A 72,089-nucleotide genomic window follows, 5' to 3' on the forward strand; every position below is an offset into this window, starting at 1 on the left:
ATCTAAGTTAATATGAGTTTAATTCAAAGTACATACTGTTAATAAACTACTAAATTTTACAGCTTGTTGATAAGTTTTAAAGATTATTTACAAACAACAATTTAATTTATGTTTTTTACCTTTAATGACAGTTAAAAAATAAAAAAACTAATAACAAGTTTTAATTTAATTTGTATAATAACTTGTTTAGCTTTATAGTGTAAATAAAATACTTTAGAAAAGCTAAAAAGCATTATGGAATTGTTATTTCATTAACAACAATGGATCATCAAAGTTTACTGTAGGTCACATATAAAAATCAATACTTTTTATTCTGTTAAACTGTATAATTAATTTACTCTATAATACAAAAAGGTTAATATTAATTAAGTTTATATAGATTTTTATACAACATAAATTATACTTTAAATTATTTACTGGTTTTAAATAATAGGTAAAAATATCAATAGTGGTAAAGTTAAGGTCAAGAATTAGTAGCTAAATAAACTTATCATTACATACTACAATATTACAAAATTAATATTTATTTTTTACATACTTTCACAATACTTATCCCTAAACTATTTACTCATTATACTACTTCTAAATATAGGTTTTTTATACTATATGCTTTTTTTTTTAATCACGATAAAAAATAATATATTAATGTTATATGTTTTAGTTTTTGAAAACATGATAAAAAACTATATAATTATTTAAAAGTAATTTATTTTAAAGAATAAATAAACCTATTTTGTTAAACTTAGCTAACATAAAAATACTTGGTTTTTTGTTGTTCGAAATGTTTGATTTTTTACTAATATGTATTAAGGTGTTATGAAAAGTTGTCTTGAAGTGTTTTTTACAAAACTTAATAAAATAAAAGTGATTGTTAACAACTTTTTTATCAATTAGCTAATTGTGTAAAAAAATCTCCAGGTTTATAGTTACACAAAACTTATTAGAATTATAGTAATTAAAGATTTTAAGTTCAAGGTAAAATAAAACTGTATAGAAGTCAATTTTTACTTGAAACAAATAAAAATATAATTAAAAAATACCGCTTTATTGCTGAGTATGTGCATGTGTTGATGTTTTCGATTAATCTCTTTAAAAATATAATCTATAATGTAGTTTTTTATAAGTTGTGCTTTTGAAATTGATTATGTATTTTGAATTTTAATTTCAAAGTTGTTAAGCGACATCAACTGACCTCTAGATTTTAGTAAATCTAATTCACAGATTGTGTAAAATATTTACATTTTGCTAAAAAGGTGGTAATTTATCATATAGCTAGCAGTCTATAGCTAGCATTTGAACTCATTCGAACTTTCCAAGCAATGTCATTTTAAATATGTATTTTTACTCAATATATGTTTTAGTTTTAATACAACAATGCAAGAACTTTTAATAAAAAATTTAAGCCTTCAATTGTACGCCAACTAGATTTTTCTTATCACACGTATAATTTTAAAATACAAAAACAATAACATTGCTAATTTAAAAAACTTACACGTTGAAAGTCTAATGAAAAGTAGAAAACCAAACGTATGTATGTTTGCTAGAAATGCTTTAATTTAAACTAATTATTATTCAAAACGAAAAATTAAAGCAAAAGTTTGTTTCACGTACACCAAACTGTTTTATAGATAAATTTACGTTTGTTCATTAATAACTCAGTAAATCTTCAACACTGTCCTATTTTTAATTCAATAAGTTTAATTAATTTATAAGCTTGTATTTATTTTGCACAAAAGTACTTTCTTAAAACTTTGCATATTTAGATTGCTCTATTTTAGAAATGGTAGTTTCAGCACTAAAAGACTTTTACAGCACCAGCTAACGGTTATTTAAAAGATAAACCACCTACCAGTTAAAAAAAAACGACTTAGTCCTTTCAAATAGCCTATAAAGCATAATCAGTTTAAATTTAGCATTTTGGAACATTATTATACGTATAAATGGTTTCAAAATGTTTTTTTTTTTAATTTACTTCTTTTGGATACAAACTTTATAATCAATTTATAAAAATACTTTCTTGTATTATTATTAAAATACTATGAAAATTTTTCAGCATAAAATTATCAATTACTACTGTGTGCAACAGAACTTAAAGTATGTTAGTCTTAATACTCTAAAACCTTTGTAAGTTTTACGTCATTATCATTTTAATTTAGTTTTTTGAATAAATTCAGTATGGCTAAGAGGTAGAAAAAATTATGTAAACAAAATTTTTAAGCACGACAAAGTAAATAAAAACTTATGGGAAATTACAATGAAAAGTATAAATGTTTATATTTACATAAATGTCTAACTAAATTGAATTAAACTATAAAAACGTGCAAAGTTGTAATTGTATTGGAGTTTATTTAATAAAATATTTTAGAAAATAAAACTTAAGTATTAAAGACTTAGAACTTTAATGTAGTTACAACAAGATATTTTCTTATAAATATTTTTTTTGGGTACAGACTTTATATACAAATAAAAGATATGACTATACGCAAACAAAATTTTTTTTTAAACTATTATAAAATACAAAAAAACTATAAAAGCTTGTACAAACGTTTGTTTGCAAAACTTCGGCTTAAAAGTTTTTACATTTAGAAATTTTAGTACACTCAGGTGATGGATAATATTTAACAGTGATTTAAAATAGAAGGTCAACATATTTCGTTTTAGGAGCTAGTGCACGAAGAACATTTCAATTATCGCGTCGCACATCACGAATACCTTTGAACGTCTTTACCAGGAACAATACGTTCTTTAGATTGAATATAAAACTTAATAATTATTTCATTTTAAAGAGTTTGAAGAATTCTTGAAAGTTTAATCTCCATTTGCTAGGTTTACTACTACCATTACCAATCCAGTTTCAGATTTCTGATGCCTTCTCAAATAGAAAACTGGGAGATTTTTTTGATGTATACATTGTCACAGAGACACTTAAATTTATTATCAAAATTATTCTTTTAAAAATTGAATGCAATATCTTTTAATGTTCTTTTGAAAAGCCTTCAAGTGACTGATTTCAAGTGACTGATTTCAAGTTTGACTGCTTCAAATGTGCCAATAATTGTATCTTTAATTTTTTTTATCTGAACACGTGCTTTTATAAAGCTTACATTGTTATACTTTAAGTTCATTTGTATACATTATTAGTGGATAAGAGTATACTATAAAATTTCTTGTAACATTTTATAAACAAACAATAAATGATTTTTTGTTTTTTAAAACTTAGTCATAGTATTTGCAACAATGAATATTTGTATCAAAAGGGTTAAACTTTTTATCTAGTTTAAAAATTCAAAAAATTTATTAGCCATACACGAAGTTAATATAAAACGCTATGTTGTTTAACGTACACATTATTAGAAAAACTAGAAGAAGAAGAATTTAATGAACAACTAGCTATGTAAACTTAAAAAGCATAAATTATTATACTTTTATTGAAATAAAATTTTGTTTAAACGCAATTTAGGACTCAAGTTTTTTGAAGTTTCTTAAATCTAGGCTAACAAATATAAAGGAATAAATAGAAACTCTGTTATTAAAACTTACTTATTTTTACTGTAAATATTTGTCATAGATATTTTTGATTTTAAAGCTTTTCGAATAAGTTATTACAGTAGTGTAAATAGAAGCAAATATTAAATGAAAAAACGACGACAAGCATTAAATAAGAATTCGTGTAATTTTTAAAAGTAAACCATGTAAAGTAAATGTAATAAACAGCTTTATACTATTTAACAATAAAAACTTTAACTTGGTAAAAATTGCTTATTTTATAAGATTAAATATAAGTAGATAACAACATACTAATCTTAACATTAAAAAAAATTAAAATTTATGTATTAATAAAGGAAAAGCAAATTATGTACTATTATAATCTTATAAAGTAAAAATATTTTTTTTAACTCCCTCTTTTGTTTAGTTTGCTCCAGTATAATTTCAAAATAAAATTTCATAGCTGCAGTTTATTTGCACTGAACAGCATTTACGTAATATTTTAACCAGTTTTTACTACATACGTAGAAAGATATGAATTATTCAGTTGTATGTATTGTTTATTGAAAAATAAAAAAGCGCTTAAAAATTTTTTACACCACATGTTTTTATAAGTTGTTACAAGCTTAAAAAATTAAATTTTCAAATCTAAACTTTTAAACCTTAAAAAATTAAACAATCAATATAATGAAGAAAAAGAAAGAAATGTTCAACAAAAGTTAATTAAGTTATGTGGTTACTTAAAATGTTTTACTCATAATAAACTCAAAAACTTGCCTAATAAAATAAAATGAAAATAGTATAAAAAAACATTTAAGTTTAAAATAAAATACTAATTACTATTACTACAGTTGAAGTATGGCTCGTTTCAAAGTAATTGCAAGTTTTTTAGTACTGTCGAACTAGGTGAAGTTGAATTAAGGTAAGAAAATTTATAGTATTATTTATACTTTTATTTCAAGCAATTAATAATAAGTAACAACTTTAATTTTAATTTTTAATGTGTGTAAAAATACGCAGTTTAAGTGAGTGTACATCCGTAGCCCACATACAAACTATATTCGATTTTATGTTTTTTAAAAAATTAATGTACAAAAGGATAGTAATTAAGTAAGTATGCTAGAAGTAAACTTTAATTTGATAAGATTAGAAAAACTAGTGAGCCTTATAATTTTTTTTTGCAAACTTCAGTATTTTTTCAATAGTCCATTTTTGTATATATGAAACTTTACATGGTTTATATTGTTTTTTAAATGTTTAAAAATTGTCAACTTTAACTAACAAAAAAATGTTAAAACCTATACTAAGTAAAAGATTCTACTCGAAGCTTAGTTGTAAGTAGTTTTGTATCGAATACATTATCCATTATCAGACCTAAGTGACTTGGAGTTGTTCGTTAATGTGTTTAGTTATTGAGTTAAATTACATTAAACAAAATATTATCGTTAAAAACACTTTCACCTTTTTAAACCTTTTGGAAAATACTGTATGAAAACAAGTTTTCATAAAACAAACTATTTTTTTAATTCATGGTCATCTTAAAACTAGGTGCAATATTATCAGTTCTAGTATCATATTTAAAGTTTTCGATTTTTTTGTTGAAAGCATGTAAATAATATCAAAAAAATATACACAATTAAAATTTAACTTTAAAATTAAGCTTAAAGGTCTTAATATTTATTGTTGAGGATTGTTTTTGGGTGCAAAACTTGATAATTTCATCTAAGTCAGGCAAGCTGCATCTATTGTGAAGTAAGATAAAAGTTCTATGAATAATTCACTCAACTGTCATCGCACAAGGTAGTAAGATGATGATTATCAGACAAAAGATAAATGAAACAAAAAAGTAAGTTTCACTGTCAATAACACACAGTAAACACATTTTACTTTTTTTAAGTTCTATATTCTACGTAGAACAGCTCACTTCTTATTTTTACCCTGTTATTGTTACAAATTGTTCGTTTCTTAGTTTATTCAAACTTTAACTTATACTGTGAAAATCTTTATAGCTATTTTTAATAGTATAGTTGAGCATTTCAAAAAAACTACAGTGAAAAAGATTCTTTAAAATTTTTTAATAAAAATAAATATTTTAAAGAAGCTTATTATACAATCTAGCATATTTGTTTTCGTTTTCAGAGTAACATTTTTGAATAAACGTTTTAAAGGCTTCGTTTATCAATGTTTCATGTATAAATAAAAAAATAATGTGTTACTTTAGAAATATTGTAATAAATTAGCAAAGTTGTTGAGGTTTTCAAAAAATAAAAATTAAAGTTAATTTTGTAAACGTTTTGTAACTAAATAAATGCAGACTAGTAGTCAATTAGTTACTTTCTCCATTGAAATTATACAACATTATTTCAAAAATCAAAAAGTTACGTAAAAACCCACAGATTTGGCCGAATTTGTTCGGATTTAATAATAAATATAAAAAAGTTTGTAATTCTGTTTTATGTTTTATGTATAAATAAATATAGTATTGCTGCAGAAATTTTCTAAAACAGCGATCCGAATAAATTAGAAGTTAAGTAAAAACCCACAAAAGTCATGGCGCAAACATGGCCAGACTCTTATGGATTTTCAATTTACGGAAACGGCCCCTGTTACGTCATAAACGTCGCGGAATTCGGTGCAGCCAAGTCGTCAGGATTGAAGAACGGCGACGAAATACTTCAGGTGAAAAATAATTTGATAAAATGTATTTGTTTAATTGCATCTGTATACACTAATATAACTGTTATAACATTAATTTTTCTATATTTTATTGAATTTCATTATGTCAACTAAAAGAATTAAAAATAAACTTTTTATCAATATTGTTTAATTGCAATCTGTATACTTAACAAACGCACTTCTGTTTCGGACTTTAAAAAAACGACTTCATTATTTAATGATTTTAAATTTTTAACATAAGTCTGCTACCTTAGCTCAGTTTAGTTTATTTCATTTATAACTTATTTATATTCTTTGTTCTTAAATGTTCCTCTAAGAAACAAGTTTAAACCTTCATAAGTTACAAAAAACTGTGAGCAAACTTAAGCTTTTTCTTACTTTTTATAATATTTTCTGATTTTTTATACCATATCAAGATTGGCTGTTTCTTTAAGAGATAATTAGCTAGTGTTGTTTGTTTAGAACCCAATAAAAAGCGTTAAAAAGTACACAGTGTAATAGTATATATAGAAATTAATGTATAAATTCTATCAAAGCTGTACACTTGAAGTATGTTTAAATACATTGAAGTTACACATATTAGCTCGTTTTGTTTTGTTTTAATTTTCAACTAAATTAATGTCTATTTTTTATATAGATTAACGGTACAGAAGTAGGAAGATGGGACAGTGACAAAATAATTGAGTTTGTATCTACCTTATCAAAATTACCTCCCAGTATTGGTGTGGTATCTAGACTGAAAAAAGTTTCACTAATGTTAGTCACATTAGTTGTAAAATAGTTGCAACAAAACTAAATATGTTAATTGTTTTAAAATATTAAAACATTTTTCGATTATTATATCAATAGTTCACAGTGTTATATTTATTGTAAAGTTTTGTTTATTACTCCACAGTGACTCAATTATATTTCTCAGTGTAAATGAATAAAATATGGTAACATACTAAAACATAATTTACTTAAAAGATTATTTAAAGTATTTTTTTCTATAATATAAATAAATGAACTCAGTTTAGTTTTTAAACTTAAAACTTACAGTACTTTCAGTAAACATTGTAAAACGATAACTTCAATAAAACAAAACAGTAAATTTTAATTATTAATACCAAATGATCGCAAGGTCAAAAGTTTTAAGAAACATAAAAATGAATAATTCAAAAGCGCTTCAAGAAAAGCAAAAGTATTTGTTACTTTAACTTTTTAAATGTAGTAAGGTCCATAAGCGTGCTTAAACTGCGCCAAAAAATAAAACTAATAAATACTTATCAAATTAAAGTAAACCCCAAGTTTACAGTTAGACTTTGCAACTTTTATATTTTATCATTTATCTGTTTTGTTTAAATAAAAAAAAAACTTATAGAAAATTGGTAATTATGTAAGCTTTTTATTTCAATTGTAGTTTTCTCACGTGAAAAAGTAAAGAAACTTTAAGTTTAGTATAAACTTTCAATTTTCGGTGTTCGTAGTTTTACGTAATAACAAGTTGAAGAAAAAGTTGAAAAAATGAGCTGAAAAAATATGATAAACAGCAATAAGTTAGAGTAGGGGTCGGCAGCCTTTTTTAAGTATTCGTATAAAAATTTGCTTTCGGGCCGCAGTGTATAGCAAAAAAAAAACTATAATATGCACTGTTCTTAACTAAGATTATTATGAAATGAGCAACTATTAGCACTAGTAGTTTCTATTTATCAAATTTAAGATAGATTATAAGTTAAATCAACATATAATTCACATTGTAAACAAACACATAAATTTTTTTAGTTTGTAGGTAGCTAATTGCTTTAAAAGGATCGTATTAAAAAAAAATATTTCAAAAAACTAAATGAATTTTTCTACTTCTAATTTATAATAATCTTATCACTTTATTAGTAAAGGTTTCACTCGCAAACAGTATAACAACATTTGTTTGTATATTTGAGATAAGAAAAGCAATTTGTTTTCTTTTTTTGAACTGACCCTTTGAACTAAATATTTCTTAAGCCAAAGTTTTCTAGTTTGTATTTTATAGTTTACATTAAGCGCTAATAATAATTTATATTTATTGATAAATGGTTAAAGACAAACTATGATAAATATTGAAAATGATATCCTACCGATTCCTTTTTTAAACCTTGATAACGGTTTATATAATTAAAAAAATATACAAAAAATGTTATACATATTGTTTCTACAACACTTAAGAGAATGTATACTAACAACAAGGTTTAGTTTGTTAAAAATTTGATCTTACTTTATATTAGTCTATGCATTGTTGTATTAAAACTATTACATTATATTAAAAATAAAAACAAAAATCGCATAAATAGTCATAACTTTTATACATATCTATGTAATATTGTAAAAAAGAAAAATAAAAAACCGCATATAATACCTTTAAAAGGTTTAACAAATGAGTCAAAAAATGTTCTTCTAATTATATAGTTGAAATTTTACATACTTGGAAGTGCTATAAGTTAGTACTTTTAACTTTAAAAAAATAAAACAACTATCATAAAAACAGATGCAAGTCGTCTCACTGCACGTTCTCGCATTTCGGTATTCACCTGAAAAGCACCTATAACCCTGTTGTTATTAGCAACGTGAAACCCGGAAGCACCGCGTGGTTCTCAAACCTCAAAAAAAATGACGTAATTGTGGAGGTATGATTGTATTATTTTATCATTCACATGTTACGTCACTGTTTTAGTTTTGTTAAATATTTTTTACTTGGTTTTTTATTGCAATCAAGACTTGTATTTGCAAAACCATAGGTTTTTTGAATTTATTTTTAAAACGATTGATACTTTAAACTTGTGCACTGACTCAAATATACTATTAAAAATGTTAAACATTTTTTTAAACTTATACACAAAAGCAAAACTGTCTTTCTTCTTTTTTAGCATGTAGTATTTATACGTTACAAAAGTTTTAACTTAATTGCAAAAAAAAGTAGTAATTGATTTTTAAACTTGCTAATTTGCCTTGGATTATATAATGATTTTTTTATTTTCATTAGTTATTAAGTAATATAATACTAATAATAATAATTACATAATAATTTAAGTTATACAGTAGGGCGTAGAGGAATGGTTGTTCCGTTGAGAAATGAATAAGACAATTTTGATGTATTTGTTAACTTTATTTTAAACAAAATGTAGTACAAATACAGTTCACTCTTAATTTAATTCTTGATTTTCTGTAAGGTCAAATTTTTCAAATATTCCATGCTTAAATGGTTTAGTAAACTAAACATACTAATTAAATTTAAAATGACTTATAAGTAAAGTACAAGATGGTTTACTTAAAGTCGATTTACGTTATGCTTATAGTGCAAATTGTTACTTTATTTTTTTTTTTATGACAAGCTGAACTATTAAAAAATAATCACGGTTGACCTTTTATGCAACTGAAATAATTTGTTTTATATATACTTTTAATACTTCAGATTGAAAACAAACAAATCTCAACGCTAAAACAAGCTTGTGATCTTTTAAAAATAACAAGAAAAAATGAGTGTGTGGAATTTAGTGTGATACCTTATCAAAAGAAGAGTAGGAAGAATAATGAGAATAAAAATATTACATTCATGGAAAACTTACACAAAGTAAATTTTACTTGATATAACCTATTTTTTTAGTTAGCATATTAATATATTAAAAAAATATACTATTAAAGACATAATAAATTTAACGGTTTCAAAACAATTTAAATAACAACTTTTTCTTTAAAATGTGTCTTTATTTTATATTTTAGTCTTAAAACATAACATACTAAACTATTTTAAAATTGTATAAGTTATTTCACTTTAAATTTCGAAAAACAATTCCAGAAATTAATACTGATTAAACCTACACAATAGGTTGTTTTTTTTTCAAATGATGTAATCCAATTAGCATCAAACTTTCAAAACTAATATTAAGCATGATTATATATTACACATTGTTTTACCTAACACTATATTCACAGAATATTGTACGTATAACCTTTAATTCAAATATTTGTTTAAATACTAGTTGCTTCGTCATAAAAACTGTATGTTAAAGTTTTACATTTTTTGATAATTTCTATAGAGAAGCAAGAAAAAATCGAAGGAGAAGAGCAACTATGACGTATTTCCGGAATATTTACGACCGCACGATAGCGCAGCGCACGTGGCAACCCAGCATAGCAACAACCAGTCTCTGTACTGGGAAAGAACCAGGTTTAAAATTAAAAGTATAATCTTTAATTGGTTATTCACAATGGCTTAGAATATATCACATACACACTTTAAGTTCAAGTTCTGTTGTAAAAAGTTCTTAACATTTTTTTAAGAAAATTTTTTATTCAAATATTTTGAATTTTTTTCTGTATATTTAAAGTACTTAAGCCATTTGTCGACTTATGTTATTTTTTTTAAACCAAGCTTGTATATCTTGCTTTATCCTTTACCTTAACTTTATAAGCAATTGAGTTGCACATTTAAATTTATACACTTTTAAGTTTTACTGAAAGAAATTAATTAGTTTTATATTAATTAGACGCTTGTTACTCTTGTTAGAAAATATCTAGAAAAACATTAACTAATTTGTTTAATAATTTTGTTGTTATGATTTAGTATAAAATAACATCTAACTTATTTTAGAACTGTTTATATCAAGAAACCAGTGAAAAATTTCGGATTTACTCTGCGAGGACAGCAACCGGTGAAAATATCCAATATCGAAAAAGGTTTAAACCAGTTGTTTACTTTTGTATTTATGTTAAACAACAGTATACATTTTTATAAATATATTTTTTTTTGAATTTTCAAATATGCAAATTACTGAAGTGATATTTCTATATTTCATAGATTCGGCTTGTGAATTGGCGGGAATTAAGAAAGGAGATGTGCTTCTTTCCGTTAACAATCATGATCTCAGGTTTTTTCAAAAAGTAACTTTGTATAAACTGTAACGTCTAAAAAGATACTAATATAGTTTTTTTTTCACTACAAAGTGTAGCAAAATTTCTACGATTAACATAATATTTTGCTACTGCAAAAGTCTAGAAAGTTTGATTAAATTGTCTACTAATTTGAATATTATTATCAAAAGCACGGGTTAAATCAAAAAAATTAGTTTGCTCTGATTTCATAGAAACATTAAAATCTTTAATCTTCCTATTAACTAACAGAAACTTGTTGCATGCCCAAGTAGCCGGCATTATCGGAAAGACGAAAATAAACAGTATTGTTGAGTTTGTAGTAATGAGCTCTTCACATTCAAATATCGAGAAAGAAAAAAGTTTGTTGTGTTTAAAACATTGTGACATGTTAGAAGCGTTTAAAGTTTAAGTAATGTATAAAAAAAAAAAACAATAATTTTTAAGAAGCGCGTCTTGTAAAGTATTTTGCAAATAAATGGTTTCAATAACTTAAAGTATTTCTATCTATTTTTGATCAGAAAGCAGCTCAATCTTAACAGTTTTCACAATGTATAGTAGTTTAAAAAATATAAAGTGTATTAGTACGACGTGTAATAGTTGTGCTGCTTATAAGCTTGCTCAATTTTTTACTAGCATCATTTTCATCATTTTTACTCGATTCGTTGTTTCTAAAAAAAAAAAACTCAAACATTATGATTAAAACGTTCCTTGAAATTTAAAACATGTAAGTATTTTTTGGTGTTTAAACATAAAAACTTATTTTGAGTTTGTGTTAGGACAAAATAGTATGTTTTTCTCTCTGAAGATAATTTGATAGTTTAACAAAACGTAAAATAAGTCTATGTAAATACTTTTTTATATTTTAATTAATGATTAATTTTATTTTTGGTCAGAATCAAGTTTGAGCTCTTGTTATGACAAACCTCTGACGGAAAGTCTTTTATATAAATGTGTATAAACATGTATTTAGCATTAACATTTCAATTTTTAAAGAAACCAGTTTGAGCTTGTGTTATGACGAAACAATGACGTCATCTGAGAGTTTGGCGCCAGTGGCAGGGGGAGTTCCCCTGTTCAAGGTGCAACAAGGGAGTCAACCAGGGAGGAAGGCGGACAAGGTTCAGGGCGAAGTAGGTAAAATACCCGACAGTTTCAGAATAAACGGGCTCAACTTCGAAGAACAGGTTTTAGTATTGCGTTATCAGCACTTGTAACTTGCTTTTTTTAACTTGTTTCATTAACTTGATTTTCTTTAATTATTAATAATGGCTAAATAGTTTGTAGTAATTTTGAAATGGTTTTATTTAAAAAAACGAATGTAGTAACATGTTTTTGTGTAAAAACACAGGAATTTGTATAAAAAAAAGTTATTAAATTGTTTTTAAATTGTTTAACATCACCTTTTAATATATACTAAACAATTTTTTAGAAAATTTTTCTTATTTGTGAAAATAATTATAACTTTTTAATAAATGTAAACACATACTTGCAGTAGTACTTAATCTTTATGAAAAGACAAACATTTTTGACTGTTTCAACAACTTATTCAGTAAAAACTTTTTCAATTTTTTAGTGTCAATTTTTATTAAGACTTAAACCATTTATTCATTGGACTTTTTATAGCTTGCTATATTTAAATTAAAATAAGTATCTATGATTTTTAAACTTTGCCAAATTCCTAAAAAAAGATAAAAAACAATGGAAAAAAGATTACTGCAAATTTTAAATTCATATAAAACTTGTTTGCTTGTATTCTTTTATTAGTCTATAAAAAGACTGCTACATACATATATCACAGTGTTCGAAGCTACTGACAATCGAGGAGGCGAGCCTAGTGCGCAACTGCATGAAAAAGTATTCGGTAGATGGCGACGCAGACTTTTTATTGTTTCAACTCTACTGCGTACTTGTCAGGGAGAAGAGGGTGTTGTGGCAGTTCCTGATGTACAGCATGGACTTGTGCGAGAGGAGGGGTGTGCAGAAGAACTACAAGATACTCACAGGATGTCACATACCCATGCTTGAAAGTTTGTTTGAAATTTTAATAAGTTTTACATCTGCTTCAAATTTTGTTTGAAATTAAATTAAAAAAAAAACTGACCGAGTAGTTTTTACTTTTCTTTGAAATTTGTTTCAGAATGTTAATTAGCATAACAATGCATTATGAAAAGCACGTTTTAATGATAGCGTAGTTAAACTTTAAGGTTTTTTGTTATAAAATTTTTAAATTCAGATTATTAATAAGCCATTATGATTCTAATTCTTCAAAAATTTTACATTTAACGCTTTAAAAAAAATCTTCTTAATGTTTTTTTAGATTTATTTAAAAATTCATAGTAATGCTTGAAACAAAACTAAATGTCGACAAATTAAATGATTTATAAAACAAAACTAATATTTACTTTCCAAGTTTAAAAAAAATGATATAAAAATTTAAATAAATGCTGGGCTGTTTAAAATATTATCTGTTTTTAATTTTGGCCAACAACGTGAAGCTGAAAATATTAAAAAACTGTGAAAGTTTAAACTTGTTCTTTTTGAGGATGATAAATTGTAAATCTATTACGGCTGTCAAATAGTACAATAATTACCGCTTGAAGGTCTGTGCTATTAAAGTGTAACAAGTTTTGATTAAAAAAAATATGCTTTTGTTATTCTTCAAAGTTTTAACAAATCGTTTGAATTGATACATGTTATAATTATACTTTAAATCTAACTTTTAAGCGGTAGTATTTTACAGCCAGAAAAGATTTACAGTTTATCATCTTTACAAAAAACAAATTTAAACTTTCACAGCTATGTAAAAGTTTCAGCTTTATATTGTTGGCCAAAATTAAAAGCATAAAAAATTTCAAACAGCTCATCATTGATTTTTTTTCCATTGAATAGTTCAATAATAAAACTTGAAAAGTATGTTGTAAAACTTTTATGGTTGTCAGATACTACCGCTTGAAGGTTAGATTTAAAGTAGAAGTATAACAAGTTTTAATTCAAATATTAATAAAAACATTTTTTTTTAATTTTTTGAAATTTTGCATAAATACCTATATGCTTTTATTGGTCCTGGTATAAATATACAGCTAAAATAAACAATAATCACAATAACTATATCTCAGTTGAATAAAAGTCTTTAAAATATGTCAACAAAAAATCTTATTTATTGTTAATACTAAAAGTTTACAACTTTTACAGCTAAATTTTACCAAACAATAGACTATTAAACTATGGTTAAAAAAAGCACAATACTTTGCGGATTAAAAATAAATTCCATTTTAGGAAAGTTAATGACTTTATAAAAATAGGATTAAAGTAAGTTTAAAACAAACTCTCTAATTAGTGTAAACAACCAAAATCATTATATGAAGCGAACTTGTTATTTAATAATTTCATCGAATAAAAACTTCGGTTTTGTTAAAAAACGCTCACAGCCTTTCTTACTCAAAACTTTAATCTTCACCTTTTATTCTGCTTCCAGTCTAAAATGTCATAAACTTTATTGTAAATTTAAAAATCAGTTTTGAAGATTAGATTATTTAAAAATTCAATACAATATATCTGACTTTACATGATATCTTCTCCCTTGTTTAGAATTAAATCCGTTTATAACTCAAACAAAAACCAACAAACTTTTGTTAACTGCTTACTGTTTATTTAGCATTTCGTAATCTTTTCCAAAATAAACAACTCATACAAGTTTGCTTGCTAATCTTGAGATTATAACAAACAACATTAGTAAACAATTGGTCGATAAGAAAGTCTTGTAGACCAGCAGTGAATTTCAAATTTTTTGGCATAGACTGTTTGGAGGTATTTGATTTTTCGTTTAAACCTTAAAAGCATTTAGTTGTAAATTAAACAAATTTGTTAATTCTAAAATGCAATATTAAAAAACTATAATTCAAGATTTGATGTTAATACAAAAATTTTAAAAGTTATATTTTTTCAGGTTACGAAAAGAATACAAACGTCATAATACCGATTGAAATCGAAGAAAAACAAAAGAAACCGCCAAGTTTTGAAATCAGTCAGACGAAAACCAAGCCAAAAGGAATTCTTAAGAAAAGTACATTGAAAAATTTTACTTCAAGTCCGTTTAAAGGTTTTGTTTAATTTAGTCGAAGTTTAAATACCGCATATTTTAAAAACTAGTAAATTAATTTGACAGACTTATAATAATTGAAAACTTTGTGGAATGAAAAAAAAAAAATCATTTAGGTATTAAAGTTTAATATAAAAATTAAAAGAAATTTAAAAACAGTTTACTTTATAACAAAAGTTAAAAAAACCATGAATTTTTCAACACGGCAAAATAAAAATCTAAATTTTACTACAAGCTCAAAAAATTTTTGTAGAAATATACGGACTTTTTTGATAAATAGTTGGTTTACTAAAGCTATCTTAGTGTAAATAGATAACTCCTTAAAATGTTTTCTATGAATAAAGTGATATTCTAGAATCTTGTTGTTAGACATTAAATTTGAAGTTGACCTAAAATTAAAACCGTAAAATTTTAACAACTTGAAATTTTTCGACACAACTCATTTAAGAAACATTTTTTACAATCGATAACAAAGTTAATTGATAAAACTTCAAGTTGATCTAAAATTTAAGCAATAAAAATTTTAACGCCTTCAAAATATTTTCATTACAACTTATTAAGGAAACAGTTTTCAAATCGATAACAATAATATTTGATATAATTTGAAGTTGATCTAAAATAATAGCTATAAAAATTTTAACAACTTTCAAAATATTTTCAACATGACTTATTCGAGAAATACTTTTCAATCCGATAACAATAATAAGTTAAATAATTTAAAATTGATTAAAAATTAAAGCTATAAAAGTCTTAACAATTTTCAAAATATTTTCAAAACAACTTATTTAGGAAACACTTTTCAAACCGAAAACAACTAAAACCAGGTAAATTGATCAAGCTGATAGTAAAAATTCGCACAACGACCCATTGTCCGAACGTGCGAAACGAAAACAATAAATTCAAATCAGTGTTGAGGGACACTCGGGACGCGCAAATTTTATTTGTAAACACGAAAATAAAAGATAATCTAAAAAAATCGAGCAACACCCCAAGTGATTTAAATTTTGTTTTGTTTTGTAAATGTCAACCGGACCACGTGTAACCCGTCACGCATGATTGATTTCGTCCCCGGCTTTTTTTTTCGCAAGTTCTCGTTTGTCACGGTCGAACGAGCAAATTGTTTTTGGTTTCCAATCGCCTTTTTCTCAGATGTTTACGTTAGTTTTGACCGCAGAAAAAATGCTGAGGTGTTTGGTGCTTTTTTGAAAAGACACCGCGTTCATACTGAAGTTTCAAGTTGTTAGGGTAAACAGAAGAACAGTTTTGTTTTAACCGAAAATTTGTATATGTGTTTGTTTGAGGTAAATATTTTATAGGTACAGAGTTAATAAATTTTGTACGTGTAAATTTTTTCGTTGTTTCTCGCATAATTTTAGATAGCTTTAACAATTAAGAACTGTATAGAATATAAGTTTAGGTACATTTATTTTCATAGATATAATTTAGAATATAATTATAATGTAGGTATCATTTTCATAGATATAATATATTTGTTTATTTTTTATTGAGACAAGCTTTTTAACTTCTCTAATTTCATAAGTAAAAACGTAAATGTTTAGATAAGTAATAACTATATGTGTATTATTTGATTACATTTATAACGTGCAGTGAAGTATTATAAAGTAATTAATTACAACCTCAAAAGTTTATATGTTAAAGTGTGTGAAAATTCTTTACTCGTGTACCTAAAACACTTAAAAACTGATATATCACATATTTAAAACGTATAAAACATCTACAAACATTTTCTTTAAGAAAAAAAAGTTTTACGATCTAAGTTGTTCGTCAAAGTACAAGTTGTTAATTTTACCACCTTGCTTAGCTTACCGATTAATCAACATTATATTTTAAAACTTAGTAAAATAAAAGCTTAAAACTTGAATATTTTCTCTAATTTGGAAGGATAATTAACTTAAAGCTAGCTTATAAATTTTTAAATATTAAATAAAGGAACGAGCATTGCAATTTATTTAAAAAAAAATTAGTGTTGTTGAATAAAGATATTAAAATTCATATCTTTCAAAAACGTGAACAATCATTAATACTTTATGTCATTCAAAAATTAATTTAAAGACAGATAAATAAGTATAGCAAGTTTTTGAAAAATCAAATCAAATTCTACTTTTTATAAACTTTTATTTCTTGAAAAAGTTTAAGTGCAAATTAACCAGAGAAGATTTAAATGAGTAATAAGTTTATAAGTGTCAAGAATGCGTGCTTTTGCGCGCTGTTAATAACTCAGCTTGTTTATAAGCAAAACAACCAAAAAAATCACAAAAAATCAGAGAAAGAGAGATAACAGAGATGGTTTCCTACGGAGATCAGATCTGACAATTTGACTCATGCTCTTGCAATGCTGCAAAGCTGGCTTAAAAGGGGGCTTTGTAGTGAAAATTGAGGTTTTGTAGTGAAATTTGACCTGTAGACCTTTGATCTCGCGGCATTTGTGTTTTGTTAACTGAGGTAAACTTGTAGGAAATTTGTTTATACAACGTTTATTGTTGTAGTGAGAATTTTTTGTAAATTTTTTGAGAATTTAAATTACTTTAGGGGAAAGTTTATTTAATGAGGTTGAATATTTTACGGTTTTGTAAAATGAACCATGAATTTTAATTAATTTTTTTTAATGATTATTTTTCATTTAAAAATTCAAAACCGATGTTTATTCAACTAAGCATGAGAACTTTATACTTCGGTTTTAAATAATTCAAATACGCGGAAACAAAAAAGAAAAAACAAAAAGAAAGTCATTTTCCGTTTCTCTAAATCAGCGTAAAATATTAACTGGATTTTAAAAGTCGCGAAAGTTATCATAAGTTTTATAAATATTTCCTAGACTGTCTAAAACTCGCAAACAATATTTAAGCAACTTTTTGTTCTTTTATCAGATTAAGACAAAACAAACAGCTTAAAGCTGTTTATGCGTTTATTTTGAGCTTTTGTTTTTTTAATTTAACATGTAAAACTTTAATTGTCAATAAGTTTGTCTGCTATTTTATTTAAAAATAATTTATGTTGAAAAAAGTTTGTTAACCATTATAGCTAAAAAATTATTTTCGTTAGCAAGTTTAATGTTTAAAAAATTATAGCTTATAGTAAGTTGTAAAGTAATGTTTAAATTCAAAAAGAAAAAGTCGACTTCAGGTAAGCATATTTTGAATAAATTAAAAAAAAACTTAACAATTTCAATAGTTTAAATTAAACTTTTAAGAATTTTTTTTTGAATTTGTTATTTTTTTTTGTAAGTTTAATTATAAAATTAAAACATATAAAAACCTTAAAATTTTATTTATAGTTAGTTCAACAGTTTACACACAATTCTTATTAACATCAACACTTCTAGCTTTTGCTGGTTTAAACATAAATAAAAAAAAGAGTTAAACTTGTAAAACTATGTACGTACGAACCTTGCTAAACTCAAACTATTTTAGGAATTTACTTTTTTTGTTTATCTTCATTTTTCATAGTTTTATCGAATATGATTGATTTTATCTCAAACAAAGAATTCAAACTGTTTAAAGTTACATACTCTTCAAGCAAATTCAAAACTGTAACAAAACTGCCAAAGTTTCAAAAAAAAAAATTAAATGGCCAAAATTTCTTAAATAATCTAAAAATACAAAGGCAAAAATATAAGCCAAAAGTTATGGCAACTATAAGCACTTTGTGCACTCACATTTACGATTTTGGCGCGAAATTTTCAGTCTTAACAACATTTTCATGCAGGTGCATCAGACAAGAAACGAAAAAGCGATGTAAGTAATGAAACGAAGCAAATCAATCAGATTGACGGGCAGGTCGAAATTGAGCAAGAAAAAATCACCAACATTGACGGTTCGTTATGAGTTATTTTGAACTAAAAAAAAATTTTTTGAGGAAAATCGAAAAAGAAAATATGATAAAAATTAAAACGTTTACCTCACATTAAAAAAAAGTAATGTATATTGTTTAGGTACTATTAAAATATGTAAGTATTTTTATACAACACTTGAACATACAAACTTTTCAAAAGGTTACTAAAGCTGATTCAAATTTATTTATAACGTAAAGCTTTATTCTTATGTTTAGTTTAGAACTAAATAATATTTAAAATTCTATATTGTATATATATAAGTTATCCTACATTTAAAATGTATTGAACAATATTCTGAAATATTCAAAAGTGCTTTACAATATTACTTGAAATATTCATTTAATTTAATAAATATTATTTTGTATGAAGCTAGTTCTATTTATTTTTAATTAGTTGCTTAGACATAATTACATGCTTCTGTTACATAAACAACATAGTCTAGTCATTAAAAAAAGTATTTTAATGTTTTTATTAAGCTTACATAAAAGTTTAAATACACATCAAATGACATTTACAAAACATGATTATTAATCAACGGACTTGTATCTGAGACTATGCATAACTTCTTTTTAAAAATAAAAACGTTGTAAAACATATGTTTTTTTGTAATATGCTTTAATCATAATCAATTTAAAGTTTATAAGGTGTCTACATTTTACCACATTGCAATTAATCAAGCTTGTTACAAGTTTTATCAAAGTCTTTATGTATTAAAAACTAAACTATCCATAAAATTATGCAAACTAATATAAATTTAATGCTTTTTGTGTTGATTAGTACTTGCCTGTTTAGTATTTCGATGGATGAAAGACCAAAACTTTGCTGTTGTTCTTGATAAAATCACATCTTATTTTCTTTGTCAATTCATTAAAACTTAAATACATCATTGTTTGTTTAAGGTTTTTATCTACTATCTATGGATTAATAAAATTCTCATTATGAAGATATGATAAGGCAAACTTAAAAAAAACAAAATGTTGTAAAAACAGATAAATAACTGTATAATATTATGTTAAGATACACTGTTTTTTATACCAAATAAGCTTTTATAAAAGTTTAGAAAACTATTGAAGTGAAATACTAATACTAAATAATAACAAACTAATACTAAATGAAATTAAACTGTTACAAAGCTTAAATGTGTCTAGAAAGTTCCTGATTATTTTCAATATGAAAATACTATCTATATTTTAAGATTTATGCAAATATGAATAAATAAACAACATAGTTAGAACGATGTAATAAACTTTCCACTGATAAATATAGATCATGACGTAACTGATCTCAACTACTGATAAGTAAAACAGATGAACTTATTACTAGAAAAAGCTTGTTTTACTTTATTTTTGTTTAAATATTGAAACAAGATTTATAACTGCTTTTATTTCGACTATTATATAATTGATAACTTTTTGTTTTGATTAGATTTATAAAAACAAACCGTAACTTAGTTCTAAAAAAATATTTAAAGATTATTTTTTCAAACAGATGTAATTTTCGAGGAGTACGATCCGTACGATAGCAAGAAGCTCGAAAAATCCCCCAAAACGGAACTCACCCCAACCAATAACAGGAGGTCCTCCATATTCTCCTCGTTCAGAAAGAAGTTGAACCCCAGCAAGCAGAAGAGGAGGGATCAGAAGAAGCAGATCTGTGACGTCATCGAGCGGCAGTTGGGAGAAAACATCGAGGTGAGGACGGAGGAGGAGGATGGGAAGTACCGGTACGGAGAAAAGTGGTCGTACACAAGGAAGGAGGGAGTTGCTTGTTCGGGGAATTCCGACAAGGAGAACTGCAAAGAAGACGTTAGAATAACCAATTTGGACGACTACATTCAAAATAATCAGGAAAACAGCTTTCATCAGAAAATTGCACCAAATTGCAGCAATAACAATAAAAACAAACTCAGAAATCAGGAAAATAATTCAAACAATTTTTATCAAGATACAATAACCAACTTGGACGACTACATACAAGAAAACAACTCTCATCAGGTGACCGCGCCAAGCACCCTTAAAGTCCCTAAAGTGAGTATCAGCACCGAAAGAGCTGCACCGACCACTTTTGAACCGGAAGTTCTCCCTCCCCCCATCGCACCGGAACTGCCCCAGATAGAGACGAAGATCGACGACGTCATAAACGAAATCTACGACGTGCCGAAGCCAAGGCTGCCCGTGAAAGAAAATCGTTCGACCGTGACGACAGTGGTTACCAACCAATCAGTAAAAAGTTCCCACGAAAAACCGGTGACGTCACAGCTTAAAGCTCCGATGAATCGCCACAAGCGCTCGAGCGTGTCGCTGGGAGGCAAGAACGACTGTGACGTCACTATGAACGTGTGGCTGCGCGACAATGACGTCAGCATCACGTCACAATCGAGCAACAGGAGAAACTCGTCGGTGCACGATGACGCAACAATATACGACAGAGCCAGGGTTTGTATTATTTAATTATTTTAAAAGTAACATGTTTTAGATCTAAAGCTTAAATTTGATATTATTCAGTGAGAATAAATTACTAAAGTTAACATTTCAACAACTTTTTGGCTTAGTATACTGCAAAAATATGTTTATACATAAAAGTAAATATAACCTTGGTAAACATCAAAAGTTATTTTTTCTACTTCTTTGGCCGTTTTCTCTAATACTACTTTTGTGTAGTATTCAAAATAAGTAGTTTGTAACTTAAAAGTTACTGTTTAAAGCATACTTGCATTTTTGAAATGCTTTAACTAACACTTGCAAAAGTGGCTACCGTAAATAAGTACTAACGATTAGAAAAAGTAATAAAACATGGTAATAACAGCACAAAACAAATTGCTTGAACAAAGTACAGTTATTACAAAAGTTACAACACATGTTTTAGTTGAAACTTCTTATTAAGATGAGTAAATGCTAACACGGCAATTTGGCAGAGTAAGCTCAAATTACCATTATACTGCGTTGAGATTATTTGTTAGCTCCGAGGTAAATAATGTTTACGATAAGCCACTCGAAATGCGATGCAGCCTACTTTATTATCATTTAAGTTCCGTTTCTTATTTTTAATTTAGAATATGTTAATTGTCGTGTTAAAAATGTTAACATTGTGTTTTAAGTTTGCTTAAATTTTTATTATGTCTGTAATTAATGTCAAACATAGTTAATTTTTTTAAACCTGATCAACGTAAATACTTTGAAAGTTTAGTAGTTAAATAAGATTGAAACTTTTAAATGTTCAAAATATTTTGATAATTTATAAAAGTATCATTATATGTTAATAAATTGCTGTATATCAAAAATTTAGCTTAAGCTAACAAGCAATAAACACTATTAATACTACTAATTTAGGTTAATGAATAAAATAAAAATAAAATTATTCTAATTTCAAAAAAATAAGTATTTATTTTTTTTTTGTTGAAATTTTTAGCACGGATGATACCTGTACTATCTCAAGTAGTAAAATAGCTTGCGACTTATAATTTGAATGAAAACGGAATATACTTAAGGCGCCAAATAATTTAAGGGATTAGGGGACATTTTTGTTGTGTGTAAACAAATAGTGTACTTCTCAGTTTTTACTTAATGCTTACTCATTACAAAATGGTTTTGACCATAGAAAGTTTTTTTTTTCGTTTTAAGAAAATTTGCGATACTTTTTTCATTTTGCGCTACCTAGCATACTGTTACTTAAAAAATATACTTTCTTTAAAAAAAACATTTTCAAGTAAAAAATGTTTCGTTGTTTAACTGAAAAATTTTAATAACATTTGTTTTTGTTCATACATATCAACAAGTGAAAAACTTATGGTTAGCTAATTAGTGTCGATAATGTTTTATCAAACTTGTATTTTAAATTTCAAAAAATGTAATTTGTAGCTATAAAGTTATCTCATGCTCTTTAACTTAATGAAAAATGAAAACAGTAAGTTTTCTTAGTCTTCATGAAAAATGCAGATTTTTCAAACTTTATTTACTTCGATAAATTTTGTTACCAAAAATGAATTTTCTGAAAATCTGAAGCGATCGTTACTTTTAACTTAGAAGATATAAGTAATTAAATTTGTGTGAAATTTGCAAACAAGTTATTTTTCTACAAAACCTTAAAATACCCACATGAAAAATTATTTCAACAACAATAAACTTTTTTAAATTTTATGTATTTATTTATTTTTATTTAGAAAAGGAACTTCCGGATATCTGGGGTTGACGTCGACAGCGTGTTCACTCAAGCGGAACGACAACTTCACGACCAATCACAGTTCGTTCCGACCATTCCAACCACACTTCCATGTGACGTCATAAAAGACGATGACAAACGTGATGCTTCATATTCCGGTAACACTATAACGTCTAGTAATGACGTAACAAAACCTGAACACGTTGAAAATTGCGATAATGACGTCACGAACGAAAAGTTCAAGGATATCGACAAAGAGTTGAACAATTTGGACGAAATTTGCGCGCAGTGCGACGACGTGCTGTATGACGTCATAAAGATGAGCAGCAAGTTGGGCGACAATACAGTAGTCACTCAGGCCGTAGAGGAGAAAGTGACGGGAATTCCTGAAAGTGAGAGTAAAAGTGATGAGGAGCCGAAACTGCAGTCGATACTAAAAAACTCAAAGCAAAAAAGTTTGTATTCTAATTAATATTTTTTTATAACTTAGAATAGTATTTTTTCACTAGTGTCTTTAAATAAAAAATTTAAAGTTTTCTAAAATTTATTGACTGTTATTTTCTTTGATTTTTGTAAAATCATTTTTTTGAATATTATGTTTTATTTGTTTAAGTATAGTTAGTACACAAACAACTAACGTATAGTTAGTATATAAACAGTAGTATTAAATACTTTCTTAATTTCTATGTATGTTTTTATTAAAAACGTAAGAATATTAGGTTCAAATCATTAAAACTTTTACTTAAAAAGTAATTAGTTACTTAGTATAAACTTTAAAAATACAAAAAAAATATGTAAGTCTTAAAAATAACATGAACCCTAAAAGTCTGCGACGAAACATTTTGTTCGAAAGAGCCGAACGGTTAAACATGATCTTGTAGAACCAACGTAAACTTCCTCTTACAATATATAAACTTTTGACTTGTTTTGGATTGTCAGCGTTCAATTAACTCAATGTTGTTGTTGGTAATTACGTCTCGTTATGCTGAACACACAGACAAAAATGTCTGGTAATTAAATACAAACATTGTAAATAAGCTATGGAAGGTATATGGTTTTGACTAAGAAATAGTAAGTACGAATTAAGTTTATTTATCACTGACGATATTTTTTTCAAAACAATCATTTTGTAAAAAATTAAGAAATATTAAATTTAAACTATGATTAGCTTTTTATATTAGTTACCTTATTTATGTGCTGTTAAAATCTTTGGTATTTAAATTTAATGCTTACTCGCTAAGTACTTTAAATGCTCTCATTTGACATCTTAAGTGTGCTTAAGAATAAAAATATACTCATTTTAATTTGACAGAAGCCAATATAATTTTATTGCATCAATCAAACTAATACCATAAACATAATCCACATTTTTGCAGATAAGTAAAATTAACGTAGTCAGAATAGCTCATTGCTCAAATAAACTATAAGACACAAAAGTGCTGTTCATTCTCAATAGTTTTATCACTTTTGGTTCAAAAGTACACTGTATACTTGAACTTTTTGAATAATTTTTGTAAACACATTTTTAAATCTTGTAAAAGGCAGACAGCGCTGGATTGATTTTTGGGAAAATTTTGATTTGTTTTTCCGAAATGTTAATATTGAAAATTCAATATTAATAAAAATTTATATGTTTATAATAAAAGTTGTTTTTATTGAAAACTGAACTAAGAAAACGTTTTGAAAAAAGTTATATAGTTTCACAGTTTTAGAGTAATATAGTATTAACATAATGTTTTTATATAACAATTACATAGAGTTAAAACTTGTTTTTTAACATAGTTTTAAAAACAGTTGTGAAACATTTGTACTAATCAAGTTTTATGACGATGATCTATGTTGATGCCTTGAAACTTGAATTTAATATTGACAAAGTGCTTTAATTACTTATTAACTTCATACCAAAGTTTGTTTCAATAAAAACAGTATTTCTGTTGCCTAATTGCCTTATTTTCATACATATGCAAAATGTTTAAACTTTAAAATTTAGCGTATAGAAAAATTAATATTCTTAACAATAATTAGTAGGAAACGCAATAATTTGTCTTTGTCAAACCAATACTAAAATAAAGAAAATTTGTGTTTTGTTAAATAAACCATAAAGTGTTATAGACAGATATAAAAATTTTGTTTTTTTAATAAAACGTTTTGAGGCTTTCAACTTTATTTGATAATTACATATGTACCTTTGCATGATAGTTATTTATTTACACAAAGTATCAAACGTTTTCATAAAAACCACAAAACCCCTAAAAACAATTTTCTTTCAATAATATGTTTTTTAGTTAAATAAACAATTTAGGGATGTTTTACACATACATATATTATTATTTTTTATTTAGTGAAAAAATAATCTGTTAACTAGCTTTAAATTTTTGTCACTTAAGATGTGACGTGACATTGATTAAACTAACAAACGTTTCCATAGAACCCGCGGAACCCTCTTTTGTCCCGACAATTCCCCCTCCACCCCCCTTGATCCCCTCCATACCGCCTCCCCCACCCCTCATCCCCATAACGACGAGCAGGAGCGATCCGAGGAGGATGTCGGTGAAGAGGATCAATTGGGAGAAGCTGGACCTTCAGGTGGAAGACATACAGTCGACCGTTTGGGGAAGGTTTGTTTTAACATATATATATAAACTCGAAGGACTCGAGTTGTGGACTATTCACTCATCATAAATAGTGAATAGTCACGAAACTCGAGTCCTTCGAGTTTTGCATCTTTAAATAAACTTTTTTTAATAATAAAGCCCTCAAGGTGGGCTCAGTGTGAAAAATTTAGTTTATTAAGTTAAATAACTTAAATCTATTATATATATATATATCTATATCTATATCTATAATGTTATTTAAGTAGATTTTATATAACTTTTTCTTGCTACGTGATAAAAGTTTATCTTACCATATTTTTTATTTACATTAAAGAAAATTGAAAAAAACTTTAATGGTTTATTTTAACATATAAATATAACTTGAACTCATCTAGCTTTTTCTTGCTGTCTGATCAAAGTTTATTTTATCATATTTATTGTTTGCTTTAAAAAAAAAATCTTAGATGAATGTGGGATATGAACTATAAATCTATATGATAAAACAAATGATATAATTGTAATTGTGTGCTATGTTTGGTTTATTGATATATCTTAAATTTTTTAATATAACATACACAAAAACATAAAACAATCAAGGTTTATTAATAATACAAAATTACATCTTTAACATCTTTAAATTAAAAAAAAAAAAAACTAAAAGAAATACGTTTCATTAAAGATGTCATTTACTTTATTATAAAGATTTTTGTTGTCTTTAGTTTTTATGTCAAATTTGGTCAGGTAAAATGTTTAGGACCTATATAAACTATATGATTAATTAAAGCAAAAAATATATTTGTAATGGTACATTTGTGATACAGGTTCGAAAGGTCACTAGGAGGCACTAACGGTGGTAAAGAGAAAGTAAGAGATGTGGTCAGGTATCTTGACTTGGAAGAACATTTTGCCGTGAAGCAGTTTAATAAAAGTTTGTCAAATTTCAGTGTTTTTACTTGTTTTACCACTTTGTTTTCTTAGATTTATGAAGTAACTTATTTAACTAAAAAAACCTTTTTCTTTTTTACTTATATCTTAATAAAAACTTAGATCAGTTTTCAAACCTAAAACAATAGATGTTATCGATAACAAATGAACTCAGGTTTTACATACGCTAAACTGTTTAAAGCTCCTAGCCCCTTACTCAAGTTTTACTAATTGTAATGAAAAGTAATTGTTTGATCAAATTAATTACAGAAATATCAAACAAGCCGAAAAAGAAGAAAGAACTAATTTCCATATTAACGCAAAAGAAGGCGTACAACTTGTGTGAGTTACAAAGTTTTCATTAACATCTTTATCTAAAAAATGCTTTTACGTTTAGTTTAAGTTTTGGGTAGCTTTTTTAAAAAGAATGAAAACAAATTCTTTATTTATTTAGTTTTAGTTTTAAAGGTAGCATTTTAAGAACTAACCTTTTAGCAGGTTAGTTTTAATATCAAGGTAAGAAATTTTTTTCGATTTTATGAACCTTGCACGTGAACATTTTACCGAACAAATTTTTATCCGTCATTTACGTATAATACATTTTTAATATATATTTTTTTATTTTATCAAAAGATTTTGGAAAACTAGGTTTCGCTCAAAAGGCTCGTCAGTGCTTGAAATTAAAAGTTTTTCTACAAAAAAAAAGTTTTTCTTTTAAGAGAACCTTAATTACGTTTACAACAACAAAACCCATACTTTTACTTTAAAATTTAATTTTAATCTCTTCCTAGCCAAGCAATACTCCTCGGTTATTTCAAACTTACATTGGAATTGTACTTTTTTAAATATATTTTAATTTTCTTCCAGCCATACTCCTCGCCCACTTAAAGATGACTCCGCACGACATATACGAGTGCTTGCTGGTCACCCACCAGTGCAAAAAGTCCCTGCTGACCGCGGACCACTACGGACAATTATTGTTCTACTGTCCGGATGACAAAGAGTGGCACAAGTGCGTCAACTACAAGGGAGACGTCGGTAAACTGAACGAGGCAGATCAGTACACTTACAAGGTTGGTTGTTTGTTATATATGTTGCTATAAAAAATTTAAAATTTTATCATTGGTTTTGTTTTTCATACTTTTTGTATTTTTGTTAAGATGTTAAGCTTATAAATTTAGTTAATCATTGTTATTTAAGATTTTGTAAGATGATGTAAAGTTTTTTTTATACTTTTCTAGTAGTTTTTTAGTATTCTATCAAATTTACTTATAAGGTTTATTCAGTTGCAATAAAAATGCCAATTGCTTTACAATAAATTTTATATGTTCTATTAAAAGTTACTTATAAGGTGTATAGTTTAATTGATTTTTTAGTATATTTAAAGTTCTAATGGCTGCATTCGTTTCTTGTTTATTTTGAAACTAACGTTGTGTGATGAAGTAAAACTAAAAAGCACGATTTTTACTTGTTTTGTTTTTATTAAGCTATTAAATAGCATTTAGTGAATATAATTTTTACTTATTTAAAAAATTAAATAGCATAAATAACAAATAGCTATTAAATTTTCTAAATATTTAAACAAAATAACGACACACTTTTAAGCCTTTAACGTTTTGTTCGTTGTTTTATTTGTTGTAACAAACTTTTATTCAATTCTGAGTTTTTTTTTACTTATTTCACAGAGTCACCTTGCGTATAATATTTTGTACATACATTACCACGGCTTCAATTTTATTCAACTTTTTAAATTTTTTTAGATAGATCACTTTAAAAGGCAATAAACAATTTTACTTTTCTAATCTAACTGTTTTGAATTTAATTTGTATGAAGAATAATTTAACGAAATGTATAGAATTTTAAATTAATACTTTTTTTTTGTTTTGTATAGTTAATTTGTGTTATTAAATTCAATAAAATAATTAAGTTTTTATAGTTAATATAAATGCTTTTTACAAATTTTTGTTTAAACTTTGCAAGTTCTTAGACTATTTTTTTCAATTAAAAAAAACATTGCAAAAAGTCTTTTTAGCTAAGTTATTTTCATTTTACTTGTTTTTTATTTGTTATTTGTTCGTTTGTAGATAAAGCTAAGTCATAAAATTAATATTTGTATAAAAACATGTTTTTGTTTTTAAAATTTAGTTTGCTTTATCAGCTTGCGTCTGTTTTTTATCATTAACTTAAAATTTACTGGCATTTTATTTTTTTATAATATGCTTTAATACACAAAGCTATTTTAATACTAATTTTAAACTTTAAATATTTTTACTGGTAGTAAAACTACTGTCATTAATTATTTATTTTTATTGTTCAGCATAAAATTCAAACAGTCTCGTATCGTTTATTATTTATCATAAGTTTACTTAATGTAAAACTTTAAAGTTTTAATAGAGTAAAATTTCACGCAGATAAGTTCACTACCGGACTACAAAATAAGACTTCAGTCACTCGTATTTAAACTAAACTTCAAAGAAAAAGAAACCGAAATTCAAAAGGTAAGCGAATAGAATTGCATTAAAAACTTATAATTTTAATTGTATTTATACAATAACAATGTTCAATGATATAGTGTGTTACAAAATTCAGATTCGAAATGCAAATTCTACCGGTTAATGCAAAAAATTTGGATCATAAAGTTTTGATTAAATGTGAAACATTTATCTTTAATACCTTAGTTTGATTCTTAACTTGTAGAATAAGGTTTAAAACTAATGTATTGTATTCTGTAATTTAATGCTTTAAGTAGCTTACTAGTTAAAACTGTAAAACTTAAAGAAAATCAAATAAGTTATAAACAAATTTATAAAGTTTAAAATAATAAAATTATTATTTAAACACTTTCACAGAATTTAGAGATAATATCCTCTGCATCATCTGATCTGAGGAAGAGTGAAAAACTTGCAAAGATCTTGGAATTCGTGCTCGCAATGGGAAATTACATGAATCAGGGAAACCTGAGGATATCAGGAGCCTCTGCGTTCAGGATTCACTTTCTTGCCGAGGTAATATTATTTTATAACTATTTGATTACAGTTGGTAGTTTTTCTAGGGCGACAAAAATTTTTCTACTAAAAAGGATTTTATTTAAATCAGAGCTTTCGTAAGAAAAAGTATAGTTTGTTTTAAATATTTGTTACGTTCAATCTTAATTTTTATCTCTAACTAAATGTACGTTAAATTGCAAAATTAACTTGTACAATTTACTTTCTTAAAGTTTTTTTATTAATTTAAAGATGAAAGGTTATCATTATATTGAACAAAACACTGGCTTGATATAAAATAAATAAATAAAATTCAAAAGCTTTTGGTAGACTTTTTTTTATTGTTATAGCCATTGTGCATGTACTTATACTAATTTAACTTATAAAAGACAAACTTAGTAAAATATTTTTTAATACACTATACAATGTTTGTTTTGATCAGTTATTAGATATGATTTATTTTGTTAGATGTTAAATGTAAAATAGTTTCCTAACTTAATATACATTAACATAGAATTTCTCATCAAACAATTTGGTAATAAAATATTTTTATTAAAGTCCTAAATGTGTATTGTTTTCTATTATAGCTAATATTATTTTAACTAATTTTATTAGATGGATAGCACGAAGACATCAGATAACAAACTTACATTCTTGCACATTCTAGCGCGAGCAGTCAGCTCAAAATTTCCAGAAATAATTGATTTTCCACGCGACCTTACGCAAGTATCACGCGCATCTAAAAGTTTGTTTGAAATTTATCTTTATTTATTTTTGTTTTATTTTACATTTTGATTAAACTAGACTTTGAAATACAATGCTTTTGTTTTAAAAGCAAATGTGTAGTTGATTAGTTGTTATTCTAAACAAAGACGGTTGTGTGTATTTTTGTATATGTTTTAAGTTTATAAAAATAGTATTAAAGTTTGAATTTATAGTCTTTAAATATTTCTTAAGTGTGACCTATAAAACCTTTACTTGTATGCTTTTTGGTTTAATTTAAACAAGTCAATGTAGTTAAGCAAACATATTTTTATTAAATGTATATTCATGACATAAAAACCGGTTAGCGAGCTGTCTACAAAAGCTATTATAAGTAATCAACTTAACGTTCCTTGTAGGAAAATTTACGTAGATAATGAATTTTAAAAATGATTACTTTGTAGGAACACTTTTAAAAAGTACCGAAAAATTTAATTTTATTTAAAGTCATCTATTTAAAATTATATAACTTGAGCTTGTTTGTTACTTTAAGAACCTTAGAATATTTTATTAAGATAACAAAATAAAAATTATCATGGTTATACACAAGAAGTTTTTAATAAGCTTTTGAAAATAACAGATTACGTGATAAGCAAATAACTTTTTTTTATCAAATCAAACAGTTGTTCTTGATTTCATATTATAGATTTGACTTGCCTTAGATAAAGTCTGAAGACGTTGAAAAACTTAGATATAAATTGTTAACTTTTTAAACAGCTTACATTATTGAATATTTTTTTTTGAAATGAACAAAAATAGGTATTATTTTAGTACTCATTAAATATCAACAGTTGTATATCCACACGTTTTAGAAGAGCTACAAACACTGAGAAAAACATGGAATTTCATTAAAGACTCCCTGGATAACTCCAATGTTAAAATTCCTAATGATAGATTCAAGTCAGTTTGTGTTCTTAATCAGACTATAGAGACTGGTTGATAATATAAATTTTTACACGAATTTTAATATTTTGTGATTAAAAAAGTTATTGTTAAAAATTATGAGTAAATTATGTAGTGGCCAACACTTTCCTCCATTACACAATTCGTAATTACTGCTTTTAATTTTATGTTTAAGAAAGACAAAATTAAATGCTAAATAACGTTAGCAAAACTAAAACAAAATTATTTATCTGAAAATATAGATAAACAACATACTAAAACTCCAGTAGTTTTAAGTTTGTTTAATTATTTTGCTATTTTATTTTATAAATATTCAATTAACGAATAATTTTAGTTCTAAACTACAAAAAAAAAAACTTTTTTCGATTCATTTAAATATAGTTTGTTCTCATTTCTTAAGAACAGTTTATTACTGCTAACAACTCAGTTTCTGCCTCAAAAATTATTTAATTGCTTTAAGTCTGTATACAACAACACCAGACTAAAATATTTTCAGTGTAAAAATCATAATAGTAAACACCAATTTAAAATAGTATTATTTTCTATCCACAGTGACCATACATTGTCGTTGTAAAAATGAAAAAATCTAATAACAATACAAATTTATCATTATACCTAATTTTATTTTTATTCGTTTATATCCAGAGTAACAATGCCGCACTTTCTAACTAGCAGCAAAAAAATAATTAATTAATATTAAATAAAAATAATACTTGTTATATATAATTTTAAGTTATCATATTAGTTTCTTCCAGGGTAACAATGCAACATTTTCTGATTCGTAGCAACAGCGCCATCAAGCGGTTGGAAAGTTTGAATGTGACGTCACAGAAGGAGTTCAACAAAGTGGCAAAATACTTCGGAGAAAAACCCAAAAATGTGGGCATGCAACAGTTTTTCACAATTTTCAACGATTTCATGAGGAAATTCGAGGTTATTTTTGTTGATATTAAAGTATAGATATGTATGATTTTCTATATTGTAATTTATGTTTGTAAATGGTGTATACCATTTTATATGTTGAAATTACAATAGTAAAGTTTTTCACAACTTTCAACAATTTTATGAGGAAATTTGAGGTTAAGCTCCTTTTTATATTTTGAAAAATATGATATAAAGTTTATCAATGTTTTAACGAATTTATGAGAAAGTTTGAGGTAGTTTTTTGATGATGCAAATACATATTTATATTTATATAGTTTATTGCAAACAATTCAATTTACAATAAACAATACATATGTTTCATACAGCAATAAAGTTGTTTTAGTTTTAAGCTGTAGCTTGAACTAAATTTCATTGTGCCTATTATTAACACAAAAGTTACACAAAAAAAAATACTGTGACGTAAATATGAAATTTGGTAGATGACAAATTTCAGTGCAAAAATCAAACCTTCTTTTAAACCAGCGGTTCTTAACCTTATTTTCATGTTTTGTTCCTTTTTTGAAACTAATTGAAGATAATTACCACATTTAGCTTAATGTACAAAATAGTTTTTAATTTCAAAAAAAAAATTAACTTAAAGCTAATTAATTAAAAAAAATCCTGAAGTTTAAGGAGTTCCATTAATCTAAAAAAACGGTTGAACAATATTTTTAAATTAAGATGAGAATTAAAAAAAAACATTAACTAACCCCTAATTGTGAAAATTTACCCCCCTAAAACAACGGAATTTACCCCCAGGGGCTAATTTACCCAAGGTTAAGCTGTGACGCTGTGCTAAACAAACGACTAAATACTACAAAACCGCAAATAAGTGACCATAAAATTAAAGTTTAAGCTTAAGAAAAACTTATCTTATATCGGCGAGACGATACAAACTGCTTCTCTTGTTTAAGCGACCCTTTTGTTTCAACGCATAGATGGTGACAGTTGATTTTTTTAAACACAGCGGATTATTACAATCGGCTACAGGCTAAATCGTACTCTTTTTATCACTAAGGTATTCTAAAATTAATGCTGTTGCATTATAGGTAAAAAAGTATTTTTACAAAAGATCAGTTTTATTTTCATATAACAGCGGTTTTCACAACCTCTAAAATATTTTTATAGATAGCATATTATAATCTGAACTTAGTTTAGCGTATGCCAATTTAGAGCTTCTTTTTAAGGTCAGAATTAACTGTTGCCTCGTAAATGATGTTCTCCGAACTGCAATTGCCCCCTTTCAAATCATATTTGTAGCCACCAGCGCAATTACATTGACTCTGAATTTAATTATCTTATCTCTGAAATTGAATTAAAACATAAAAATAGTTATATTTCGTACTTTTTTTAAACCTAGTGTGTGTATAATTAGTTTTCCAGTAATTTAGTGTTTACAGCTTTTAAAAGGCTGAAGAACGTTGTATTAAAGTAAAAGTAGTATAATTTTTATAACTGTTTATTTTCTAACAGAAGTCCTACAGAGAAATAAAGAGTCTTGTGAAAACAAAGTCAACATCCTTGTAAAGAAACCTTATAATTAGAACATTTTTAAAGTACTTTTTTTTTTTTGTAAACTTGCTGCTAGTCGTGTTTTGTTAATTAAAAAATTTGGCCGTTAACTTGTTTATTTTAACATGTGTTTGCACATTGTTAACAAAGTCAATACTAAATAAAATTTATATCTTAAAACTTATTTCATGTCTTCAGAAATATTTAAATAACTTACTTGTTAAATTATAATTAAATAATTTACTTACCAGTAAATTGAGAGATATTTTTTTCTTAAAACAAATAACTATGTCTATAAAAGTCGTAAATTATAAACTATGTCGTTGAAAAACATATTTAGACTTTGTTTTTTGTAATAAAACACAAGTCAATTGATTAGTTTTTAAGTAAATTAAGATACAAACTAGGCTGTAATAAATGATCTTAATAGCTATAAGCGAAATTAATTTAGTATTTAAAAGTTATTCATAGGTCAACAACTAACTGATATTCATTGTTTTTCAGCTTGTTTTAAGTTTAGTGAATAACTATATGATTAAAAGTTTTAAAAAGAAGCAAGCTAGACAAAGAAGCCGTTTTATTTTTTAGTTAAAAAAAGTGTTAAAAGTTACTTAGTTAGACAACTTTTTAAATTTTATTAAAACCAATTTTGTTTACTGTTAACTAAACAGCTTTAAAGAGCAATCTTAAGGAATAGTAAAGGGCTATTAAAATCTATTGTAACAAGGTAATTTAAATTGTTAATTCTTAGTCTTGCTGCTTTATGCTATGATTGTGTACCAAAATCTAAATTTTATATCTTATTAAACTTATAAAATAGAGCGTAGAAAATATATTTATTTTTAATAACTTATACGAACCTTATGAACTAAAGAGGTATATAACTAAATTGTATTAATACTAGTGTGATTTTTCTAACAAAATTTGAAAAAAAAATTCAATTTTTTATTTGATGTTCACTACAGTATTTCATTTAGTTGTTACTGATTAGTATTAAAAGAAAATATAATGAAACGACAGTTGTGCGGTAAGTTAAAAAACTTAAAATGTTTGATAAATTAAATGTTGTTATTTGTAATTATATACTTTAGCATAAACAGTATTTTATTCACTTCAAGAAAACACAAATACTAAATTGAAAAACTTAAATTTAATCAATTTTTTATATAATTCACAGAAACACTTGTTTCAGCAAAATAAATACTTTTGGTAAATTTGTGAATCGAAGCGACTTTTTGTAATGGTACTATTTTTAATCTTTACATATAACGTACTTTATGAACAAATTACCTTTTAACACGTTGTTTTGATAGTTCTTAGTTTAAATCAAGGAACAAGCTTAGTATTGAAATGGAAATGGAATTTTAAAAATTTTATTTTTTATTAAGTTTTAGTACTACCTGTTTTAATCAACAAACTCTCGATTTCATTGTAAGTTTTGTTTTATTGAATACAATTGGCACCAAGTGTAACAAAATGAATAAATAAGTCATAGTAAAGTAAAATATATCAAATTTTTTTATACTAAACACCATAAAAAATTTTACGTTTTACTTATTTCAGCATAAAATTATGTAAAGTATTTACACTAGGATTAAAAAGACGGTTGTGTCGAAGGATAAAAAAAACTAGTTTAAAAAGTCTAATAATACTATGATTTATTAAACTAAGCCAATAAAACTGTACATCTTTGAGTCACAAGTCTGTGATTTACATTAGGAATAATCATAGATCGTTTTGCTGTGACAATGAAGAATCATTCTGTTGCTGAAATGGAGAACTAATTTTTTGTGGCAATGAAGAATCATTTTGTTGCTGAGATGGAGAACTAATTTCCTGTGGCAATGAAGAACTATTCTGTCGCTGAGACGAAGAACTAATTTCGTGTGGCAATGAAGAATCGTTTTGTTGCTGAGATGAAGAATTAATTTCCTGTGGCGATAAATAATCATTTTGTTGCTGAGTTGAAGAATTAATTTCTTGTGGCAATGAAGAATCGTTTTGTTACTGAGATTGAGAACTATTTTCCTGTGGCAATGAAGAATAATTTTGTTGCTGAGATGGAGAACTAATTTCCTGTGGCAACGAAGAATCGTTTTGTTGCTGAGATTGAGTGTTAATTTCCTGTGGCAATGAAGAATCATTTTGTTGCTGAGATGGAGAACTAATTTCCTGTGGCAATGAAGAATCGTTTTGTTGCTGAGATGGAGAATTAATTTTCTGTGGCAACAAAAGTTCATTTCGATGCATTTTTGCTCTTTTCCTGGCTGCTCTTCTAGCACCACGCCTAGAATCTCTTATAGCAGCAACGTGTCTCCTATATATTATCCAAACAACAGCTAACTGTTGTCTATACAAGCTTCTAATAGCACTTCGCTTCCTAAATCGTCTTCGAGCACCCATTTGTCGATTATTGATATCATAAATTTCATGTCTATATCTTCTTTTAACAACAGCTAGTTTCTGCCTATACCTTTTTCTAGCAGCAACTATTTTCTTTTTATACCTTTCTCTAACATCAAGCATTTGGATTTTGAAAAAATCTATCTGAAGAAACATACTGTAACGCTTAAGGTTGATAAATTTAGTTGTGGTTTTGCTTCCTAATCTTGTCTTTTTGGTTAGAATTGTTTTTTTCTTAAAAATTGAATGCAGTTACAAAATATATCAACAATTTATTTTGACAGCCAGATGTATATATATATAATCACAAGTTTCGGTAAATGCTACAAGTAGTTAAACATTGACTAAGTTCTTTAATAGTTATTAATTAAAAAGTTTGTTCTTATACATATCATTTTAATGATCATACTTTTCATTAACAACTTAACAAACGTAAATATGATTGTTATTAATAATAAAGATTAATCATGTGTAATATTCATATTGTTAAACATTTTACAGTTCTACATTCAAAATGTTTTAACATAAGGTGAAAAATTATAAAAAAGGAAATTCTAAACGAAATAACATTAATTTTAAATAAACTATCGAATAAACTCCACTTACAAACTTGTTTGAAGTTAAATTCCATAACATTATGATAAAAACTGTATTAAATAAAGATATAGCTTAAGAACTGATTAACAAAAACAAAATATAATATTTTCTTATTAAAATAAAAACTATAAAGCGAAATACTCTTCAATTATAAAAAAATTATATTTTGTCCTCGATAAGAAATAAAAAGGTATCTATGTAGCGCGCGACTCGACAACCGAAAGCATTTTTCGTACACCAGGTCCAAGAACGATGTTATTTTGAGCGCTTTTTTATCCATCAATAAACAATATAAACATACATGTTTGTCAAATATGTAATAATTATTTCTTATTCCTACTTATTTTAAGTCTAGCAGTAAAATATTCAAAAAATTGTTTAAAATAATTTTTGTCAGGTAATGCTAATTAAGAGTAACTGATCCTTTGATATTTCAAGAAAATAACAAACAAGTTTGTTTCGGTTTAAAATTAATTTCAATGTACTAAATTTAGTTTGAAGCTGAGCTTTTTTTTTTAAGTTTCTAAACCGTAACGTTTGTTAGTTAATGTGTCATATACTGCTAAACGTTTTCATTACGAAGAAAAGAATTAAGTTCTGCACCAGGTTTTTATGATAAAAATGTTCACTTAAGTTGGTTTTTGTTAGCTGTACAAATGATATACCTTAAAACAAAAAGGTTACTAATGAAAACTATACATGCTTGGATTGTTTTTTACAAACTTAAACTATACTTACTTATAGCGATTTAAAAGCTGGATAAATATTTTAGTTTTGCTATTAATTAAACAATGTCTAAGAAGTAAAAGTAATTTTCATAAGTGTCTTTGGTATCGATAGATTTTTTTAAAAACAATAGTATAATCATAACATTTTAAAATGCTTTTAAAATCAGGTTATAATTCGTCTAAATCTAAAACATTTTTAGAACGTTTTTAAAAAAATTTAAATATATCTTACATAAACTATGAAAGTATACATGTTAATTAAGTTTTTATTCTTTTTTTGACTTTTAATTTTTGCTTATAACTTTTAAAATGTAATATAATTTATAACTTAGTTTTTGAACTTCAGTAGTAGAAACTCGTTGAAAAACAGTATTTTTAAAACCTGTAAATAAAATATAAATATTCTAACAGTTTAAGCTGAACATTTTAAAAATTATATTAATTTTAAATTTAGTGTATTGTTTTAATGCTATATTTTTAAAAATAAGAAAAACACAGGACTAAATTAGTTTAAAGTTAAATACTAAAGTAGCGACAAAACTTAATGAAGTTTTTTAATTTTCGTCATAATTATTTTTTACAAAAGAAAAATATTAATCATAATGTTTTAAGAAAGACAGATAAGCCGTACACCGGGGTCCAAAACAAATCCAATTAGCTACTGTTTCAGACAAAGCTATACTAAAAATTACAAATACAAAAAAGCTATAAAATAGCCTCAAATTAGTTTACATAATACAAGAAAGCCGTATTTTTGCATTGAAAATGTTCTGAATAAAGGACGAAAGCTTTGCATTTAAAGTGTTTGGTTATTGTTTCATTATAATGTTTTTTTATGAAGTTTTATTCATTTAGTTATTGTACTTTAAACTAATTTTATGTATTTCCACCTTACTTTAAACTATACTTCTAGTTCTAAATTATACAATAAGAGTACTCAACTAGTCAAAATATTTAGTTTTGTGTTATAATTCAAAGGAATCAACTTAACCTATTAAACTATTTAAATTATTTTAGCCTATTGTTTTGTTTTATAAATAAAGTAACTTTCAACTATTAGTTCAAACGAATTATTGAGATAAAACTAATAACTAAAGAGCCTTACAGAGCTTTTTTTATTGTTATCACAATATGATTTAATAAAAACCCGAATACTATTTCTTATCAAAAAAAGAAACTGCTAATTCTATACTCATTTATAAAACTTTAAAGAAAGAATTTAATTTCATTTGTTAAGAGATACATAAGTTAATTAGCTTTAAACATTTGTAAAATACAGTTTTATTTGCATAAGGACTGTCTAATTAAGGGGTTGCAAACATACAGCCTGCGGACCGGATCCGACCTTTGAAGTGAAAATTGACTGGCCCTCCAATGATTACAAAATTTAACTGGAACCCGACCAGCGGAAAACTGCGGCTTGCGAGCACGTTAGTCTTGGCCCCTGACCAAAAGTTCTAATTTCTTCACACTCTTGATTATTGAACGAAAAGCAAAACATAAAATACCTTCGGTGCAAAGAACAGTAAATTTGAAACTTCTCTTAATATTAAAATGTGAGCACATAAAATAAACTATTGTCAAAATGAGTGATTTAAATTTAATAATTTTCGTAATTTAAACTAAATTTATCCACACCTGGCCCGCCGGCTTAAAACGTTGCTCAACCTTTATCCTTATTTACATCGATAGGAAATGAAATTAAGTGTATCATTACAAAAAAATATTTCAATTCAAATAAGAAGTAAATAAAGATTTGTAGTAACTTAATGCCAAAAAAAAAGCCTAATCGATGTCATATTGTATCTTAAACTTTAGAGACAAAGTTTATTTAACGAAGTATAAGATATCTTCTAACTATTACAACTAAAATTAAATGGCTGCTAACAAATTTTTACTTATAAGATTCTTTCATTAAAGACATTAGTACTAAAAGTATTAAAATTACTAGCAAAATTATTTAAAACGAAAATAAGCTTAAGAAGGTCCTTAGGTTATAAAAAGATAAAACTCGATAATAAGCTTATTTTTGATCTTAATACTTGATACTTAACATTTAAAATAGTTAGAAATTTAACTTTTATAAAATTTTTCACATTTTTTTGTTTTACTTAAAAAAAAATAATAAGAAAATATCTACATACTATTCGATTTTAATAGTATTTACCGTTCTGTTACAAACCGTGCATAAAAAAAATTCAAGTTCTTTTCAAGTAAGATACACTTGTAGTTATAAATTGACTTAAATACTAAAAGATCAAATAATCATCAACAGTAATTACAAAAAAAATTGTTCACAAGATCTTAAAACTTTTTTAAAACGACTGATGTTTTGCAATGGGTAAAAGTTGTATAAAACTTCTTTTAAATAACTGCCATTTTTTTTTGTTTTCAAACAAAAATAAAAAACAATTTTTCCGATCTAAAGTTTTATTTTTTGTTTAACAAAAAAAACAGGAGTATTAATACTAAACTCACAAGTTTTGTAAGCAGGAATGTTTAATACTACACATTAGAAACAGTTAATAAACTATTCATCCAGTTACTAAAAAACTATAAAAAGAATAATACAGTAATTAGTAAAGCACCAATTTAATCAATATCTTTAACTTTAATCTAAATCTCTGTATATATATTTATACATTAACAATTTTATTATATATAAAGATTTAAGTTAGTTGTCTGAAACTTATATTTATTCAACAAAAATCATGCAGCTGAATAATGACAATCTAGACTGGATAGAAGATAATAACAGTGTGGAAAGCTTAAAGATTTGTTTTCAAGCCGCTTTTAGTCTGTTTTCAGAACTGCTCTTACCATTTGACGAATACTAAACTGAAGCCAGAGAAGAAAGCGAAGGAACTTTCATAGTTAATTCAACTTTATCACACTATCCGAGTGTCAGAACAGTTGTTTTTAACAACCCCTCACTCACTCCACTAGACTTCCAAGAAGTCAGGAGTGAAGACGATCTTAGAACCGTGGAGATTGTAGATCATTAACTTGTAAACGCCTGTTGTCTCAACTCCGACAACGTCATCTGAACATTCAGCCCACGATTCAGTTTCAACTGAGCTTTAAATTCATATTGAAGTCAAGATCTAGCTTTAGATTCATCTAAAACTGGAGATCCAAATCTAGATTTATCTTCATCTTAAGTCCCAGGCCTATATTAAACTCCAGCTCTAAATTCAATTCCAGCTTCAGCTTCAATTTAAATTCAAGCTCTAGATTCAACATTAACTTTAGCTAAAATTCAACTTCAATTGAATCTTCATCTACATAACTTAAAAGTTATAATTTTTTGTATAATTGACTGATTGTATTAAATTTTAAACTTAAGTAAAGAACTGATTTGCAACTTATAATTTTGACTAAAATTTTTTATTCATTTTAAAAACGTATAGATTTTTTTTCGTTCTCTCTAACTATTGCAATTGTTTATAAAATGAATTACAAAGTTTTTTTTTTTGCACCAATAAACTCTATGCTTATATTGAGTATTAGTTTTAATTAATGTAATCGAGAAATCTCGAAAGTTTATTAAGTTAAAATCAACAATATATTAACTGCATTAAAGATTATGGAATTAATATAAAGTATAACTTGATAGTAACAAAATGTATATAGTTTTAAACCAGAGGCAGAAAACTGGGCGAATAATAGTTGAAAATAAATGTGTTATTTATTAAACGATAGAAAAAATTGTTTTCTTGCTTTTGATTATCGATCTGTACATCACATACTTTTATACTATCTTACGAGCTGAAAAAATGAATTTTTTTTCTAAACTTTTAAACCGTAAGTAAGCAAACCTTACGTTAAATAATCTTTCAAAACTAAAACAATACATGAAATATAAAATGGAAAGTGATATGCTGGTAACAATTGAAGATGCAAAATAAATATCAAAAAATATCTACTAGTAATGAGTTGTCGTGATGGTTTTAATATTCTCAAGTTAAAGTTAAAGAGTAAATAAGTTAATTATACACAATTTCCAATGACTAAAATTGGATATATATTTTTAATTAGCAGTTGCACAAACAAATGTAGAAGTGATTTTTAAGGTTTACAATAGTTAAAAGTTAATATTTATAATTAAACAAACACAAACAAAAAAAATAGCTTAACAAATTTAGAAGTTCAAACTTCAGCTTCAACACAAACTTCAGCTCCAGATTTAATTTCAACTCAAACTTTGACTCTAAATTTTACTTCAAATCTGACTCCAGCTTAAGATTTAACTTTAACTCAAACTTCAGCTCTAAACTTGACTTCCAGGTTGACTGATTTGAAGAGAAGAACTTATGTCGGGAGAAATGACACTTTTGATAAAAACCCTCGTTTAAATTCCGACCAAGAAATTGAAGCTGATGAAGAAATTTTGAATGGAGATTCTGCAGAATTAGTTCTAGATTCAACTGAAACTCCTGCCCCAAACTCAAATCTAGTTTTAGCTCAATATTCTAACACTGACTCAACCGTGGATAACAGCTCCCGAAGAAAATGAACTTACCTGAATTCAGTTGGAGTTTCTATTTAATAATATAGCGACATTGTACTTATGTTGCGATTTGTGTTTTTATCTTCTAGTGTTTTTGTCTAATTCAAAGTGAAATTTTGTTTCAGCATCACATTTTTCAATTGTGTATGAAATTTTATAGAGAACTATTTTCGCATAAATAAATTTTCATGCTTAAACTGAGTATTACTTTTAATTTCAATTAGTTTACATCATGAAGTTGATCCTCATCGAGAAAATTTTCAACTTTTTATGTACGACTTCATGAATCATAAAAACTTAAAAAAAATATTACTTACATGAAATAAAATAAATAATGATGAAATAAAAAAAACACATTAAACGCTTCTATAACATTACAATTTTAATCTGGTTAGCAGCTCAAGTATACGCTCAAAACAACAATTAATTAAAAAATTTTGTTTAAAAATAAGTAATTTAATTTTAGGAAAATATACTATATAAAATTGTTAGTATTATAAACATGGGGGTTATGATGTGATAGTAAGGATTAAAGTATTGAAATATTAGCAAAAAATGGCTTTGTATTGTTGCTAATTTGCCTAATCTTTATAAAGTCATATACATTATCACAAAACTATTAAACTTAATAGGTTTTTTATATGATTAGACAATTTTTACAGAATGTCGTACACCTATAAAATAATTTATTATAGATACTAGAAATACACTACTAGACTTTTAATCGAGAGTATAACAGGTTTTCTAAAAAAATAGTATACATAATATATTAATTATCAGGATTTTAGTCTTCAAGGTTTGATATTAAAATTTAACTAAGAGCCGTAGAAACAAGAAAATTTCAAATTTAATTGTTTTATTTCTTAAATAAAAATTTAATAGATAACTTATGAGTCATTTAAATAAGACTTATAGTATTAAATAAATATGATAAAACAAATCTTGTATATATGATATTAAAATAGAATAATTTTGTAATAAAAATTGGATGAAGTATATGTTATCAAAAACTTATTAAAATGAAAAATAACTAATAATAACTTATTTTAAAATAATAATTTCAATGAGTTGGAGTTTGAAAAAGTACTTTTTTTGTAAATATATAGCTAAATTATTCAAGACAATGAGTTTATAACTACTGATATCATTAATGAATTTAAACTATGATGCGTAAGAAGTACAAGTTTCATCACATTATAAACATCAGGACTGTTTGATACCAGTAAATTTATTACCAGAACAATACTGAACCTTGATTATACGTGCTACTCTTTTATAAATTATATGAACAGTTTTTTTTTTGTCTTACAAGAGAGTCCTAATCTCGCTAAAGAGAATAAACCAGCAAACTCATTGAAATCTCCAAGTTCATTCGTTGCTTAATGTTAATTATAATATTTGTTCAAATTGTACTTAATAAATTTAATAAAGGAACTTCTTCAAAATCTACTTCTGTGTAACTTTTAAACAAAAATAATTATTTATACAATGAACTACTGTGAACTGTTATCGTATGGTACTTGAGAAAATTTAAACCAAGACTAACTTTTTTCATGCCCTAGAATTATTTCGTTATCCATATGTTATTAAACTACGATGTTTTCTATATTTTATCTACTTATTTTCTTACTTAAGGCTTCTAAGGTTTCCCAACGTTTAGTTTTGGCAATGTTTTGATAGCTAGTAGGAAATTGTTATAGTATGTGGTGTACGACTCGATAACCTAAATTTATTTACGTTCACATATTTTGAGCGTCTTTTTTGATACATTATCAACCAAACGCCATGTCAGTTTTTTTTTTATTTAATTATTTATATTTATAAAATTATATAGATTTATATTACAGGAGCGAATCAGGTTGTATTATATTAAATTCACAAAATAGTTATATTTAAATTTTTTGTTACACTTCCATGTGATTATCTTTATTAAATAATGATTTTTGTTTTCGTTAATAGTTTTAAAGATGTCTTGATAACATTAATTAAAACTAATATTCAGGTTAAGCATGGAGTTTATTGTATTAAAAGAAATATGATAAAACATTATAAATACATTTGCAATAGCTAGAGAATGAAATAATACTTATAAGTCTATTAGTTAATAGAAAATCTAGTTAAAACAAATTATAAAATACCAAAGTTTATACCGTATTACTACTAGTAAATAATACAAAAAGTTTACAAAACTTACAACATTAACAACTCAAGAGCTCGAGACTTAATTGTTTATAGCTGGAGCTGGAGTTGGACTTGAGTTTTGGGCTGAAGCTAAATCTAGAGCTTGAGTTGAATTTAAAGCTGAAGTTTATGTTGAAGTTGAATTTAGAGCTGGAGTTAGGTTTGAAGTTAATCTCAAGGTCGGAGTTTGAGCTGAAGCTGGAGCTTGAACTGAAGTTGAATCTGAAGTTCGAGTTGAATTTATGGCTGAAGCTCGAGTTGACGTCAAGTTTAGAGCTGAAAGTTGTGTTGAAACGGCGTTTGTTTGATTTTCATCTAAGTGTTCATCTTCACTTCTATCTTCGGAAAACAAAAGTTCTTCAGAACTAATTTCTTCGCTATCAGAATAAATTAATTCTTCATAACTAATTTCTTCACCATCAGAATAAATTTCAGCTAATACCCTATTAAAATTTTCTGTGTCAGCTTCAATTACATGTGCATTTTCATCGGCATTTTCTTCTCCGGCTTCAGTTTGATATTGGTCCATTGGTATGACTAGTTCCGAAAACAGGTTGCAAGCGGCTTGCAAACAAATCTTTAAATTAACCTCACTGTTATTAGTTTCTACCCAACCTACACCAAGATTTTTATGCTGCATAACTTTTGATAACTAAATAAAAGTGGTTACAACTAACTTAAAACTTTTGAAGATTATAAATACAGCGATATGACTAGGTATATATAGAGAAAATTAAATTATAACTAACGAAGTTTGATGAAGTTAGTGCTTTATTGATTACTCCATACTTTGGTAATTACTTTAGTCTTTTGTTTAATAAAAGTTTTTTTATAGATTGTTTCTCAACATTCGTATTTGTGAAACTTATTACTAAAGTATTTTTACTTTAACATTTTGTAGAACAACGAAGTAAAACAGTTTCTTAAATAATTTGACTAGTTTAGTGTTTTTCTAGGTTAACTATTTTAAAATTTTTTGGTAATTGAAGGGTTTTTTTTAAATTTATAAATTGCATAAAATAAATTGTACTGAAGGGAATTCTAATTGTTTTTAGTAAAATGTTTTAACGTTGTGAAATTGTTCAGTAATTTAAAAACTTAGAAAAATTTTAAAATAAAAAATAACTTTCTTGTACTTGCTACTAATGTTCGAATGCAATATTAAATGATATAAAATTTATGTTTACAATAACCAGCTGTTTAAGAACAAAAAATGATTACTTGTTATTTTGATAAAATATGGTTTAGATTAGTTAAACATTTTGTGCATTTTACTAAATTCTTGATTTTTTATAAAAGAAAAACTCTACTAAAAAAAATTCTTTGATAACGAACTTTTCTAACTCGACAAAAATAACAAAAAAATCTTTAAAAAATCATTTTTATAACAAATATTTTTCTAAATAGAACAACTATTTTTTTTTACATTTACAATTCAATTTTGTGACTTCGAGTAAGCATAATGCAGTTCGTAAAGAAATAAATTCTCCTAAAATGTACTATCGTTATTTATGGGGTTTCTATATACAGTGTAGCCTGTTTTTAGTCATAAATAATTTTTTGATTATTTTTTAAACACTTAAATTCAACTCAATTAACAAAGGTGTTTCTAAGATACCTAGGAATTAATATTTTCGAAGCTAAATACATGTTTAATAAATTTTAAGTTTACTTTTTATGAGTTCAGACACTTTTTAAATTTCAAGTTAATTTTACTGATATTTAAATTGTCTAATATTGACAACTTGTTTGGTAAAATAAAGACACTTAACTAAAATTTACAAATTATTAGAGGTAATATTCTAGTTTATTGAGACTAAAAAAAGACGCTCCAAATATTTGGTTCTAGGACTTGGTGCACAAAGAACTTTTTGGTTATTTTGTCGCACACCACGTATGGACATTTTACAACATGTTGCTATATTTCGTATATTTGTTAAACTTAAAACTATCATTGTATTTGAAATAAATAAAGTTTATTTTATTTTATAACTACAAGGGACACAGACCAGTAACACTAATTGAAATTAAATCAAATTGCAATTTATTTAAATCACTTTATTTTCTAATTAAAACGAAAAAAACTAACTTAAAAACTTTTTACATTGTTCTTTGTTTTCACTTTAATATATATTAAGATAACCAGTGAATAAGCTAAATTTCTTAAAGTCATTACATAAACCATGTAACTTAAAAGAACTCAAATTATTCCAACTAAAGATTGTTTAAGTCAAAAAATTTACTTGAGTAAAACTTGCCAAAAAAAAACAAAGAAGTGTTAATTTGTTAATTATTAGACTATTTTGAAAACTTTACAAAAAAAAATGTATAAATAGATTTCTAAAGTTTATACAGTCGAGTACTTAATTATATTATCCAAAAAAGTATTTTTCTAGTTTTATAGTTTAAAGAGCCATGTAAATTAACGATACTAAAAAGATTAATTGTAAAATAGTTAAAAAGTAACAGCTTAAAAAAAAAAAAAACTAAAAGTTAGCTTGTAGTCTTTTTTTTTTTTTTTTAAAAATTTAAGTGTTCAAGTAAATTCTTTTTATGTCTATAAAATACAAAATATTACAAAATAAGTATCTATAATTTTTTATTTATATGGTTCTCTAGAAGAAACCAATTTTAGATATACTTAATGTTGTGCCTCCGCAGTAAATTTTGTAAAAAGGTTAATGTTTTTCTGACAATTACGTGCCAAAGTACATTTAAAACAATTGTAAAATAATGTTTCTTTATAGTTCCAAATTTGGTACTTTCCCGTATAAAAAAGTAAGCTCTTTCCCAAGTAAAATGGAAAGGGATGTTACACATTATCTAATACTATTTTAGATATGCATTGTATTAAATTCAAATGTTAATAATTTCGAGTTAAAGTAAAGTTTATATTTTGATAGATATCAAAGAAAGTATTAATTTGACTAAGTGAAATTTTTTTAATTTCTAAAGATTTTAACTGTTTTTTAAGATATGGCTAAAATAAGTTTTAATACCTATTAAAAAACATATTCTTATTTTAAAAAATTATAAATTCTGTGTTATCTCAGAAAACTGTGCACACTAGTGTGTTAAATTATTTAACTGTAAAAAAAAACATTGTAAGGTAATAAATATTCTTAAATAATATTAGTTTTGTGTTTATTATAATAAAGAGCTAGTTATACCATAAATTGAAAATTGTTAACACATTATTAATTTTGTAAGAAACCAAAAATATGAAAATATTAGTGATTTAAAAAAAAACAATTTATTCTTTTACCTAGTGTGCACACCTTTTTTAAAGGTTGAAGACCAATGATTTAGATTTATTGTTAGCATTTTAATTTTTACAGGGATATGTATATATATATATATCTATATATATTACTTTTTGAGATATGACCCCTTTTTTAGCATGTTTGAGTTTTCAGAATCTTCATGTAAGCTATCATTAGTGCTTATTTTATTTTAAATTTGTCTAATTAATGTTTTGATCCTAAGTATGTTTATCCTTTTATCTTCATTCAATTTTTAGTTTATATAAAAAAGTTACTCAAACAGTAATATTTTTGGATAAACATTGAAAGTATTATGATGGGATGAAAAACTTTTTTTATTAAATTTATTACTTCTTATGAGTATTTATATCTTGTGCTTTTTTAACTTAAAACAAGCCTAACTTAATTAATTTTAATGAAACACTAATTTAAAACAAAGTTTGTTTGAAATGATTAGCTAATCAAAAACTACATTTTTTTTTATGGTAAAATAGAAACATTAGTCTCAAACTCTACCCTTGCAACAATAAACTTTTTCTAAGAAAAAAAAATCATGTTAGTTAATTCAAAGATTGAAATTTTACAAATTTTACTACCTATTTAAGAAAACTTATGCAACTTAACGTAATGGTTTTAAAATATATATTTTTTTATCTAGAAATCTGTACAATATAATTTTTTGTGTTGTGTGTTTTGGAAGTCATTTTTTACAAGGTTTAAATTTAAAAGCTTTATTTTACCATTTTTTTAACATACTCAAAACAGTTTTTAGAATTTTCTGATCTTTTTCTGTACATGAGTACATTATGCACATGATCACATTGAAATTTATTAAAGAGACTCAGAAAAGGACTAGCAGTTGTTTTAAGAACATTATGAAATAACTTTTTTAATTTTTTTTCCTATACTTTTTGTGTGTAACTACACAAAGTAGTTGCCATTCAGTAAAGGTAGTCAGCAAAAGTCCAGAAATTTTTCTTGAAATAGGAATAATGTTTTTCAAAGTGTCTGAAAAATATTTTATAATTAAAAAAATTTTTTTAAATAATAAGTTCAAGCACATTTTATTTTTATTAGAAACAATCAGTAACTGAGAGTGTGTAAAACTTTGTTTTAAGATTAATATTTTATTCAAAATTTATACAATAGTTTTCTCATAAAGTTTTACTTTCAATTAATTTTAGACAATTAAGTTTTAGAAATTTTGCCTTATCTTGTACTAGTTTACTATGTAATTTATCTTACTAATATAAATTACAAACAGTATTATAAATAATCACAAACAAAATACAAAGTCAACAAAAAACTTTGAGCAATGAGCTACCAAAATTCAAACCTGACAAATTTCAATACAACAAAACTACCAACCCTTCATAATGGTAGCAGTTCGTCATCATCTGATAACAGTGGCAATAGGCAAACTGCTTCACATTTGAAATATGACATTTTGCTGGTGTACGATGCAGAAGAAGATTTTTATTATGCACAGGTGTTTGAAAAAGTTTTGATTTAAACCTGCATGTTTCGATGTAAACTTCCTAGTTAGAGATATTAAAAACAGCATGGTATAAAGTAAATGTATACAAATAAAGATGTATATGTTTTATTTTTCTGCTTATATATTATGTGTTCAAATCTGGGTTGTTTTTATTTCATGGTTTTAAATACTTTTCAAAAATATGTAGTTAAGTTGTGCAGGTTCTGTGCTATATTTGAACAAGTTTTTTTAGGTTTACATGTTGAATCTACATGGATATCAGATAAATTGTGCTTTTAGATTAAAGCAATTTTTTCTCTCTTTTTAAATGTATTTGTTTAAGGGATTAACACGAAAAACTGAAAATTGATTTTATTAGTTCTTAAGAAAAAAATAGTTTAGTGTAAAGTTATTAAGTTCTAGTGAATTAGGTATCAACTTTTGACTAACAATTTTTTTTCTACCCTTGTACCTAACTTACATATTTAAATTAAATTTAGCCTATTTAGTCTTATAGTTTTGTTTGGAGGTAAAGTTATTAGCTTTTAAGTTTAATTTTGTAAAATTGTTGAATATAATTTTAATAAAAAATTGGTCTTTAAAGTTTTTTTTGAGTTGAAAAGAATTTAAAACTTGTATAATCTCATTATTTAAGTTTGTTATTTATAATTATTAACCTTTTTAAAGGTGTTTTTAAGTTAGTCATAGTTCGTGTAGTTTTTTTATTACTATCATTTTAACCTTATTGACATACTTTTTTTTTGATTTTGTTTAAAGTATAGATTTATATGCCTTTTTAGTTATTTACACCTTTTTATAAATTATTTAAAACTAAGTATTTTTGATAAAAACAAAACTTTATAGGACCTTCTGGGCCTGCTTCAAACAAAAAGCCTGAACATTTTTGATTTTGCAAAAGACTGTCCACCAGGACCAACTCAAAGGGAAATGTTTTCAAATGCGTTGAAAGTTTCGATGTACAGTTGCATCATTGTTACAAGGTTGTTATTTTTATTTGTTTACAAAAATTGAATATTAAATGTTTACTTTTGTTTATATGTTGCTGGTAATTTATTATTTAAAAATAATAAACAGTTGCATCTTCTTAGTAGCCAGGTTGTTATCTTTATGATACTTACCAAACACTAGTGTGTCATACTTAATGTTTTACATGCATTTGGAATTTTTTAATACAATTTTGTTGTTAGAAATTTATTATATATGTTAAATATTCTTTGAATCTTTGTTTGTTAAATATTTTATTTTTTCATTGTTTCAATGTAATATTGCATCATTGTTACAAGGTCATTTATATATTGTTAGGCATTTATTTTTGTTTACAACACAGTCTAGTAATTAGGCTTGTTGTTTTAATTTTTGTTATAATAATCAAGTTTTAAGCTAATACCAATCGGATATAAACAGTTGATTTATTTATTTTTGTAATATGTATGAGATACAATTTTGTGACTAGCCTCTTACAGTTGTTTTTTAAGTACTATGCAGCATTGAAATATTATAAGTTTTTTTATTTAACCTATTTGAGTTTTCTAATACTAATTATGATAATTTACCCTTTTATTGCGTTTGAGATGGTATTTAACCTTATTTCACTTTACATAATTGTTTTTATTTAGTTGGCAGTAAAGGGTATTACATTTTTATTTTTACATGACATCTTATGACAAAAAGTTCTATCAAGTTGCATTATTATAGAATTAAAATAAAATCATATTTCAACTCATGTAAATGTTTTGTTGGAATCTTCTTATCAACTTTGTATTATACGAAATAGCAAAATATCATAATTTTTTGTTTGTTTGATAAAATTATCAAAGTTAGAACATTATCCTTTTTAGAATATCCTGAGTCATTTTGTTTTCAATTTTAGATATGTTGAATTTTTTTATTTAAAAAGATATTCTATATCTTATTTCAAAAAATACACAATACTCAAGTTTCATAACAATATATATTTCGTGCTTAACTCATCAGTTGCTTACAGGCAATAATGATAAATTCAAGTTTACAAAAAGGTTGATCATGCCAATTCGATCATCAGACCACAAGCTTCTGTAGACTGAGAAACCGGTTTCTTCCTCATTATGACTCATCAGCTCATTCTACCGAAGCTTGTGGTCTGATGATCAAATTGGTATAATCAACCCTTTTGTTAAACTTGAGCTTGTCTCACGGCATACAAGAGTCCAGGCTTCTGCTCTGCAGACTTTAGCCAATTTTTTTGTTGACAATAAAAATAAAGTTTCAAATCTAGCTTATGTAGTGAAAATGTAATCAATGTAAAAGTAATAATAAAAGAGCAAAAGGTCAATACATAAGTACTTCCAATTACAATGCTAAATAAATAAAACATAAGAAACAGAATAATCAAAGTTTTTATGTTTACACAATTTAAGTTTTCTTATTAAAATACATATAGCCTCAAGCTTAATTAAATCAAAAGAATTAAAACTATTTTTAATAATTTTAAATCTTTTAAAGTTATAATTAATTGCTCAATCAAAGTTATAAATAGGTGTTCTGCAATAGCAGATCTTTTTGAAGCATTTACTAATATCATAGAATTATTTTCCTTGTTACTCATTTTTAAAAATTCATCAATACTATTTGGAACATGTTCTTTTATCCTTTTGCCAAATTGCCTTAAAGTTGTTTTGTTCAACACACTTAAGAGTTCATCAAACTCTTTTTCATCTTTCTTAACACAAAGCAATCGTCAACATATCATTCAATATTTGATATAATATATAACAATAATAGACAATAGTCAATTTGATATGTTGACGATTGTTTTGTGTTAAGAAAAGATGAGAAAGATACATTATTTTTATTCAACAAAACAGCAAATATCATTTTTCATCAGCAGAAACTTTCCCACAAATTTCTGGTTAAAGTTTACAGCTGAGATGTGTATTATAAACATTAAGGTCATTACAAAAATAGTTTAAAAATAAAAAACACTTTGTTTTAACAGAAATTTTCTTTCAAACTTCTGGCTGAAATTTAAAACGGAAATGTGCATACAAAACATGCTGCAAAACCCAGCGATGCAGAACAGCATCATAGTTGTTGTCATGGATATCACTGTCAAATTGGGGGATCTACCTTTAGAGCTTCAGGTGATGTCTCCCCTTTTGAGGGGGGAGAGGTACTTCATGCACAGGTTCAAAAAATCTTTTCAAGGTAAGTTTGTTTTTCTAAATTTTTTTATGTTACTTGCCGGACTTTTTAGTAAGCTCTCATATAAAGGTAATTTTTTAGGTTACTTATTAATGTAAGCTTTTAATTTCACTTTTTCATGGTATAGTGTAGTTTATTTGTTTATATTTGTACAAAAAATTGTCTTTATATCAGGATTGCCACATACTCCTGGTAGTTAGGATATCTCAGGTTTTTTTGATCAATTACTCAAGTCTCAGGAAATTTTATTGAACTAAAATCATTAATTTTTGCATGAAAAATGTGGTTTCTTTATTTGTTTTTTTGTGATTATTTTAACAATTTCAGGTGTTTAATTTTAATTAACAGTTTTTTTTTGTTTTAGGTATTACTTTAAATTCTTATTTCTATTTTCTTTTAAGTTTAGGCCAACTTAGGCTGGCTTTTTTGCCTGGAAGAGCAAATTGCAACCCTATTAGTTTTTTAGAGTTTGTAAATAGTTTGGCTATTTTAGCTTACTAACTGATTTACGGTGCATGACAATTCAAATTCGGGCCACAACTTAAAAAGTAGTATATATTAAAAAAAAAGTATGTTGGTTTTATTAATTTCTACAAGCCAATTTTTCTTTTTGTAAAATATTTTTTTTTTGATATTGCTAAAATAAGTTATAAAGTTTACTTATTTTTAATATTTGTTCAATATCTTTAGAAATATTTATTATTTGACAGAAAGAAAAAAATTGCTTGTAGATATTAATGATACCAAAATAAATATTTTTTAATTTTTTCAAGTATACAATACTTTTTAAGTTGTGGCCCTTTAATTTTAATTGTCGAATTTGAATTGTCTTGTAACCCTGATTTGCTACCTTTATTTTACACTATATCACTATTTTTGTATTTCCTAATTTTGAAATAATTTTTATTTACTGCCTTGTATACTAATTCATTTAATTGGTACTGATATCATTTTCTTCATTTTCAACAGGGTTACCATTTTTTATACCATCATCACTCAATGCCAGTATCACTTGTAATGACATTCAACCAAGCTCACAAATATCAGAGAGGAATGAATATCAAAACAGAGCTGAATATCAAAACAGACCTGAGTTCCAAAACAGACCTGGATATCAAAACAGAACTGAATATCAAAACAGAGCTGAATATCAAAACAGATGTGAATATCAAAATCGAACAAGTGTGAGTTTCCACTTTAAAACTTTTTTTTAAAGCTTATTTATTGGGTTAAAACGAATTATTTAGTATAGCAATTATTTTCATTGTTTAATTTTTCAATTTCTGATGTGTTGATAATAACATTTGTTTACTTAGAAAAACTTGAAATCCAATCAGTTTAAAAACACTACACTTGTATTATACATTAAGTATACTTTGTTAAGTTAATACATAAGGCTATCTACCAAAATTGCAATTAAAATATAGTTAAAGTGTTAGAAATAAAGTATTTGAAATTATTGTATACTGGCCTTCAAAAGCAAGACAGAGACAGTTTAAAAGCAAAACTTAAAATTCGCAAACACTTAGTTTGTTATCAAAACAAAACATCAAAGAAAACAAAATTCTATCAATGCTAAATCCTTGAGTTTCGTGTGCAGCGAAACAAGCTCGTGTTAACATAAAGTTTTGATCCGTGCCACCTCAACCATAAGCTTCGTGGCTTGTTGGTCAAGTGGTATGATCGAAACAAAACATTAGCTTTAAATAAATTTATGTAAGCAATATATAATTGTATTTGTATATATAATATATTTTTTAAATCGCACATTTTTAATAAATTGTATTTATATATAAATATATATATATACATAAACTATAAATATATTCAAACCATGCAATATATAACAAATTTTCACAACTTTCTTAAATAAACTTTTTTTTTCATATCCACTATGGGTATTCATATTTAGTTTTTAATAACTTCTAAATAAATAGAACATGTTTATCAATTTATTAGTTAGTACTTTAAAAAAAATATTTCAGAACAACTTTGGCCCACAGTCTTTTGATTTCCATACAGCCACTATTGAAAGCTCACATAGAAGGTTAGTGTGTTTTTGAACTAAAATAGTATTTGATTATTTTTGTTAATTATCAAGTTATAGTTTGATGTTCTTGTATTAACTTGTTTTTTTTTTATTTTGTAATAACTTTTTAGATATATTTACACTTAATTAAATTTATTTCATTATTTTGTGAAAGATGATTTTTTTAGGCCGCAGGAACATACAGACTTGACAGGCTTGTACAAAACGAGAGCTCAAGAAACAAAATTTAATAAGTGTGTTAATTTTGTTTTGTTATACTCATGTTAATACATGTTGTTAAAGTTTTTGTTTGGTAATTTAAACCTACAGCCATTTTAAAGTACTAGGGAATTTTTTTAAGTATTTTCGTTTATTCTTTCATCAAATGAAGTTTTCTGAAAAGTAGTTTGTTTAGAATAATTGATATTTTTAAATCTTTTTTTAAAAGTATTACCTCGTAATAAGGAGAATGTAAAACTATTCTGTATCATTACTGCAATTACTTCTTGTTATTATTTTATTGTTGTTTTTTCAGTTACAAAGACGAAAAACAAACTCACATTCCTAATTTCCAAAGCCCACCCCCTTCATATGGTAGTTTGAATGTTTTTCAAATAAATAAATATTAATGTTAGTTATTAATAACTTCTTTTTACAGAAAACTTTGCTACAATTAGCTACCAACCGAGCGCTTTTGGACCTCAGGTAGTTTTAAATTCATTTCAACTAATTTTTTAAATATTCTTTAAAACATGTTTAGAAAGTGTAATTGCATAACAAGGTTTTACTAAAACCTATATTATAAACAATGACTGTAATCTGTTTAGACATTCATTTAAGATTTTATAGATTTAGAAATCAATTTAATTTTGAATAATTACATTTGTCCAAAATAAGATTGTGAATGTGTACTTTTTTTTTAACTTATGTTAATTTTTTCAACAACTGATTATTGTTGTAATCTGTTAACAAACTGTATAAATGTTGTAATAAAAATATTTTTATCCCATTCAGCAACCAGTTAGTGAAGTAAACAATCAAAGAACAAGTTATACAAATCATCCTTCCAACTTCAATCCAAATGTAAATCAACCATCTTCAAATCAATCTGCTGCTTTACCTCAAAGTTTCCATCAACAACCTACAGTCCATCCGAATCTCCCGCCAAATTTAACTCAACCCAATTTCCCACCAAAATGCAATCAACGACCCACAAACGAACCAAATCTCCCGCCAAATTTTAGCCAAGCACCGACAAACCAAGCTAGTTTCCATCCAAGACTAAGTCAAATGCATTCAAACGAACTAAATCACCCGCTAAATCTCAATCAACCATCCACGAACATTTCAAATTTTCCTCCAAATTTCAATCAACCAACTTCAAACCAACCAAGTTGTTCATCTGATTTCAACCAACCAACTTCAAACCAACAGAATTTCCCGCCAACTTCATCAAGTTTCGATTTGTCTCAATGCACTGTTAAGTCACCTCCGAGCAGTTATTTTTCTACTAAGTTCGTTTACAAGACTTTTAATAAGTTTTTCTTATTGTTGTAGATAATTGTGAACAACCTAAGTATTCTCTTAGGTTAATAGTTTGATTAAATATTTTTTTCAGGTTTTTTTGATTAGTATTCACAAACAAAAACTAAAAACTTTGTTATTTTTTTAACATGCTATAGATGAAAATATTGAAAAAAAATTTTTATAGAAGCTTTATTATTATTATAAGGTAAATTATTTTTTAGAAATCATCATTCTGGCCAGCCTGCAAAATCTTTTATCTTTAATGAAAGTAAGTCTGTTTAAATTATAATAAAAAAAAAACAAATGCAAAAAGTAGTTAGTGTACTTAGCATCAAGTTTTAAAACATTTAAGGGTGTATGCGGATTAATATTAATATTTTTTTTCACATTTTTATCTTATTTATATAGTTTTAACCAAGCTACAAGTTGCTTTTTACAGATTTTTAAAACATATTTTAAGAGAAGCAGGTCAAATTTGGAGGCAGCAAAATGTTGGGATAAGTAAGGATATGGATAGCACAAACTAAAACAACAAAAAAGACTATTTCAAAAAAAATCTATTTTCTTCTACAGTTAGATAAATTCCTCAAACTTTTAGGAAACTTTTCTTGTAATTTAAAAAAATTCTTGTGTTAGAAAAGGTAAAAAGTTAAAAATCAAAACTAAATGAATAAAAGTCTTAAAAAATTACTGTTTTTTGTTTATGTTTTATAATTTTTTTATTCTACAATTTTTTTAAATTTTACTGCAACAGATTTTTCTTAATATTGCAAGGGACATACCCTGAAAGTTTGAGGTGTTTATCCCAATAAACGTAGGAGAAGGTAGATTTTTAGTGAAACAGTCCTTTTCGCTGTTTTAGTTTGTGCCTTTTTTAAGGAACCTAATGCTGCCTCCAACTCTGACCTGATCTTAAAAACTATTTTGAGTTTGAAAAATATGTAAAAAGCAACTTGTAGCTTAGTTAAAACTTATAAAATAAAATCAAATACTAAAAAAAGTTATTCATCCCCCCTATGTGCTTAAAATTTCATGAATTTTCTCCTTATAATTAGTAGTTGTTCTTTATATTTGTTATTATAATCTAATTACATCATACATTAATAGATGCTTTCTGTATATATAATATTAGTTATCACATGTTACTTATAGCCTCAGACTTATTGTTAAAATTTATTGTTGTACATAAATTTCAAAATAAAAAAAAATTCAGCAATAAATAAAGTTATATTTCAATCAAGCTTGCAAATTAAGTTTGTCTCTTTATTTTTTTAGATGAAGCAAACGAAAGTATAGAAAACATTCAGGTAGAAATATCTATGAGCTCTGTGGAACCACAAAATGAAAAGTCAGTTTTATTTTTTAAATGATAAAAATATGTAATTGTATTGTTAATAACTAAGCTCTGTATTAGGTTTTTTTCAAGTAATGTCTTACAAGTATCCCAGTTCTATTTAAAAAGAATTTTATTTTATAAAATAACTAAATAATACTTTATAAAGGACCACCTTACAAAGTAGTGTTTTCAAAAAAAGTGAAGAAAACAGTTTTTCAGGTTGTTTTAGTTTTATTATATAAATTTGTTTGCATGAATACGACTGTATGATATTTAAAAAACTTTAATTTTGTGTGGAAGTGTTAGGGTTTTCTCTTAAACTTTTTGTTACTGTTTGAGTCTATTTTGTTTGAAACTAAATTTTTGATTAAAAAGACAACTTTAAAATAAAATAATTACAATTATATTTTGTTATTTGAATAGCTGGGCATTTTTAAAAAATTTAAACGTGTTTCATTTTGAACTGTTTTTAGTTTTTGTTCGTATTGAAATTGTTTCAGTTAACTTTGAACACAAGTTAATATCTTTAAGTTTCGTATAACATTTTATAGTCGTTCAACTCTCTTCATATTTGACCTTTATATTTGTTAGGAGCAATGTTTTTTATTTTTTAATAATTAGATTTAAAACTGAATTATAAGGTTGAGTATTGTGCTGTAGTCATAACACCGAAGAGCTTTACATAAAAATACTTAAAACAAACCCTTGCTTATCATTGTATTAATTTAATTTATTCAACAGAAGCTGGAAGCAGTAATGTGGTTAGTGAAGCAAAATTAACAGGAAAAAAAGTAAGTTTGTTTATTATATTAAAAACTAACCAATTTATTTTTTTGTACGTATATTTTCATGTAACTTAAAGATGACAGGTAACTATGTTTGATAACAATTTTATGAACGTAGTTTTTCAAATTTGTACAATGCATTATACTATAAAATTTTTTCAATTGTAGTTTTAATTTTTTACAATTGTTTTTTAAATGTTTTTACAATTAATTTAATTCTAAATGTAAAGTAAAAACGGTTTTGACGAATAAAATTAAGTAAATAAAAATTTTTAATACATGTAACTTAACTTGTAAACTTAATAAGTGAAACTTGGTATTTTGTTAGGCTTATTTTAAAATCTTTCTGTTTTCTATTTATGTTTTGTAGTTTATTTTAGGAGTGTCTGAAATCAAGTAGTTCACAATCATCGAGCAAAAGCAAAAGCGAAGATCGTACTAGCAGTATTTCAAAATCATTTAAGAGTATTAAATCGTTGTTTAGAAAAAAGCGTTAAATTATCGTATATAGATAACATATATATTTATTGAGAAAACGAGTTAAGTTTAATGTTTGCAAAAGTTTTTATAGAACTTCATTTTTTAAAACACAATTCTATTTTATTCATTTACCAATAAGTTTATTAAGTCTTATTATATATCTAAGTTGACATAATTTGATGGTTTTTTAATCAACTATATTGGTCTTTCATTATAATGTTACAGACCATTTAAATAATTTTACTATTTTTGTGTCTTTAAATGCAAAGCAAATTTATGTATTTTTTTAACAATTTAATTTTAGTGAAACGATAAATGATTTATGTCATAGAATTGTATAAAATTTTTTTTTTTAGTTTAAAGCCTAATGTTTGTTCGAACTGCTAATGTGCACTTATATGTTTTTACATCAAAATCATAATATTTTATTTTTAAGTTTGAACTGCAATACTTTTCTATATTTGAATGATGCAAATTATATTTTTTGAGATTTTGTTACGATTTTGAACTTTTATACAAGTTTTAAAATAACTAACATGAGAAAATTTATAAATTAAACCAACCGATTTATTTCATCATTATCACGTTTATTAAGTTTTAGTTGCAAAATTATACATATTTGTATGATTCAAATTTGATTTATATATTTTTTTTAAGAGCTTAGTACGTTTTTAAATTTCTAAAAGTTTAAAATACCAAAGTTTTAAAATTGAATTTTTTATTAAACCAAATCATTTAAAACTTTAACATTTTAAAACTTGTTTTTATTTTTCACTGATATAGGTTTATTTTATTTAAAAATAAACTATATTCAATCCTGCTCTAAATACGTTTTATAAAATCTTTACTGTAAAAGTCTTTACAAAGAAAATTTTGATAATTTCAGTCTATTTAAACAATTTTTGTACAAGTTTAAGTAATGAGTAAAACTTTTTCTTTAATTTTTATGCGTTCTGAGTAGTTATGTTTTTTTTTTGGAATTTTTCTTAACAAGAGCAATAATTTAATAACAAGAGTAACGTTTTTTTCAAGTTGTCGAAGTATTAAATTTTAGACAAAAAAGATTACCTTTAATTTTTTTTTTTGCATTACTAAGAAAAATTAAAAAAAAGTAGTAAACATAGAACTAAAAATCAAATAAAAATTAGGTATAACAAACTTAAAAAATGGTTAAATTTTTTGTTTTGTTTTCTAAGTATCATTTTTTGGTCATAATGATTTGTAAATGCATATATTTTAATTGTTGAAATATTGAACTTAATTTATATTTCTAGTTTTGATAAACAAAAAGCAAGATTTTTTGAACTAGAATTGAATGCTATATAAAAAGCAAGAATTTTTAAACTAAAATTGAATACTGAGTAAATTAGTGTCTTGTTATTTTTTCTAGTTTGTTAATAACATACAACTAGCAGTTAACAGACTTTTATAAAAGTAAAAATATTTTTTGATGTGTATTGTCTCTAATAAAATGGATAGTTTTTGTTTCCTCTTCTACAATAAATCCAGTATAATGTTCAGTGTAAATCGTTTTACTAAAAACAATAATGTTCTATTTAGTATATAGTTCTACTGAAATTTACTTAGTACTAAGAGTTGATTAGTACTAATATTGTTCTTAACATTATTTTATTTTATTTAAAAAAACAATTTTAATACAACTAAGTTAAGCACATAATTGTTTCGGCATAGTGCATTAGTTTGAAAAATTAAGACACAATCAGTTTAAGTTTAATTTCATTTTTTTTTATTGCAGCTAAAATAATATTATCATATAAAAGAAAAAAAAGATAATTTAAATAATTATATCTAATCTTATAGTTTAAACGCCAAGTTTTTAAGAAATACTAAGGATTGAAAAATTTTTTATTTAACTTTTACCAATATATTTTATGTGGTAGCTATTTAATCTTTTAAATATTATTGCTTGTAATTCTGTAGCATTTAATTTAGAAACTAAATTCTAAAAACATTTATTGCCTTAGTTTTGCAAAAAAAAAGTTGCTTGTGGACTACACTTTTTAAGTATTGCTTTTAATAAAAATTTAATAAGTTAAGCAACAATAAAAGATTAAGCAACAGTCATTATCAAATACCATACAAAATCTTAACTTTTAGTGTTCATTGCAATAATTCATTTTAGCTAAAGATGATATTTTTAACTTGAAAGTATATTGCGGGCTTTGCAATTTACTTTGCGTGTCACAATTCGCTGACTCTCGACCTTCCAAAAAGTATAAACCTCAAACGACTTGGGTTTTAAAAAAAGAATTTTGATATTTTCTCCAAAGTTGTTTTTAGTAATAGTTTTAGATTTAGTAAATTTTGGTTGTGTATTGTAACGTAAGCAAATAGCAAGTGTAAAGATTACATTTACTAGGAACTGTGGTGAGATAAAACATATTTTTACTTACTTTCCTGTAAAAAGATTTTATATTTAAAAATGGGTATGAAGTATACTTGTGTATACAAATAATATTTTAAAATTTTTTGTTTCAAAAAGTAACCGCCAAATATGAAATGCTAGTCACGACTAAAGTGTTTTTAACATGAAGTTTATACATATAGTTCAAAATGTGGTTCTAAAATGTAGAGTAAATAAACTAATATTAATTAATTACAGCTACTATAAAGCTGTTTAAAATTCAAATTGTAGGAAATGAGAGTATATTACATTTGATTTTATTTACATTTACTAAAAAACTGTCTGAAATTGAAATATAAAGAAAATGAACACACCACGCGAATCAAACTCGGTTTTATTTTAAAATTTTGAAGCAACATGTTGTAGTATTATAATGTGACGTAGGCAATTTATGGATATTATGTTTATATAAATTAGTAAGTGCTGGTGAGAAAAACTATTCTTTTTGTTAGTTTTTTATTAAAAAAGTTATATAACTTTTACAAATTTCAGACGTAAAATTGTCACAACAACGAGTATTTAAAATACTTTTTAAACAAAAAAACATTATCTTTTCCAAAAGCTGGTTAGTGAGAATTTATTATTAATAAAAAGGTTATATATGCGTTAAAATAAATTTTTTCTTAGTTTTATTGTATTGAATTTCAATTTGTCGGTATATTGAAAAGATTTAATATGGTATAAAATAAGAAATTTAATTGTTGTTTAGAAATCCTTTAGATACACACTGTTTTAACTCTATAAAAATACGTAATTAAAATTTTTATTAAAAAATATCATTTTTAAATCCTGAAATTTACACCAATGTTTATTTTGTAGCAAATTAAGCTTAAAATTTTAACAGTAACATTATCAGTATAAGAATACTGTGATTATAATCATAAGTGCTGTTTGTTTATAACTCATGGAATGTTATCTCTGTATATTCTTTTTAATATTAACACCAATTTTTTGTTGGTAATGAACTTTAAACTACTAAAGAAATCAAAATAACCAAACAAACAACAATTAAATTTATATATGAAAAAAAGTTTAAATAGCAAAAATTTGAAAAAACATAAATAATACAAAAAACATGTTACAACAACGTCAGTGACTAAAGCTTAAATAATGTTTCTTCAAAATAATTATATTTAAATGTGGAACATAACATTTGTAATCGAAAATACTATTTACATGACAACAAAACCGAGTTTTATATTTACGATTATATTTCCGTCAGTTACTGCTGGTGAGATAAAACACTGTTTTGGTAGCTTTTCTTATAAATATTTTTATTAACTGAAAACGTACAGAATTTAAACACTTATAAGTTTGAATTTTATGTTATTATCATAAAACAAGCAGAGTATTAACAACTTAATTAAATTTACTATTTCTTTACTTCATAAATACTAATAAAATGATTTATTACTAGAAGCATTGCTAATTTCGACACATTTTATTTATCATTTTGTTATAAAAACGTTTATTTTAAAAATTCTATTAGTCTTAGTTATTACTCATTTTATTAATAAAACTAACTATTAGTCATATAAAATACTAAAATTTGTTTTAAATGACTAATTACAAAATAAATTAGTATCTAATAACTTATTTCCTTGGATTATAGATGGAACTAACTTACTCAAAACTTTCAGTAAAATAATAAATTTACATTTTCTTCGACTGTGTTTTTTAAGAGTTTAATACTGAAACATAGTTAACAAACATAATTTTTTGTAGACCAATTAAAATATATATCAAAAAAATTGAATCTTAATGTTTTCAAATAAAAAACATAACATAATCGAACTGTTATTAGAATAAAAACTAGAGAGTTTGAAAATACTTTGTACTACTCATTCCTAAACGTTCAGATTTCGGTGAATGTTTTTGACTAGTGTTACAGCTAATAGAAAGATGTTTGAAAATTGACTTTGATACCTATGAACCAATTAGTTTTCATTTATATATAAGCTACATGTTGTGGTATCAAATTAACCAATTAAAAGATATTTAGTTTTGTAGATCAGTAATTTCTACTATGAAAAAGTATCGCTGTTTTTAAACATTTTAAAAATAATAATTACGGAATAATTAATTTAGTAAACAAATATACTAAAGACTATTTTTTTGAAAAAAAAAAATTAATGGTATTACGAGTGAAAAGGAAAGCAAAACAAATCAGTATATTTAAATAAAAGATTCAAAATGCAACGTAGTATTATAGCAGTAAAAACAAAATTGCAACTATCAAAATACGTAACACATGTTTAGCACTGTAATGTAACATTTCTAAAAACACTTTAACATGATAATTGTACTACCATTAGAGATGTTGTATTCGGAGAAACTTCTGAATCCTTCGTATAAAAGCTGCCCATTGCCTTTTAAGCGTTGATGCTCTGGAAGGATTCCTGAAAAATTTTTTTCAAATATTGCAAGTAATATTACATTTCAGCTTTTATTTTTTAATATTAATAGGTAGTTTAAGTATTTTTTTTAATTTATAAATTATTTAAAAGTTTACATATAGTTATGAACATTACATTAAGCAAATAATTTTAACCATATTCATGTGATATTACGCTGTTTTATTTTAAAGAATGTAAAAATAATAAGTACTGTTCAACAAAAATAAACATTAAAACTATTATCTTTAAAACTTTAGTTTACTAAAAGATGGGACAGTTTAAATTCATTTATAAAGTTCTTAAATATATTTTCCTAAACATTTTCATAAATATACAATCTAAACAAACCTATTTTGGCGTGGATCTCTGGTTTTATACTATTTATTGTGTCTGAAGCTTCAACGTCAAAAGTGAGTATATTTCCAGTTAATGTTTCCACAAAAATTTGCATCTTTCTCTATATATAAGTTTTTTGTTACGACTAACTTATGAATTAATATTTGCATAAAAAACCTTAAACTATTTGTTTGTTAAAAATGAATTCAAAAAATCATATGCGAGCTTTGAAAAAAAAATTGTAAATTATTTAACATTTTAAAAAAGTTAATATACTGTAGATTTTATGAAGAAAATGATATAGATAAGCTTTGATAATTTAATACATTAATTTTTTGTTTGAAAACAGTTTAAAAGAATAAATTAAAGAGTCATTTCATAGTTCAAATATTTCCAATCCAAAGAAATTTAGTCAATTTAACATTGTAAGCTATCTACAAATATCTACTTTTTGATGTGTATAATTTTTCTGAACTAAAATAATTTGTTATCCAAGCTATCCTTGTATTATACTTGTTTTATAGTTTCTGACGACTTAAGTCATATATTTATTTCTAATTAAATACCTATTTCGACAATTGATAACTATTGATATATTTTAATTCAATAAGAAATTGAGCATTAAGTATTTTTTTGATAAGAACAAAAAAACTTACACTACGCAAAAATATTTTTTCATAATATTTAATTATTTATTTGCTTATTTTTTTAAAATAGAATACTAACTGTAGTAAGAGTTGAGCCGTTCATAACACCTAAATCACACAAAGTAGGAGGTCTTGAATTTCTTTCATATGTCAATTCTTTTTGACCAAAATATATACGTTCAAATTGCAATGGATACCCTAAGTTTTCAAACATTAAGATTAAAATTGTAGAAAAATGAGAATTAAGCTTTTTTTTTTTTGGCCAAAAAAAAATTTACTAAATAAAAACTCAACTTTTATAATCATCACTTAAGAAACGTATTAGTAACAGATTAGTAATTTACTAAAAAATGAAACATACACCCTATTTTATTTAAAAGTATTTTGGTTAACAATTGTTTAAAGTTTCAGTTATCTCACTTTTCTAACAACACGCATCTTGCTAATTAACTTATTAAAAAAAAATCACTACCTCGTTCTTTAGCTATACTTATTAGATGATCAACAGTGTAATGAGGTTCTACTTCTAACGTGATTGTTTTGCCAGACAAGGTTTTCACAAATACTTGCATAGGTTTCTATAAATAGGTTTTTTGTATTTTCTAACTTATAATTCAAAACTTGCGTTAAATAACTTATTTTTATTCTAATATAAAATACAAATAAAAAACATATACAAGCTTTAAAAATGTTTGAAAATTTCAAAACTTACTAAAAATAGTTAACATACTGTAGATTTTATGATGAAATTAATATAGATAAGCTTTGATAATTTAATACATGAATTTTTTGTTTGAAAAGTGTAATTTTATGACTAAGAAACTTTAAATAAAACAATTTAAAAGAATAAATTAAAGAATCATTTCATAGTTCAAATATTTCCAATCCAAAGAAATTTAGTCAATTTTAACATTGTAAGCTATCTACAAATTTATACTTTTTGATGTGTATAATTTTTCTGAACTAAAATAATTTGTTATCCAAGCTATCCTTGTATTAAACTTGTTTTATAGTTTCTGACGACTTTAAGTCATATATTTATTTCTAATTAAATACCTGTTCCGACAATTAATAACTATCCATGTATTCTAATTCGATGAAAAATTTGCAATGCATGAAAAATTGAGCATTAAGTACTTTTTTGATAATAACAAACAAACTTATACTACGCAAAATATGTTTTATAATATTTAATTATTTATTTGCTTATGTTTTTAAAATAGAATACTAACTGTAGTGAGAGTTGATTCATTCTCGATTCCATAGTCAAACAATTGATATGGAATTGAATTAACTTCGAACTCAAATTCATCATCTTTAAAAAACAAACGTACCTGATGTAACGGGTGACCTAAGTTTTCAAATGATAACATGAATTTCGTATTAAATTAAAATATTAGGTTTTTTTTGTTTATCTTGGCGAAAAAGTTTTTACAAAAAAACAACCTCAACTTTTCTAAGCTTCACTTAAGCAACGTATTAAGTGACAATTAAAGATATTGTGTAGTAACTATAAAATAAAGCATAAATCCTATATTAGTTAAAGAAATGTTGATGTAAAACTGTTTAAAGTTTAAGTTATCTCACTATGCTAACAACACACATCTTAAGAGTTTATTTATTGAAAAAAAAATTACTACCATTTTCTTTAGCTTTATCGATAAATTCTTCAATAGTGTCCATTTCATCAACTTCCAATTTGATGGTTTCACCAGTTAGTGTTTTCACAAAAATTTGCATTTTTATTTTGAAAAGCTGTAAAGATATTTGTATGTATAATTGGTTTCCAAAAAATACTATCCAAAATGTATCAAATAAAAATAGTTTTTCTATTTTCTTTGTTAGCAAATTAAATGAAAATAAAAAATCTACTAATAATTATTTTTACCATAAAATTGCAACCAATACACTAGTTTTACTTTTCATATAACTTTTTCTACAAGACTTAATTGTTAAATACCAAGTGAACTTAATTGTTAAACATTGTGTCACAGTAGTATAAGTTTAACAATGGTAATATTAAATTTAAGTTAAAATATGTTTAAATTTTTACACTAAAAATCTGCCTATTTATTAACATATTCTAGACATTTTAATAAGTTTTAATGTCTATTCATAAGAAATCATTAATTGTATATTAAGTATTGACTTTACTGGAGTTTTAATTTCAGACTTTTATATTCATAAGTTACATTTTGAGTTTAAAACAACAAAAATAATTATGTCTGAATTTATTTTATACTTAGTTATATAATTTTTGAGGACCTGTGATAAGAAAAATAACTTTGAATTATCTAAAAATAACTAGTTACGCTAAAAAGAAGTATTATTAACTTAAAAAATAAAACATTTCCTATGTAAAAATTTTCATTTAATTAAAGATTTTTGGCTATACTGTTGCAATTTAGCTACCGTGAGCTTTAAAACTAGCTAACTAACAAAAACTGTTCTATAATTTGTTTTGTTTTTGAAAAGTTTTTGATAACTAAAATATAAATAAGCGGATAAGGTATTGTGGTTGACTTGTCCTGGACAAAACTTTAAAATGTATCGGTGTTGTGCGACTCGATAACCGAAAGCTTTTTACTTCCACCAGGTCCTAGGTCCAAATACTTTTAGCGTATTTTATGTCGATCAATAACATATAAAATATAAACATTTGAAAAAAGAAGTTAAAATATTTACTGACACAAATGTAGTAAATAATGTCTAAAAGTTGTACAACATTTTATGATAAGTTTCATACATTTGCTTGTACTGTGGTTTATTTTATATAAACTTATCGAGATCATTGACGTTTTCATAATTCAATCTACTGTTTTTACTCAAGTATAAGTTTAATTCATAATTCAGAAAGCTTACTGTTTTATGTTCGTAAAATTTTTGTTTTAACTGGTTGTAATGTAAACAAACTACTTTATAAGTAATACAATTGTTCTTTGTTACATTCTTCGAAATAGCAAATACTTAGTACCAAAACTAAAATTCAATTAATTATGATTGAAAACGTTTGTTTACAAATTTTTTAGCTCCCAAAGTTTTACAAGAAATAATATTTTTGTATAAAAAAGTTTTGTAATAATGTTGGATAATTTTGTATTGGATATAATTTGTATTGCGCTATAAATTTATTTATTTTAATATTTAAACCAATTAAATACATTTTAAGTTTTTCTTCGAATAGTTTACTAACTAATTTAGTTAGAAACTAGTTTCTGAAGTCTTAAAAATAGTATTAATTGTTTTAGTTAAGCATCTTTTCTTAAGGAAAAATATTATCTTTTAACTTTTTTTTTCGTCATTTTATAGTTTCTATTTTTGTTTTATTACACAATTTAGTTTTTAAAAACATAAAAAACTCAAAGTTTTATTTTAATGACTGGTTTTCATTTTAATTTTAACGCTGACTTTGAACACTAATTTAAGTAGAATAAATAAATAGTCTGCTACTTTTTACCTGAAATTATAACGTTTTAAATTGTATGTTGTGCCCTCGTTTTGAAGCATTAAAGAATTATTTCAATGGTCGGGACTTTTCTTTTTTTTTGTTAGTAAATAAGACAGTCGTGTATAAAACTGTTTCATTAAATACTTACTATGTATTATTAAGCAAAAGATAGCTATAAATTTATAACATTTTAACTTGTTGCATAATGTAATTTTTGTTATATAAGCAGAAAAACTGTTTTCTTATTATTATAACCTTTAATCAAATGACTTAACCAAAATTATAAAAAATCATTTTATTATTATTTTACTGGTTGTATTGCTAACTATCTTCAATTTATAGTTTAATTTAAAATGATTTTTTATATTAATTTAATTAACTCACTTAGAAAAATACATTTTTTCCTGATAGTACTTTGTGAAACATTATTTTATGTATAATGATCTTTATAGCTAGTAAAATTTAAAATGCAAATTTTTGAAAACATTAACTGTAAAATCATTACATTGGAAGTTGAAGCTTCTGACACCATTAATTAACAATGAATAGATGTATAGAAGTAAAGAAAGGCCTTTTACTTTATCTTAATTGTTCGAAATTCTACTATATTAGCAAAATTAGATTTTCTTGATTGTTTTCATGCATTTTAATATTTCTGTTCACTTGCATTAAAAAATTTTGATAAAATAATTAAAGTAAGCTAAAACAAGATAAAAGATTGTTATTTAAAAACTTAAAACATTAATTTAAATTCAAAAATATTTAAGTTAAAACTGTAATTTCAAAATTGGTATAAATTTAAAAAACGGTATTATTGGTAAACATTATTGGAAGACATTTAAAATAACTGATAAAAAAAAAACAAAACAAGTTTAGATATCAATAAATGAAAGTATTGATGTAAAATAAGGTTTAATTTTTATTTAAGTTAAGTTATTATAGATTTAGATATACTAAGTATGTAAATAAGAAATATCTTTTCGACATTTAAATTTATCTAAGTTTCTAATTAGTTTAAAACAAAATTAATCCTGGACAATACATTAAAAGGTATCCATGGTGTGCAACTTGATAACCAGAAAGTTTTTTTCGTGCACCAGGTCCTAAGATCAAATATTATGAACGCTTTTATTGGTTCCGCTTGAGATCTTAATCTTAAATCAGCTTTATATGATACATGAATACATTGATATTGTACATGAATATAAGTGACTTGTTAAGAAATAACAAACTTTCATTTTATTATCTTTCGCAGTATAGTTTTGTATAAAACTACCATTACAGCTACTTTTAGTTATAAATGCAAATACCTGTGTAAACATTGGCTGGTAAAACCATCACATTGGAAGCTGAAGCTTCTGATATCATTGAAAACTTCAATGCTAGAGCTAAAGAAAAACATATACACAGTTTCTTGATAAATTAACTTTTAAGATGAGATGTTGTGAATGTTTTTCAAATTATATTCTTACAAAAATTGTTTTGTTTTTAAAGCACTCTAAAAGTTAATAATACTTTTTAAATTTTTTAAAAACGGTTTTTTAATGTATGTATAACTTATATCATGCTTTTAGTTTTATTATTTTCTAAATAGATAATACTTTTGTCATTAGGTTGCTTAAAGGAAATGTTGGAAAACTTATAAATTTGTATTTTAGTAGGTTAACATAAGATTATTTCCGAATATAATAAAGATAATTAATAAATACACCGATTAATAAATTTAATAAAAAATATCAAAAACCTTAGGTTATTCGTTTCACAAGGTACGCTTGTTGTTTGGTAATAATGAATTAAAGTTTGGAAGAAAGGAAAGAACTTTTACTTTGTCCGATTATGAAAATCAAAACGAGTCAATTCTTACTAAAGTTAGTATTCTAATATGAACCTCTGAAAATTAACATGAAATTATTGATTAGTACAATTTTATTTATACTTATAAAATAAGTACTAAACAGTATAATTTTAAAGTCGTTAAAAGTTGAGTGTTAGTTCTTTTTAAATTAGTTTTTATATTAGGAAGACTACGAAATAAAATACTGATCAAAGAAATGTAACTACAGGTGCCACTTCTTAAACAGTGGAAATTTTTGAAAAAGTAATTTTTATAAAACTTGTGTTAAGTATTTCAAAAACAAAAAATCAAAAATAAAAGCCTAATATTTGGGTTAATGTTTTTTTTTAACTTACATCTTGACTTTATGAATAAAAAACTATTTTAATATACTATTTAAAAACAAAAGTTAAGTTCAAGTTATAATCAAACAAATTTTGAACGAGAATTAAATGTGAATAGTTGTAAAAACACTGCACTTAAATTTCTAAATTTCGTGCTAATTTTCTGATACTACTGAAAGTTCTTTAAAATTTTGAAAATTGTTGTTAAAATTAAGTGTTAGTATAGAAAAAAAAATTAAGTAAGCTTCGCTATCTTAAAATATGCTCCACAAATTAGATTTATCATTTTTTTACTATGGTTAAACTTTATTTCAAGCTCAAAAAGCTTCGCTTTCTTTCGACTTTGCTTCGCAAAATCACCACAAAAGTATTTTAATTCAATCCAGTGGCGTCGCGTGGTGTTTTTGTTAAGGGGTGCTGCTGATTAAGTTGTCAAGTTAAGAAATTCACCTAATTTAAAACATGCTTTTTAATCTGAATATTAAAAAGCATGATATAATAAAAATATATACTTTTAACTTTTATATTTAGTTTCAAATGTACAACAAATTTGCTCAAAAGTACTTTATGAAACAAATAGACTACTTTGTGGCTAAGAAACTTTATTATAAGACAGTACATATAGTTATTTTTGTAGAATAATTAGACTATAGCTCATTTTAGTGATTATATTTGTACTTGTTTTCGTTTCAGATTTTACAAATGTTGACGATTCAGGAAGTCTGGACAATAACAAGCTTTTAAGTGCGTTGCTCCATCTGAGAAAAACTTCTGATAGCGATTGTTAAGTGTCTCCAGCCAAGATCATATATGGATGTCAGCTGCGAGATAGTTTCTCATTTTCGAACAAACTTGATAAATTCTCCAAACCTACAGTGCGACCCATGTGAAGAAAAGTATGAAAACTTAAAGTAAAGGCGCTCCGTATAAGATAAGTTAAGAATTTCGAAGTACTTAACCAGAGAGCTAGGGATTTGCGACCTCTCTATGTTGGCAGTAGGTGTCTACTACAGAACCAGAGTGGCACTTATCCACGTAAATGGGACAGAAGCGGAGTGGTTATGGAGGTGCTTCCACATGATCAGTATGTAGTCAGAGTTGATGTTTCACGGAAACTTACTTGTAGGAAGAGAAAGTTTTTAAGGATGTACAACGCAGCCTCAACAAGCATTGAAGCAAAAACTTCCCATGGTTGGAGCAGTAATCTACCAAGGTCACATGAGTGCAATGTTGGTCATTAACATCTTGATTCTTCTGTAAAGATTACAGAGGATTCCAACGGTGCCAGTACTGGTAAAACCAGTGAGTTTGAGGCGGATCATGAAGAGGTTGAGGAAGAGTACATTCCTGCTCCTACAGTTCCCAAAAAAAATAAGGTTCCATTTGCTTTGCGTAGGTTAAAAGACTTCAATGCACCAGGGAAGCTTAAGAGTGGAGTACTCCAAAGTAGAAATCACCGTAAGTGAAGTCTGTTTGTTCCTGTTTATAGAAAGTTGGTGCTGAATTTTCATTTGCTGCTGATAATGATAATTGCTGAGCCAGGAAGGATTCAGCGTGAAATTGCATGAATTTGAATTGTTTTGGTTTGTTTAGTGCGTTTTATTGCAGTTTTGTTTTTCTTCAAAAATATCCCTTTTTTTTTTTTTTGTTTGAGTTAATTGAGCTTTGTTAATGAAAAAAATTTAGTTTCATCTTAGTAAACTTTTTTTGTTACTTCTTTAAATCCCCTCTTGACGAGCTATGTCATTGCCTTAAACTTGTTATTATCTTAAATGAGCTGGATGGGATGCAGAATAATTAGACTATTGCTCATTTTAGTGTTTATATTTGTACTTGTTTTCGTTTCAGATTTTACATTGTTAATAAGTTATTAAATTAAATTGACAAAGAAGTTTCTCTTCAACTTGCCTTAACTAAAAAAAAATACTCGATTTACCGGGACCTTAAGAGCTTACTTAAATAGATTTATGCAAACTATATATTTTATTCGAGACCTGTTTCGGTGGCAGAAATTTGCGATCTTTTCAAGCAAAAATAAAACAAATAAACTGTATATAACAATGTTAGTTATTTATACTGTTATTTGAAAGCTTTTTCAAGCGTGAAAATAATAAACAAAAACTAAAATGTTGCATATTCAAAAAATCAAGCATGTCAGAGTATAATAAGGTAAAACTGATACTAGTTTTTAAAACGAATTGAATTAATATTAATATAATGAGTCAAAAAAAAAAAAAACTGAACTCAGAGCTTTTTTAAAAACATATTGATACCTTGAAATTTATCCAAATGAAATTAATTATTGTCTACAATTGTGATTTTAAGTCAGAGTCAACAAATTATTAATAAAACTAAAAATTGCTGAAGATTTCAAAAAATATAC

At 25.3% G+C, this 72,089-nt stretch overlaps 3 protein-coding genes across 3 annotated transcripts; 2 read left to right on the forward strand and 1 right to left on the reverse strand.

The window, feature by feature from the left end:
* Positions 1–6,036: 6,036 nt before the first annotated feature.
* LOC145841102 (uncharacterized) lies at positions 6,037–33,846 on the forward strand. The gene is made up of 23 exons (XM_082948472.1): positions 6,037–6,165; positions 6,800–6,918; positions 8,663–8,801; positions 10,212–10,342; positions 10,766–10,851; positions 10,973–11,042; positions 11,296–11,405; positions 12,040–12,230; positions 12,845–13,073; positions 14,993–15,133; positions 18,872–18,979; positions 20,487–21,433; positions 23,158–23,611; positions 25,585–25,774; positions 26,572–26,678; positions 26,945–27,016; positions 27,542–27,747; positions 29,086–29,172; positions 29,524–29,679; positions 30,274–30,403; positions 31,212–31,320; positions 32,079–32,256; positions 33,721–33,846. Exons 1-23 carry the CDS (start codon positions 6,037–6,039, stop codon positions 33,772–33,774), a joined length of 4,143 nt encoding a protein of 1,380 aa, XP_082804598.1. The 3' UTR covers positions 33,775–33,846.
* A 14,894-nt stretch (positions 33,847–48,740) lies between these two features.
* LOC145841103 (uncharacterized) lies at positions 48,741–58,293 on the forward strand. The gene is made up of 14 exons (XM_082948473.1): positions 48,741–48,930; positions 49,783–49,919; positions 51,914–52,122; positions 53,089–53,303; positions 54,105–54,166; positions 54,337–54,402; positions 54,684–54,742; positions 54,807–54,853; positions 55,163–55,662; positions 55,897–55,943; positions 56,951–57,023; positions 57,178–57,230; positions 57,753–57,802; positions 58,177–58,293. The coding sequence occupies exons 1-14, from the start codon at positions 48,757–48,759 to the stop codon at positions 58,291–58,293; spliced, it is 1,809 nt and encodes a 602-aa protein (XP_082804599.1). The 5' UTR covers positions 48,741–48,756.
* A 4,685-nt stretch (positions 58,294–62,978) lies between these two features.
* LOC145841104 (uncharacterized) lies at positions 62,979–65,820 on the reverse strand. The gene is made up of 6 exons (XM_082948474.1): positions 65,721–65,820; positions 65,313–65,431; positions 64,553–64,658; positions 64,160–64,278; positions 63,446–63,554; positions 62,979–63,100 (listed from the first exon to the last, which is right to left on the reverse strand). Exons 1-6 carry the CDS (start codon positions 65,818–65,820, stop codon positions 62,979–62,981), a joined length of 675 nt encoding a protein of 224 aa, XP_082804600.1.
* Positions 65,821–72,089: the final 6,269 nt, after the last annotated feature.

The sequence above is a fragment of the Thalia democratica genome, chromosome 7 (genome assembly GCF_965202585.1).
Source record: "Thalia democratica chromosome 7, ktThaDemo2.hap1.1, whole genome shotgun sequence".
In the NCBI taxonomy this organism is placed as follows: domain Eukaryota; kingdom Metazoa; phylum Chordata; class Thaliacea; order Salpida; family Salpidae; genus Thalia; species Thalia democratica.

Excerpts from the sequence above, each read along its gene's own strand:
- LOC145841104 (XM_082948474.1), bottom strand. The coding sequence starts at position 65,820 with ATGCAAATTTTTGTGAAAACACTAACTGGTGAAACCATCAAATTGGAA. Across the intron at positions 64,279-64,552 it reads AAGTATAGCTAAAGAACGAG|GGTATCCATTGCAATTTGAA; the intron begins GTAGTGATTTTT and ends TTGAAAACTTAG. Across the intron at positions 63,555-64,159 it reads ACGGCTCAACTCTTACTACA|AGAAAGATGCAAATTTTTGT; the intron begins GTTAGTATTCTA and ends ACTTATATATAG.
- LOC145841103 (XM_082948473.1), top strand. The coding sequence starts at position 48,757 with ATGAGCTACCAAAATTCAAACCTGACAAATTTCAATACAACAAAACTA. Across the intron at positions 53,304-54,104 it reads AATATCAAAATCGAACAAGT|AACAACTTTGGCCCACAGTC; the intron begins GTGAGTTTCCAC and ends AAAATATTTCAG. Across the intron at positions 54,403-54,683 it reads CAAGAAACAAAATTTAATAA|TTACAAAGACGAAAAACAAA; the intron begins GTGTGTTAATTT and ends TTGTTTTTTCAG.
- LOC145841102 (XM_082948472.1), top strand. The coding sequence starts at position 6,037 with ATGGCGCAAACATGGCCAGACTCTTATGGATTTTCAATTTACGGAAAC. Across the intron at positions 10,852-10,972 it reads AATATCCAATATCGAAAAAG|ATTCGGCTTGTGAATTGGCG; the intron begins GTTTAAACCAGT and ends TATATTTCATAG. Across the intron at positions 31,321-32,078 it reads ATTCCTAATGATAGATTCAA|GGTAACAATGCAACATTTTC; the intron begins GTCAGTTTGTGT and ends AGTTTCTTCCAG.